The sequence below is a fragment of the Eumetopias jubatus genome, unplaced genomic scaffold, assembly GCF_037043125.1.
Source record: "Eumetopias jubatus isolate StellerSeaLion01/CBP00866 unplaced genomic scaffold, mEumJub1_p1.0 scaffold_8, whole genome shotgun sequence".
NCBI classification, from domain to species: Eukaryota; Metazoa; Chordata; class Mammalia; order Carnivora; family Otariidae; genus Eumetopias; species Eumetopias jubatus.
Genome location: NW_028274814.1, coordinates 131,641,840 through 131,711,105, shown reverse-complemented (window position 1 = coordinate 131,711,105; position 69,266 = coordinate 131,641,840). Strand labels below are relative to the sequence as shown.

Genomic DNA, 69,266 nt, shown 5'->3' with positions numbered 1-69,266 from the left:
CCTGGGTTAGAGAATCTCTAGTGTCTAAGAGCAGAGGGGTGTACTGAAGGGCTTGGGGTGGGGGGAGGCGGGAGAGGGGCCCCCACGATCTGATTTGGAAGAGCCCTCTGCTTGACACTCGCGGAGTATTAGCAGCAACAGGGGGATTCAGAATGAGCTGCGTGGTGTTCGCTGTCCACGCGAACCCCCATGTCCTCTCCAACAGTATCCATGCCCTCTCGGCAGGAATGAGAACCGCCACCACCACGGGTGCTCCTGATTGGTCTAAGGGGACGGCAGCTCCTGCCAGTGATAGGTCGGGAGTGCGCACGTGACCATTCCCTGCCAAAGAAACATCAGGAAGAGTCAGCGGGGGTTCTGGGGGAGGCTTTGGGACGCAGCTGGCTTGGGGGTGACACCTTGCGAGAAGATGGGGAGCCCGCAGAAAGAGGGAAGAGGCTGCTCCTGCACCAGGAGCCCAAGGCGCTCCATGCTTCTGCCCTGCCGCACTGGGGATGTGTTGGTGGTCCATATGAGACTGAGCCAGGTTTCAGCTCCCCGCCGCGGAAACTTCCAGACGGACAGCAAGCAAAATGTCCATCGGAACGGAGGGTCCAACAAATCAGGGCCGGTTCTGTGCTACGGAATACAACAGAGCCATCGCAAAGAATGCAGGGTAACCTCGTGTCCTGAAAGGGACCCAGCCACAGGAGATGCTATTGGTTCTCAACCTGAATGATTCTGTCCCTAGGTAAGTTGCCAGGTTAAGCAAATAAGAATGCAGGGCAAGCAGTTAAATTTGAATTTCAGATAAACAATGGATACTTTTTTTAAAGTCAAAAAAAAAAAAAATCTCAGATGGTGACTATTAACTGGATGTCCTGTATTTTATCTGACAACTGTACTCCCAGGGGACTTTCGGCCGTGCCTGGAGCCCCTTCTGACTGTTGCTATTGGGAGGACCGACCCTGGCAGCTAGAGGCCGGGGACCCGACCCTACTGAATGCCCTCCAGTGCAGAAGACAGCCCACAACAAGGAATGATCCTACCCCAAATGTCGGTAGTGCCAAGGTTGAGAGCCTCTGTATTATATGAAAAACAACAACCCAATAGGATATGGTAGAATCCCGTGTATGTGTGTGTGTGTATGTGTTTTAAATCCAACCAAGCTATACAATCGCATAGAGAGAGGTTTGGAAGGTCCCACACCAAAGTCATGTGGGGGTAAGGAATGCCTATTTACTTCTCCATCTAAATACTTCTGCAGTGTTTTCTTCTTTTTAAAGTTAATACATTTGAAGTTACCATATACGTACACACGCACATGGATCAAAATGTGAGGTTTTTCACAAAGTGAACATGCTCATGACACAGCCCTCCAGGGGAAGACACGGTCTGTGAGCAGCCTTCCAGGAGGCCCCTCGTGTCTCCTTTGGGTCTCTGGCTGCCCTGCCTGGATCGCGGCTCTCTGGACTCCTAACCTTCGAACAGACCCATGCAGTATGTAGTCATCTGGGTCTGGCTTCCTTCCCGCAGCAGTGTGTCTGAGAGAGTCGCTCACATTGAGTGTGCCTTCGCTTGTTCTCACGGCTGTGAAATACACCACCATTTATCCGGCCCTTCTCCTGTTCACCGACACGTGGGTTGTTTCCAGAATGGTCCCACGAGGAATCAAGCTGGTATGATCGTCCTTCTGCAGGTCTTTGGGTGAGCATATGTGCTCACTCCTGACGGCTACTCATGGCAGCAGATATCATTCAGCCCGAGGGGGTGTGTGCGTTCAGCTTTCTGACCAGAGAGCTTCCCAAGTCCTTGCAATGATCTCCATGTCCGCCAACTGTTCGTGAAAGTTCTCGTTATGCTGCCTCCTTGCCAACCCTCCATACAGTCTAGCTATTTCATTGTAGTTCCTCTGGTGGGTGCACACACTGGTAATCCGTGTGATCCTGATAATGAAGCTCAGCACTTGCTCCCATCTCTGGGGACCGCGTGGATATCCCCTTCTGTGCAATGCTCGTTCAAGTCGCTTGTCCACTTTGCTCTCAGGTTGTCTCCTTTTCTCTCCTTGATTTGTAACTGAGTCCTGTTTGCAAATATCTGTTCCCATTGTGTGGCTTGCCTTTTTCTTTGCTGCCAGGGCTGCATCCTTTTCTGGACCTTGACATCACCCAGACCCAGGTAATAGAATGGGGACTTTTGTGAAGTGACTCAAGGCTGAGGAGGTCACAGACACTCTTAGCATAATAAAGTCCCGGGGAAAGAACAGCTGGAGGTCAACCTTTGCTGTGTGAAAGGTCTGGTTGTCCTTTTATAAGTGCCACTGTTGGACTAGACCCCCTCCCAGGGCGGGGTGGGGGGAGGCACTTCCCCCAGGACCTGAGCGCCCCTCCGCCTCCCCTCCATTCCCCACCAGGGCAGTGGCAGAGCTGGACAAAAGCTGAGAAGGACCTGACAGCCCCTGCTGAAGGCTGGATGCAAGCGGAGGCAGAACTTCGGTCGGAGGAAGGAATTAGAAAGAACCAAGGTATGGAGCTGGAGCGGCGGGGGGGGGGGGGGGGGGGGGGGCAGGGCAATGGAAGTGTGAAGGGGGCAGAGGGTCCTGGAAAGTGCTTCCCACTGTCACGGATTGGAACCTCACCCCATGACACTCTATGTGCCAGAACCACTTCGGCCACCAGTGTCTCTTGCCTGCATCATTGCACATCCCTCGTACTGGCTTCCCAGCTTCCATTCTTGCCACCCCATCCCTGACTACCCACTTTGTGCCAGCAGCCAGAGTCTCGAGATCATTTAAAATGAACAAAAGAACACATTTCTCTTGTGCTTAAAACCTCCAGGGGCTGCTTTTTGTGCTTAGAAGGCATTGCCCGTAATTTCTAGGGTCAACCAGGCAAGAAGTGGTCTGGCTTGGACTGTGTCTTTTACTGCCCTCGGCCCCAGCTGCACTGGCCTCCTGTGGCTCAGACAACCACCTGTTCAGCCTCAGGGCCTTTGCATGTGCTGTTCCTGCCATCTAGAAGGATAGGCCCCAAACGTTTGCATATTGGCTTCTGGTTGTTCGGGTCCTTCCTCAGTGTCACCTCCCCCCTGGGGCTCTTCCCAGAGCTCTCAAATCTGACCCTGCCCCAAATCACTGTCCCCTCACTCTTAGATTTCCTTCCGTTATACTCACTCTGAAATGATTTACTTTTCTAATTAGAGGACTTGTCTGTCGGGTTCCTCGATATGTCCCCAGTGTGTACCCAGCACACAGTCCGTGCTTGATAAGGATTCTTTCCTGAAGGCTGCTGGAGTCTGGACTGATGGGAGGTCCTCTGGGATCCTGCGAAGGCCCCACTGGCTGAGGGAATGTGCGTTCTGGGGAGGACACTAAGAGGCTACTTGTTAGGGTTACTTATTACCTGGGTAAATAAACAACCATTACAAAAAGTAGCATTGATTACTAAAGAAAACCACCGAGCCGGATGAACCATCAGTGTCCTCCACCCTAGCCAGTGTCCGACATATCCGAGGTCTGAGGAGCCCGCACAGGGCCGGGCCCTTGAGACGGGGGTTGGCTTCCGATGGGAGCAGGTGGGGGGAGGCGAGAGTGCATCTTCCAGTTCCAGCCAGAGGTACCCTCCCGGGCTGCCTGGGAGGGAGGAGGGGGTGCTAGGCTTACGTGAGTGCCCCCCACCCCGCCCTGGATGACTGCCAGCTCAGAGTCAGGGAGCCTAGGGGCCCCAGGAGGGGCAGAAACACTGTCTGCTCAGGGGGCCAGGCAGGAGCAAAGATGCATGAGGCGGTCCCAAGGACAGAGGGAAGATCTGTGAGGAACCCATTCATAGTAAAAACAAAAACATAGTAAAAACAAAACAAAAGAAATAATGAGGCCAGCCACCAGAGCAGGTTTGGAGTGAACTGTTGGCAGCCTCTTGCTTTGGCCGAAAAACTGAAAGGTGTGGAGGCCATGTAGCTGGGCTTCGAGGAGAAATCTCATTTTACAGAGGGGCAAACTGAGGCCCAGAGGGGGATGGGCAGGGATGCCACTCTCTGGACTACCAGCCCAGTGCTCTTTCCTCCAAGCTTTGGATTCTGCAGATGGCCAGATAGCCAGAACTCAAGGGAGGGGATGGAGGAGCTTGGTGGGGTGCGAGGGAGTGGGGTGGGGGCACTGGCTCCCATTCGGGGAAGTGAACGGTGCCTGCAAGCCTCGGAGGAGGGGGAGCAGCAGGGGAGTGGGATCATCCCCAGCAAGCAGCCCTGCCAGCGAAGGGAGAGGTGAGGGAGGAGGGGGAGGAGGGCAGGGCTGGGGGCATTAGGATTCCAGGCAGCTGCCGACACCCAATTTTCCAGCTGGGTGCCCTAGCCTGTTCTCTGAGCACCCTGCCAGAGCCAGTCTAATTGACAGGGAGAGAGGAGGCTGCTGGTGGTGGGGGGAGCAGGGGTGGGAAAGGACAGGGGGAGGGAGGGAAGGGGAGGAGGGAGACAGAGGGAGGAGGGAGTGGAGTGGGGGGGGTAAAGGGGAGAAGGGTAGGAAGCAATGGGACCCCTGAGGCTGCAGGGGGACACGGACCCTGGCGGAAGAGGGTTGGCAGGCTGATGCAGCTGGAAGGCAATCAGTTCCACCCCCTGGTTTAAGGGAGGAGGAACTGCCCAGAGAGAAGCAGCAACTTACCTGGGGTCACACAGCCAACAGGAGACAGAAGCAGTATACCAAGGGGCAGGGGCAGGTTTCCTGACTCAGGCCACAGGAGGGAGAGAGAATCCTGGGAAGAGAGGGAGAGGCTTCTGGGGCAGTTGGAAGGGGTGAATCCCCAGGAGACTGGGGGTGACCCTGGCCTCCTCCTGGGGTCCTGGGGATGTGCTTCGGCAGCGGCTGCCTGCCTCCCGCCTCCCCTACCACGGGCCTTCTGCCTGGCGATGCCAGGAGGGCCTAGCAGGGATCATTGGCCTTCTGACACGGTGGGTGGATGGGTAGATGGCCAGGGTGGGTGCCAAGGCTGCCCCCTCCAGCTCCCCTGGTGCCGACTGGAGTAGTTAGCGCTAATGACAGGATTCGGGGCTCAGCCCTTGGGGCGGGCCATCATGGGAGGGGCTGGTGGATGGTGGGAAGAGGAGAGTGGGGAGGGGAGGGACCGCCCAGCCCCTGCAGCCCCTCAGGTGACCTGGGCCTGCCTCAGGATGTGCCCCAGCCACGCTGGGTCGGTCGTGGGCATCCATACACTCAGCTCCTGGGCCCAGGGTGTCCACGCTCCCCCTCAGCCCTCAGCTGAGGTCACCGTGTCCCGGCAGAAGCTTCTTCAGGCTGTGACTTCACGTGGCGATGACAGGAACTAAACCTCATCTATTTCTTGCCTCCACCCCGTTCCTGCTTTTTCCGTGTTTCAGCTACTTGGCCCCTTCTAGACAAGCTCGGCCCAAACAGGGATTGCGCTGGTGCATCCCGTTCTCCTTTGAGCTGCTCTCCTGGGCTGTGTCTGGGCCCCGGGCTCTGGCAGGGACGGTGGAACAGCAGTCCCCTGGCAGGGCTGTGGCCGGTGGGCGCTGCCACGCCCTCTGGGCGCTGTGTCCTTCCACTGGGGGTGCTCTTGGCTGCCGGCTGCTGCCCCCGGGGGGATCCCAGAACCCCCAGCGGTATCTCTCGGGGGGGCTCCTTAGCTCTCAACTGCCTGTCCTCCCCCCTCCTCCCGATCCCCTGTCTCAGGAAGCGCTGGCTTCCTCTGTGCCCACTGACTGGGCGAGCATCTCCTTCCTCCCTGTGCCGCGCTCAGACACACGCTTCAGACTTTTATTTAGAAACTTGAAATCTGAGCCTTAACTTCTGTGGGCATAATCACACCCTGAAGGTGGTGAGTCTGGAATGTTCCGGGCTGGAGAAAGCCGGTAGCATAAGTTGGTAGTGGTGAGAGGGGGATGTAAGCCCAGCATGGGTTGACATGTGTTCCCATGCAGAGCCTCACATGCATTGGTGACCGCCCCCCCCAATGCCAGGTGATTCTCTGGTGGATGAGGGAGAAGGGGAGGGGACCGAGGGATCCAATGCACCTGGGAGGGAGGAGGGTCCGTGAAGGGGTCTCCCCTTCCCCGGGCTTACCCTGTGCCAAGCTGGGAGTCAGGCGTGTGGGTCTAGGATGGGGTTGAGGCCGGAGGTGGAGGTGGGCAGGGCCCCTAGGGAGCTCTTCCAGAACCTCCAGCCATCCTTGAGCAGAAGTAGGCCGGTCTGCCAAACTGGGGCAGGAGCAGGGAATCTGGGCCGAGGGCCTGGTTGGTCCCCAGGGCTATGCCTCGTGCTCTGGCACCTCTCTGCTGCCCACCCCTGCTGGGGCAGTCCAGGGCAGGGCTGGCTGTCCACCCACTGGTTAGCCCCTGGCCCTCACCAGTGCATAGCCCTTCGCTGACCCTGGTTCCATCCTAAGGAACCAAGGCCCCAAGAAGGAAAGTAGCCCATCTCCAACCCCAGGACAGCTGTATGGCGGGGCTGGGATCTGGACCCTGGCCGCTGTGATGGTAGGGCTTAGCCTTTTCTAGGCCGTCACACTGCTGTGGCCTTCAGAGGAGATGGGAGAGGGCAGGTAAGCTCTCTAGTCCTGGACTGCAGGCCCAGTAACCCTAGGCAAGGATGTTGTAGAGGGGCTTTGAATAGTAGAGATGTTGGATTTAGGGTTTCTTCTGGCCCCAGACTCAAGGAATTTGGGAGTTCTCTGCCTTAGAGTATCAGACATCATGCCTTTTCTGGGGGAACCTGCATCTTCAGAGAGGAATTTTCCAGATGCAAAGGAATGGATTGATAGTGGTAGGTCGGAGGCCTGGTGACTAGCGTGTGTGTGTGTGTGTGTGTGTGTGTGTGTGTGTGTGTGTGTCTGTGTGTCTGTGTACTGCCACCTACCAGTTGTGTAACATTGGGGGAGTCCCTCAGCCTCTCTGAGCTCAATGTGTTCCCGGATGACACAGGCCGCCGGCCCAGGCCCAGGCCCAGGAGCTGCCTGGTCTGTTGGGGGCCACGGGGGCAGATGGATATTGAGAACAGCTGGGCTTCAGTGGCCGGAGGTAAGGGTTGTTATGTCCATGGCTTGGGTCGTGATCTTTGTCCAGCCAGGCAATCGGAAGCCCTTGTTGAGGAATGAAGCAGAGCTGTCTGACAGTGAACCCCTGCACCTTTGGAATAAACGTGGAAGTCAACCCCTTCTAGAAGTAATGAAGGTGAGGTTGGTTCCGGAGCAGGATGCCTGGGGGTTTGGGGGAGTAGAGGCAGAGAGAGCCGGGGGTAGAGGTGGTTTGGCTGCAACGCCCCCCCTCCCACCACACAGTTGAAGGGGCTGCAGAGAGGTGGCCGAGGCCCCCTGAGGGGTGGGTGCAGGCTATTTACCGAGTGGGGGCTGTGTGGGTGTGTGCGGGTGCCTCGTGTGTGGGCATGTGGTGTGCACCCCTGTGTTGGTACCCGTGCCTTCCCGGACACACCTGTTTTCTGCTGTCGCAGAGAGAACTGTCCACAGGCCCTGCTGTCTCTGGCCAAGGGCAGAGGAATTCTTTATTTCCACGGCCTTCCACGGTGATTGTCTCCAAACTTTTCCTTAACCATCATTTCTTCAAAATGAAAAATCAAATTGCATCTCCAAGCAGCTTGGAAATCGATTTCTTTCAAAATGAACTTTTGAAGAAGCGATTCCAAAGAGAAATAAGAGGAGGAGGGTGGGAGGGTTGGGGGCAGGGACAGAGCAGCTGCCAGGGCCTCTGAGGGCCTGAGGGGGGGCCCTGGCCAGGCTAGGGCCCCCCCTCCTCCCCCTCCCCACCCCCCTGCCCAGCCACAGCTTGGACAGTCTCCCCCACCCCTGCCGGCCCTCAGTCCTGACCCTGCACCGGGGGCCTAGCGGCCTGGCGTGGGAGACCCAGCAAGTGCCCACCTCACGTGCAGGCCTAAGCCCTTCGGGGGCAGAAACGGGGCTCCACAGTCAGCCCAGGAAGGGTGGGCTGTCGTGTTTGCCTGTAGAGGGTTCCAGTTCAGGTAGATGTGAAAGGCTCAGCACTGCACCAGCGTCGGTGCGGGGTCAAAGGAGGGGGGCAGCTCCGTGCCAAGGCGAGTCACGGCCAAGTCCAGCATTCAAGGAAGGATGGGTGGGGGTGGGGGTGGGGGTGGGGGGAGGCCCTTCATGGGGGAAGAGGTGTGTGCCTCAGGGCTTGTTTGCGTCCCTACTGTGTGCCAGGGACTCTGGCATTTATTAATCCATTTTACACATGAGGAACTGAGGCTCAGAGAGGTGGAGCAACTTGCCCGAGGTCACACAGGGAGAAAACTCAGATCATCCTGGGTCCCCAGCCTGTACACCACCCAGGGTCCCCACAGAGAGCATCTCGGGAGGGCTTCCCGGAGGAGGTGGCTAGTGAAGGTGATGGAGAGGGAACGGCAGAGAGGGTTTTCCTGGCAGGGGAAACTACACAGTGACAGGCAGAGGATGCACAGAGGGGGGATGGCGAGGCAGTGGCTCACATTCTGGGGGAGCAGGGAGGCGGGGTGGACAGGTAACAGGCCAATTCCGCCCCTGTGAGGGGGGAGGGGGAGGGGCTCCTGGTCTCAACAGGCAAAGGGGGTGGATGAGGAGGGCTGCCTGGCAGAGGGTACGGCGGGGGGGGCGGGGGCGGTGATGGTGGCGCCCACAGCGAGGGCTTACTAGGGGCTAGGTGCTGTTCTAAGGGTCTCACATGAACGAATCTGTCAGCCCAGTGAGGCAGGTACCAGGACAATCCCATCTTAACAGATGCGAACGCGGAGATCCGAGAGGTTGAGTCAGAGCTCAGAGGTGGTAACGCTGGGACTCCCACGCAGGCTCACCCCTAACCCCCCCTGCTCTGCTGGGGAGAGAGAGCAGGGGAGCAGCGGGGAGGGGGGAGGGCTGGCTGCCCCAGCGGCTGGGCTGGGTGAGGCCCCGCGGAGGAGGGCAGCGGAGGCCTGTGCGGGAGGACCCTCGAAGGCCGTGCTAAGGAGCTGGGGCTTCCCCTGAACGCTGAGGGCCTGTGGAGTCTTCCAGGAGCGGGGTGGGGGTGATGGTGTGACCAGGGCTCCCCCCCGCCACCCTCCCCGGCTCCCGGCAGAGGCACGGGCATGAGGGGCAGGAAAGAGAGGCGGCCCACAGGGAGAGGCAGAGGCAGAGTTTCCCGGGGTACTGACAGGAGGCACCCTGGGCCTGTCTGTCTGTCTGCTCCTGACGCTGTTCCTCCTGGGCCCCGAGAGCCCGCAGCACTAGGGCCTTCTGTGGCGGCCTAGAGCTCCGGGGCGAGTGGGGTACGTGTGCGTGTGAGGGTGTGTGGATTTGCGTGAGTGTGAGGTGGCTGCTGGGTTTGTGGGGGGAGGGGTTGCGTGCGTGTCTCGTGGTGGTGATGGTGGCGGGTGCGGACATGGTGCAGCCAGCCCGGGGCAGGAAGGTGCCGGGAGAGGGTGATGGGTGCTGGCTGGGCTGCCGCGCACTGCAGTGTGGGAGCTCAGTGTGGCTCTCAGAGAGCCTGGCCCGTCCTGTGGCAGGTGCTCCTCTGGTCCTCGCCCCTTCCCCGCGCTGCTCTGCCCACCCTCTGGTTAATGCCTGAGGGAAGGAGGCGGAGGCCGGAAGGAGCAGGAGGACTGGGGAGATCTGGAGGGGGCAGGGAGGGGGGCAGCAGAAGGTGGGGCCCGGAGGGTAGTGGGGCCCCGGGGGGCAGGTTGGGGGGGCCCTGGGAGAGAAGCGCTGGCAAGGCCTGGCTCCCTCCCTCCCTGTCTGGCAGCTGGGGTCAGCAGGAGTGCTGGGGGCGGGTGGCTTAGCAGCAGCGGGGCGCTGGCCAACGTGGAGGAGGAGGAGGAGAAGGAGGCAGAACCACAGGCTACCGAGGGGAGCCGTGGGGGCTCTGACAGACAGAAACCTGAGGCCGGAGACAGCCCTGGGGCGGGGGGTGGGGGCTTGGAGGCGGTACCTCCTCTGTGCCAGGCCCCGGGGAGCTAGTCCTCACGGGAGGCCAGACAATGGGCTGGTGGGATGCCCCGTTTCCCTGGGGGAAACTGAGGCTTAGGTGGTCCCGCAAGTGTTCAGGCAGAGGGGGGATCATAGAGCCCAGGGTTTTGTAGAGAGAGGGTGGGGAGGGGAGGGGGAAGGGGAGGTGGGGGCGAATGTGGGGTCTAGACCTTTGGGCTGGGGCTCCCTCATGCCTGGGGATTCCTGGACAGAGGGAGGGGGCTGGCCTGAGGGCGGGAGCTCTGAGATCTAGTCTCCACCTTGTGACACCTCACTGTGTGTCCTTGGCCAGTCACTGCCCCACGGTGGGTCCCAGCCTCTCTGTCTGTGAAGTGGAGGAGGCCTTGAACTGCATCGTCTGCCGTATTTCTTTCAGCTTCTGTGACTTGAACCCCACGAGGCCCACCTTGCTGACATGCACGGAGAACCGATGGGCACAGCTAAGCTCCCTACCCAGGACTGTCCCTTAGCTGCTGTGGGAGCACTCTCTCTAGCTCTCTGTGCCTCAGTTTCCCCCTGCTCTGATGGGATGGAGGGGCTTGAAATGGATCTGTCTGCCCAGGCCTGGCACAGACTAGCTGGATGAATGCCTCCTGTCTCCCCTCCCCTCCCCACACCTAGCTTCCCCAGCTCTTGAAGCCTCCGCAGGCTGGCTCTGATGAAAGGTTCATTTTCCTTTCATTGTGCAGGTGACAAATTCTGCCGCCAATAATCTCTTGTGAAAAATCAACAGTGAAGCCCAGCGGCTCCCAGGGCCCCGGAGAAATTTGAGTGGATTTCCGGAGAAGCATGGTGGAAAAAACCCAGGGACAGCTGTGGGATCTGGGGGCAGGGGGACAGGGAGGGACAGGCACACTCAACAGTGTGCGGCCGGGACTGGACCGCACCGGCACCTCGAAAGGAGGGGCTGCCCTTCTCATCACATCGGGAGCCTCTGTCCAGGCCGACCTTTCCTCTCCTCGGCTCCCACAAGGAGATGGGCCAGCCTTGTGGGCAGCAGGAACGGTCCGAGTCAGCCAGGGTGGTATGGTGGGCTTGCTCTGAGGCTGCGTGGGGTGTTGGGGGGGGAGGGTTGGGGGGGAGTGTGGGGGGCGAGGCAGGCCCTACTCGAGGGGAAGACAGAGGAAGATGGGAGGGGAAGACAGACGGAGAGAGGGGTCCCGCTCTGAAGGGCCCGAGAGCCCAGGAGAAGGTGGGCTCCCTTGGAGGACATTGGGAGCCAGGGAAGGTTCGGAGCAGGAGACAGAACTGTGTCACCTGATCCGGTGTGCCACCTGTCTTCTCTGCCCTCCTTTGGGATGGGGGCCTTCAGTCAGCCTCCAGGGACTCAAGCCCAAATCCTCTGTTGGGGGAGGGTGGGGAGTGCCGGGGAGTGGTAGGGCAGAGGGCGGGAGGCTGGGGGAAGACCCACCTAACACAGATGGAGCACCACCCTCGTGCCAGATTATCTCAGGGCTCCCTGCAAGGCGACGCAAGCTGTAAGTGGCTTTGTCTGACCGCAGAGCGCCAGCAGGAAGGGGACCCTTGCAGTGACCTGTCTGTGGGGGGAGCTCTCCTAAATGGTCTCATTTGTGCCTCTTCCTCCTCCCTGTGAGGGGCTCTGTCCTCACAGGCCCACTTTACAGATCAGAAAACCGAGGTTTTGTTTTGTTTTTTTTCCAGAAAACCGAGGGTTTCAGAATTGTCAAGGGTTAGTGGCCATCAAAGAAGCCCATATTTCTGGCTTCCAGACCAGTGTTTGGCACAGAGAAGGTGTTTGATGAATGGATGGGAGCCAGGATTTGACCCCTCCCACTCTCTGGACTCCAGAATGGGTGCTCTCCAGATGGCACCATAGAGCTTTCTCTGAGCTGGTGCTATTGTCAGAGAGCATGACAAGCCCAGAAATAGAACCATCTGGGAAATGTTCAACCATCTTGGAAACATAGCCCAGAGAGGGAAAGTGATTTGTCTGAGGCCACACCGTGGCAGAGCAAGGACCAAGACCCAGGTCCTCAGACTTGCCCCCCAACCCTGGGCCCAGGCTGGTGGGCACTGTGGACTCGACCCTGAGCTGGGCAGGAAGTGTGGGCGCTGTGGCAAGCACTCCCTGGCTCTGAACCTGGGCCCAGGATGGGCAGGGAGAGAGGGCGAGGGCCATGGTCACCAGCCACAGTGTTGATGCAGCAGGCTGCAAAGTGGACTGTTGTGTAGTGAGCTGGGGCCGAGCCTCGTCCAGCTGCTGGGGGGCCCCCCTCCGTGGCAGCCAGACCCCCGAGAGGAAGGCCTGGCCCACTTCTGCCCTCCCTCTCTGCCTCCCTGCACCCCTTGGGACCCACTCAGCCCCAGATTCCCATTTCTATCATTGCCCCGTGGCCACTTGTAAGGACAGTGGATCTCCTCCCTCATGATCCTTCTTGCTCATTCTTTCCCTCCATCCGTCCTGATGTCTCAGACGTCAGCTTCAGACTGATGTGGTTTCGGAGGCAGGCATCTCTCAGCTGTGTGACCTTCGTGAAGCCGCATCCATTTGCCCGTGGCCTTGCCCGGGGCCTCACTTTCTCATCCGTACAATGGGTTTAGTACCCGTGGTGTCGGCCTCTCAAGGGTTTCCGTGTCCAAAGAGGCCCCTGAGCATCAAGCAGGTGCTCTCTCTGTGGTAGCCGCCAGACGGTGATGGGGATTTGTGGTAGAAATCATTGGACTCCAGGCGCCTCACCACCCACTTGCCACCTGACAGCCGCCTTCCGGCTCTCCATCACGGCGGGGGAGGCCAGGAAAACTCCCCACTCCCTGCTATTTCTCCTCTCAAGCCTCCTGGGAGGTTAATAGCAGCTTCTCACCGGGATAGTTGGCTTTTTTTCCGAGTCTCCTCTGCCTGTTTCTTCTCTGGGAGGATATTCTCAGGCTAGTCTCGGTGAGGAAGGGAAGGAGGGGAAGCATTTGCCCATTGAGGGGACCCTTAGGGATGGGAGGGGGGCTGGTCCAGGCAGGACTTGGATCGGGCAGTGCCTGTTTCCAGAACAGTCCCCAGGCGCCGGGCCGGGTTTAAGTGTGGCAGAAAAGACTCCGGAGTGGGCTTGCACGGTTCACTTCCCTAGCCCAGGTTATTTGACTGTGGGGGTGTCTGAGCCTGTTGGGGCCCGAAATGAACCTGGTGGTTCCTCCTCAGGAGGGACCCTCCCCTTTCCCTTCCTCAGGAGGAAGGGAAAGAGCTTTGGCAAACTGCAGATGGAGAGTGGGGGCCAGGCGACACGCTGGGTGATGGGGCTGGCCGGAGAGCCCCTGGGATCCACCCCCCCTCCCCCGGCTCATCCCTGGGGCCTGGGGCTCCTCCTGCGGGTATGCGCCCCAGCCAGCCTTGGCGGGTAGGGGCCGGCCACTTTGTGTGTGTGTGTAGTTTTTAAAAACTGTGGTCACATAACATAATGTGAAATGTTAACCGGTTTTAAGCAAACAATTCGGGGGCTCTAAGCGCATTCACACTGTTGTGCAACCATCACTACCGTCCATCTCCAGAACCTTCTCATCTTCCAAAGAGAAACTCTGCCCATTAGACAATCACTCCCTTCTCCCTCCCCGCGCCCCCGCTCCCCCAGGACCTCCTTCTACTTTCTGTCTCTCTGAATTTGCCAATGCTGGGCATCTCACAAAAGTGGAATTAAATATTCATCCTTTTGTATTTGGATTATCTCTTTCAACATACGAGGAAACTGAGGCCCGGAGAGACCACAGGGCTTGCCCAAGCTGCGGGCCCTAGCCCCCATCCCTCCATCTTGTCTCTTCTGTTTCCACATATCTGTGAGTCTCCCAGTTTGCCTGTCACACCTCCAGAGTCCCGTTTCCTGGAGGAAGAGAGAGGAGCTAAGAGCCCCTGGGTTGAGAGACTCTAAATGTGGCGCCCACATCTTCAGGGGGCCACCTGGCTCTGCCTAGGGGAGGCCTGGCAGCCCCAGGCTTGATGGGGAACATGCCAGAGACCGCTAGGCCCCTTGGAGGTGCCAGTGTTTCTCTCTTGATGCTCACCCGGTGACCAGACAGACCTTGCCCATCGCCTCCGGTTGTGCTCACCTCACCCCTCCCCAGGGCTCTCTGGATAAGGGAGGGGACAGGCTAGAAGGGCCACCTGAGGCAAAGAAGAGCCTGATCCAGGGGTGGCCCACACTTCCTGACACAGTTCCCATGTCGTCGTCCCAGGCCTTCCAGGCTCAGGGTGTGTGTGTTTGGAGAGGGCCAGAGTGGCTGGGAAGCTTATAGTTACTGGGAAACACATTTATTATGCTCTCAGTGTGTGGGGGGACATAAGCAAGTCAGGTGTCTGGTGAGGGAAGGGAAGGTAGAAAGAGTTCCCCCATACCCTACTCACCTTCTTAGTCCAAGACTTAAGACCCTATGTGATCTGGCCCAGCCCACGTGTCCATCAGCAAATTCCACAGATGCCTTCGTTCACTCAGCAAGTATTGACTGAGGAGGGCTATGCCCAGGCACGGTGTCAGATGCTGGGGTCACTGCCACAGCTGTGCCGAAGACGAACCTGCCCTGTTTGCCTGGAGTTCCCGAGCTTGTGATCCTGTAACAACACCTAACATTAAACAAACAATCCAATGACGTGGGGCCACAGGCAGTGCACAGGGAGCTCCGAGGCCTCGTGAGGGACCTGAGAGCAAGCTGGACTCAGAATGGGAGCTCGAAGAAGGCTTCCTCAAGAGGCTGTGGGGCAGAGGGATGGATGGACCAGCCAGGCAAAGAGCTTCAGGAAGAGTGTCCCAGGCAGAAGGAACAGCACATGAAATGGCCCAGGGGTGAGCTTGGGGACCGCGGAGGAGGCGAGAGAGCAGCAACCTTGTTGAGTGAGTGGAGGGTGGGGGCTGTGGGGCTGGGGCCTGCACACTGAGGGCTCACCACAGGGGACTGCATACCCAGGTGATCAGAAGTGTTAGTAGGGGACAAGGAGGAGAGATACCCTAGGCCGGGGGATGGAGTTGGGGTCGGGTGGTGTTACCGGAGTCCAAGGACCATGGAACCAGGTCGGCAGCTGGGGCCTTGGAGGAACGGGAGCCATGGGCAAGCAGTCAGAGAGGGGAGAGCCCCTGGGCACCTCCCTTCCTCTCTCCCTCCAGGCTCCCGGTAGGGCCTCTGGTTGGCTGACTCCAGCTGAAAGGCAGGTGATATGGAAGCTCAGGAACCGTGGCCTGGGTGGCCTTGGGCAAGTCTGCCCATCTCTCTGAGCCTCAGTTCCTTCATCTGTTAAAGGGACCAATCCCACGGACCGTGCAGGTCTTTAGTAAAGGCTGGAGGTAAAGGCAAGGGGGCCGTTTCTCTGCTGGGCACTGATAGCACAGAGTATGGCCGGGACCCTGCTTGGCTCTCTTCTGCCCGAAGGTTGACCTGCAGGCCCCACGGCCTGTCATTCCTCGGATCCGTCAGTGCTCACCATGTCCCCGTGGTCCTGGAGCCTCAGAGCTGCGTCAGACCCCAGCCTCTACGCCCCCAGCTCAGGGCCGGCCGATGGTTGCAGACTGCACAGGGCTGCTCCCACAGGTGCAGGTGAGCACCATCAGCTTCCAAAATGGGGGTGCGATGGTGGGGTTGCACCTTCCGAAAGACCTCCTCGCGGTAGGAGGCTGTGCCTTGAAGGCCTGGGAGCGTATCCCAGGCAGAGAAAGCACACAGCACATTCCAGGAAGCAGGAATAAGCTGGTCCGTGTGCGGACCTCAGAGGCAGCACCACAGGTGATGCAAGGGAGCCCAGTGGCGCCAGGTCTGATGGGCCTTGAACCCCAAGTGGAGTCGTTTGACTTGATCCTCAAGGCAATGATGAGAGAGAGAGAGAGACAGACTGGGCAGCTCTGCACTGGGAAAGACCTGTTAAGATCCAGCCCAGCATCAGGTCCCTTAACACCTGCCTTGTGGGTGGTGGCCTGGAGGGAGTGAGGCTCAAGACAAGGAGACTAGCGAGGGGGGTCTTTCTAGGGGGTCCCAAGGTCGAGTCCCCTGGGTTCCCAGCCAGCCCCACCCCCACTGCACTGGCTTTCTGGGGCTGCCAGGCTGATCCCTCTCCCTTGCCCCAGAGCCCTGGGAGATGCTGTTGCCTGGATTCTGGAAAGCTCCCCAGTCCTGGGCCAGCCCCGCCCTGTGCCCTGCATTGAGGCCATACTGCCACATCCGAGACCGGACTCCGACGGATTACTTGTTGCCAGCTTGGTTCATTCTTGGCTTAGATCGGGAAAGGGAGAGCTGGAGGAGGCTGGGGAGGAGATGCGAGGAGGAGCCTGTCAGTGAGGAGGGGGAGGGCAGTCGGGGGCTCTGCAGGGTGCAGTGTGATGGGGTCCTCCCAGTGCTGTGACGGGTGTGTGTGTGGAGCTGCGGGTTTATGTCTTGGAAGGGAGGGCACGGGGAAACCTAGCAGTTCACTGGGGCTAAGCCTGCTGCTTTTACTTTCTCCTCCCACCCTTTCATGACCCATCAAAGGTTAAATAGGGACCCTACCACCACCTCCAAGCTCCAAGGGGGGTTATCGCTGAAGTCAGGCTGGGCATCCCTAGCCAAGGGGAATCCTGTGGGCTGGTGGGCGGCACAACTGGTCCTCTCCCTTCCCCTGGCTACACTGCAGCCTAGCTCCACTGTCACACATCCTCAGCTCCCTCCCGGGAGATAGGCTGGAGGTGGGTGGCAAGGTGCTTCAGCGCAGGGAGGGGCTTCTGGGAGCAGAAGATGAGGGGAGGGAGACTGAAGAGGCAGGGAGCTGAGAAGAGACTGGGAGAAGGTGGGGGAGGTAAGGGGGGCAGAAATTGAGAGCAGGCAAGGGAGAGCTGGCAAACCAGCGGTGACAAAATAGGGGCGGTTGCCTGAGTCCTGTGTGTGTCTGTCTGCTTCATACACATTATCTCATTTAATCCCAACATCTCCAGATACTGGTATTATTTCCAGAGTTTAGTTTTGTAAATGTTTGCGTTTTATTTAATCTGTTCATTGGAATTGCTAATGCATTCATGCATTTCAATATTTAAAAGACAAGTGTGCAACATCAGGTCTGCGTCTCCTGGTCCCTTCCTCCAGGGACCAGGCTCCCCTCCCTGGAGTCCCACAGCTTCGCCAGCAACTTTGATTCTGTGCCAGGGTATCTGCGCAGAGACATGCAAACACATGCATAGGAAAACAAATATGTACACAGACATTTCCCCCCTTTTTTAACCCATTAAAGGGCCACATTCCATCACCAGGCTCTTCTGAGTTTTTCCCCGCTTAAATCTATTTTATACCGGAGGCCAGCACTAAGGCTCAGGGAGGTTAAGACAGTCGTCTAGGGTCGCACAGCAGGGCTGGCGAGGTGGGCAGCGACCACGGCACACTAGGGGCAGAGGGGAGAGGATCGGTTTGGGGTGGGGGAGAAGGGGAGGAGCTCTCCTGGCGGAGGCAGCGGAGACAAGACAGGGCTGGGGTGGGGGGGGGACAGCGGAGAGCGGAGGCGCCAGCCTGGGCGGGCGCGGGAGGCGGAGGAGGCGCTGGGGCAGGCGAGGCTCCGTCTCCTGCGGTCTCCGCTGCGGCGGGGGCGGGAGGAAGCGGGTGGGGGCGCCGTCCTGGATGTCCTCCTCTGCCCCCTTCCAAATCCTGCACTTGGGGCCGTCAGGTCCCCCCCCTTCCCAGCCTCCAGATTAGGTCTGGGAACCCGGCGGAAAGCAACCTGGTTCTGGTCCTGCTCCGGCCGTCCGACCTAGGACAAGCCACCTGCGACATGGGTCGGCGGGCGCAGGCAAGGGAAGTGGACGAGGTGACAGATGAGCCTCGTCCTTGGACGTTCCGGGGCTACTCTCCTTATAGGTCCCGCCCGTCCCCTATTTGGTGTCCCCCTCCACCCCTGTCCCAGTGCACTCGCGCCCCTTCCCCCACTGCCCAGGCTCGGAGGAGAGGTGGTCCCCGAGCGTTGGGGGCCGGGCAGACTGTCCCCCTTCCCGGCGGATCTACGTCTGATGCAGCAGGTCCATGCGGGGAGCGCCCAGGCGGGGTGGCCGCAGGTAGCGTCCCCATCGCTGAGCTTTGGTGAAGGCCCCCCTCGGCGCCAGCTACTGAGCGCTGAGCCCGGAGTACGCGCCGCCGGGTCCTAGAGCGTGGCCTCCACTGCTGCACAGCGGAGTTCGAGTCCCAGAGCCGTAGCTATCTGCTTGGTTTCTGTGAGATACCTCCCCGAGCCTCTCTTGGCTCCTCTGTAGGGGTTGGGGGTGCGGTGGGGAAGGAAGATAAGATCTTAGCATGTCTGAGAGGGTAGAAAAGAGTAATCCATGGTGATTGCTTAGCTCAGCGCCTGACTTAGTGAATGCCCAATAAATGTCTGCCAGGATGATGATGGGATGGTGATGGTGATGGTGATGGTGTTAGGGATTCCAGATGGCCTGGCTGGAGGATTCTGGAGCCAGAATGGACCTTAGAGAGACTGCATGTAAATCCCCAGCCCCCTCTACATTCGGGAATAAAGGAGTAACTTGTTCAAGTCTAAAACCAACACTGGGAAGGGAATGTGGTTCCCAAGTGGAAATTTGAGGGTCCTTGACCCCCCAGTGCTCAGCAACACTTCCTCTCCCTGACAATGGGTGCTGCAGCTGAGCTCCCCTTCACTCTTTGTCTTTACTCCCTTCCTTGGAATATCTAAACTGGAAGGGCAGTTGGGTCATCTGGCCTAACCCTCTGGCTCACTGTGTGACCTTGAGCTAGACACTCACCTTCTCTGGGCCCGCTTTCATACCTGATAACTGAGGGAGTTGGGCTAACCTAGCAGTTCCCAAACCCTAGCCATGCATTAGAGTCTGAGAGCTTTTAATAAACTGTCAGCGGCTAGACCTCTTTGCAGACCTGGTGAGCCAGCTCCTCTGGGATCTGAACTGGGGAATCAGTACCCAGCCGAGTCCTGGTCCTGGGAGGCACAGACCAAAGGGCCTTTGAGCTCTTGACCCTGAGCCCCTCTGCAGCCCCCTCTGGGACAGATAAGGACCCTGAGACCCGGAAAGGGAAGGTCATCTGCCTCCTTCTCAGTCTCTTCTCCCACTGGGACCAGACTGACCTGGGGGAAGTTGGTGGTGGCAGGTGCCACCTGCCTGTGGCTGACCGTCCTGTTCCCCCTTGTGCCATCCTTGGTCTAACCTCATGGCCAGGGGCCCTGCCTCACTTTTCTGAGCCCACAATTGTAAGAATCTCATGGGTGCTCCTTGAACACTTCAGGTCCCCGCAGGGCCCCCTCCTGCAGGGGCACCTGGGAAGGACAGCAGTGGAGGCCCTGGTAGTTGGCGGCAGGAAGTAGGCTCATCTGTCTTCCTTCTCCAAGAGCTTGTGTTCTGGTCCTGGCTCCTCTTAGGAGGGATGGTTTGGGAGAGGAACTGATTTAAATGTACTTTTCGTTTCGGGAAATTAAAGTCCTCAATTTGAGAGCATGGCGACAATTAGTGTTTAATCATGGGAGGGTAGAGCACAGGGAAACGTTCCCAATGCATGGCTGGGTGGGCTGATTATCAGCCCTGCTTCCCCTCCTGTGGGGGCTGAGGCTCATCCTGCCCCTTCCCCAGGACAGATTAAAGGTATAATTTGATGAATCAATTTGTTTCCTGGAGGAGGGAAGAGGGAAAAGGGAAGCAGAGATATGATAATACCGGGAACCGAGTTGCTCCACCCTGTCCTACAGGAGTCATTAGGAAGAGGTGCAGGGAAAAGAGGCAGATCCAATCAAGGAAGCCCCAGGGTCTTCCTTCAGGTAGCATGCTGACAGAGTGGCCTTTGAGGCCTGGAAGAGCTGAGTTCAAATCCTAGTTCTAGCATTTATCAGGTGTGTGACCTTGAGAAATCCACTTAACCTCTCTGTGCCTCTATTTCCTTCCTGGTCTCTAAGAGAGGCACAACCCAGCAGGGTGGCTGGGCCATTGGTAGATGTGTCTCCTGTGGTTTCTGGCACATAGTAGGTGCTCAGTGAAGGTGACAGGAGAGAGAACACTGGCTTTGGGAGGGAGGAAATGAAGCTGAGACAGGGGGAGGGGAGGCCCACAGATCCTGGCTAAGCGTTCCAGGTGGGCCTAGCACTAATGGACACTGTGAGTGGCAGGTGCAGATCTAGTGGGAAAGTGGGAGCTGGCCGTGACGGGGCCAGGAGCTCTGGCTACCTCTTTCCTGCTCCCACTCCTCTGGCCAGGAAGGAAGGGGTGGAGATGGGGGGCTCCGGGAGGTGGCATGCGCCCAGCTTCCCTTCACGACTTCCCTCAGCTTTCCCTTCTGCCCAGTGGGCTAATGATCCCCACCTCCCAGGTCTGTTCTGAACCCTGAGGGCAGTAATGTACCGGGGGCGGGGGGGGGGGGGAACTTGTAAAAATCAGGAGGTCAGCTAGACTGGTCCCTCTCCCCACCTCCAAGAAAATGTTCTTTCTTTGGGACCCCAGAATCTTGGGGATGCAGGCAGGTGCCTGCGGATTATGCCAGGTAACCCCTTGTCCGCCCCCCACCCCCTCAGCCTGGCCTGAACGGGTGGGTGGGTGGCTCTGGCGCTACCAAGAAGTGCCTGCCTCTGATTGGAGAGCTGGTTTCCATGGTGACCGATTGATTGCCCGACTTGCAGAGACTCAAGGGGAATGAGCAATGGGCCTTTCTCCCAAGCTGGACAGCTCAGGGTTTGGGCTGGGAAGCCCAGGCAGGCGAGACACCTATGACTCCTGTCAGATCTGAGGGCCCCTCGGCTCAGCCTGGGAGCCATGGTTGGGTACCTGCTCTGTGTGTGTCCTGAGTGAGCTACGATGCAATGGGAGGGGGAGGGGACGTGAGCTGGCAGTTAGGAAGCACCAACTGTATGAAAACGAAGCTCCTGGGACTCAAACCTGGCCCAGTAGAGTCCCAAGCTCATCAGCTTAACCACCAGGCTATGACGCTTCCCCATGATGTTTGTGAGGACTCAGCCCGTTGATGGGGACATGCACCCCAGCATGCACCCTGGACCACCAGAATGGAACCGGTGGCGTTGAGCCCTGAGGGCGAGGGAGGGACTAGTCACTGCTGGGGAAGGTCAGGGCCGGAGTGTACAAGGGCTGAGGGCTGCGAGAGTCCGTGAATACGGACATGAGGGATGAGTTGGGGCTGAGAGGACCCCGTTCGGCATGGGGAAATAAAAGCATCCCTGGTGGGGGCACCAGCCTTCACAAAAGGAAGGTGTGGGATGAGCAGGGCATGTGGCAGGGGTCCGATTCTCATTCCGTGGCAGTGGGCTGTCTGGTTTGTTAGCCCCCAAACCCTGGCCCCCATCTTACTCCTTCCCACTCCCCTCCCTCCTGCGCTCTCTCTGGGTGGGCAGATAGGCTGGTTGAACCCTGACTGCCCCCTTTGCTGGGGTCTGGATGCTTCCTTGGTGCCCCCTGCCATGCCCTATCTCCATCCTAAACCCAGGCCCCCCCCCCCTCCCGCCCCCCGCTCTAGTCCGAAGATTCCTGCCCCAGCCTGGCTCCTCCCCAGTGCCGGCCTCCACCCTGCACTGCCCTGGCCCCTCTCCTATCATCATCTTCTGCCTCATCTTCACCGAGGACTCTCAGCCCAGCCACTGTTCCTCTCCTATCTCCGCCTGCATTCTGCCTGCCCCTCTCCCCTTCCAGCCCTGCCTTCATCCCGAGCCTTGTCCCGGCCTCGGCTTTGCAGATGGGCTCGCTTAGGTACAGGCCTCATTGGCATTCTGGCCACAGCAGCATCCGTCACTGGCTGCAGGCGCTGTCGGGGTGAGGGAGAGAACGGCCCGCTGTGGCAGGTGTTATTCTCCATTTCACTTCAAGAGGTGAACCAATGTCTCTGTGGTAGACATGGACAGGCTTCACCCTGGACCCAAGTCCTCCTCATCAGAGCCCCCGCTCACAGTCTTTGGCTGTGGGGTTGGGGAATGTGAGAGTAGTTGGCCCCTGACTTCAGGCGACCCTGGTCCCCGAAGCCCCATGAGATCTCCAAGGACTGTCAGGGCTCCCATAGGCACAAAAAGGGGTGAGTGAGGCGAGGGAGGAAAGGGGGGAAGGAGTTGCAAGAGCAGATGCTTGGAGACTGGGACACTTTAGGGAGGACAGGCCTGGGGGATGCAGTTGGGGACAAGGCCGGGCAGTGGGTCAGAGGCACTTTATATAGGGCTTGGGGACTTGGAGACCCGGCGGGGTGGCTGGCCCTGGGGAGCCACTGGTTGTGGAGCAAGAGACAACTTGCTCAATATCATCTGTATTGATTCCTCTCTTCCTTCGTTGGTTCATTTATTTTTTTATTTTTATTCTTTAAAGATTTTATTTATTTATTTATTTGCGAGAGAGAGAGAGAGAGAGAGAGAGAAACAGCATGAGAAGGGAGAGGGTCAGAGGGAGAAGGGGGCTCCCTGCTGAGCTGGGAGCCCGATGCGGGGCTCGATCCCAGGACCCTGGGATCATGACCTGAGCCGAAGGCAGACGCTTAACGACTGAGCCACCCGGGCGCCCCTTCATTGGTTCATTTATAAAACAGGTACTAGGGTGCCTTCTCTGGCCATGCCTTTGCTGGGACTGGTGATACAGAAATACCAGTCACACTCTTGGTCCTCAAGAGGCTCCAAGGCTCACCAGGAGAATGCATATTCATGCCTTCATATCCATGTATATTCATAATGGCCCCGAAGCCCCACTGGTGTGAGGAGAGCTTTGGTATACTGGGGGCAGTGGAGGTGGGTGAGAGATCTGGAAAAGTTCCATAGAGTCAGGGTCTGAACTGAGTCTTGGGGGGGCCGGTAGAGGATGCCAGGCCCACTGGACTGGAGATAAAAAAGAAGATTCTAGGCAGACGGGAATAGCATGAGCCACCGCCTGCAGGCTTGATCCAACCTCTTGGATTCAGGCGATGGCTAGCTAGTTTGGGTGTTCAGTAAGACTGCACTGGGGAGCATGGCCTGAATGGAGAGGGCAGTGAGGAGCTGGGAGCAGGGGTGTCGGGAGGCGTGACAGAGGCAGGTCACACGACACAGGCAGGTCACCCCATTTAGGGTAGAAGACAAAATACAGAGAACTCCAGGGGGACAGAGAGACCTGGCAGGCGATGATGAAGGTCAGAACAGAGGGGATGCATGAAAGGAAAAGACAGCCAAGTATGCACCCATCCATCCATCTAGAAAATGTTTGCTGAGCACCTATTGCATGTCAGGGACTGTGCTGGGCACCGGAGGTGGAACCAGTGGGGCTTGCTCACTGGTCGGGTAGGTGGCTGGGGCGTCAGCTGGTGAGCGCGGAATGAAGACAAAGGACAGTAGAATTAGAAGGTGGGCGATGGACACTTTGAGCTCAAGGAGCATTCCTCCAGACACTGTGATTGGGGACGGGGGAGGTGGCGAGGAGCAGGGCTGGAAGAAAATAAATGTATTTCCGATGGGGGAGTAGAAAGGACTAATTGCGTGTATGGTGCTTTGCTGGTCTTTTCATTTAATAGTGTTCCCATTTGTCCGGATGAGGAAACTGAGCCCCAGAGACTTCATCACTTGTCCCCTTAGTGTAGGGGTGGGCAAACATTTTCTGGAAAGTGCTAGGTAGGAAGTATTTCCAGCTTTGGGGACCATACCTCTCTGTCAACCAGACTCAAGTCTGCCATTGTGGTGGAAAAGGCAGCCGTATTCAGTAGCAAAAGTGAATGAGTACGGACGGCTGTGTTCTAATAAAACTGCATGAGTGTTGGGATTTGAATTTCTTATAATTTTCACGTGTCAGGAAATCGTCTTCTTCTTTTGCTGTATTTTTTTTAATATTCAAAAATGTAAAAACCATGCTTAGTTCCAGGTTGTACCAAAACAGCTGTTGGCCTGTGGGCTTAGTTTGGCCACCCCTGGTTGGGAGGTGGTAGAGCTGGGTTTCCAACTTGGATCTGCAAGTCCGTGGACCTCCTGCTCCAAGTGCTGTGCCCACCTCCGCCTCCTTCCCATGGGCTCTGCTCAGTCTGTCCCGTGGTCCAGTCATCCGGGATGCCCATGGGCACTCTGCTCCCAGGCAGCTAGTCTTGGGGGGGAGGCAGGGTGAGTAGGTCATGAGTTCTGGGAGGGGGTCCCTGCCCCACCAGCTGGGAAGACCCGAAACCTCTCCGGGCCTCAGTTTCCGCATCTGTAAAGTGGGGCTTAGCAGAGAACCCACTGTTAGGCTCACTGTGAGGCCACCGTGAGAGTAGGCCTGGAAACGTGCCTCTTCCCTTGGTGGCCTCAGTTTCCCTCCTCCGCCCCTGGTCTCCAAGCCTGGTCTCCTCTGCTCGCACCTCTGCCTCTGCCTCCCCCATCGGCAGCCCCGTCCTTCACGCCGAGAACAACACCCCAGGTGTCTCCCAGCTGCCTCCAGCGCCAAAGGGTTCTCGAAAACTTTTAAAAATGAGGCTCCCTCGGGGCGGCAGGGCGGTCAGGAGGGGGCGCCCCCGGGGGAGCTTCCCTGGCGGCTGGTGGCAGTGGCTGCTCCTGGCCTTTCAAAGGAAGATCTGTGGCGGATTATTATGGAAATCAGGCCCGAGCAGCGTGCCCGTTGGCGCGGGAGCCGGGAGCCCGGGGTGAGCGCCTGCTGGTGGCTGGGGGAGGTGGGCTGGGGTGTCCCCAGTCCTCACCACAGCCCTGCCCCAAGTGTAAGCGTGCCCTATCCTCGCCCTGGGCGGGGGTGGGGGGTGGTGCGAGGGAGCCTGGGTGGCGCTGTTCCCTCGCAGGGCTGATGGGCAGAGTCGCAGCTGGAGGGTCTGGGCTTTGAGGCGCTGGGGACTGGGGCCTGCGGTGCTGGTTATTTTCAGTCCAAAGGGAGGAAAAGGCTGTGGGGCCACCGCCCTCCCTGTGGGAGTAGAATGGGGCATAACAAGTCCCTCTTATTCAGGGTGCACTTCGCACCCAGCACCCCACTCTGCTCAGCGCACTGTGGCTGTTAACCTATTTAAAATTTTTCCATCGATGTGGCCGTTATCACTCCCATTTTATAGACGAGAAGATAGAGACCCGAAGAGGCAAAACTCATAGGGCAAAGACCTGAGAAATCTGAACCTGAGGCTGCTACCACCTGTGGTCAGTTCTCACACCCTTGGTCCTCCTGTCTCCAGCTGGAGGATGGGCCACTTGAACTTCCAGGGGCGCCTTCCCGCCCTGAACTCCCCACGCCTCTTCAGAGGGGGACTCTGCAGATGGGGAGACAGACGCTCTGCCTATGTGTGGGGCAGAGCTGAGGGTGAGGGGTCAGTAGTGCTGAGATCCCCAGTTCCTGCCTATGCCCTGTGCCCTGTGCCATGACCAGAGGGTTTGAGGTGAGCCGGGAGGACACGCTCCTCTCCCCCTGCCAACTGTAGGTGCACAAAATCCCATCATTCCCCCAAATCCAATTCCTTTATATGTTTCACATTCTGGAGAAGGGAGACCATCTCGGCTTAAAAGTGTTGGGGAAATAAAACTAGGAAAGTCAGATGGATTTGGCCACTCCGTAAGCCAGAAAAATGACCCTAGTTAGAAAGGCAGGCAACAGCCTTGGAAAAATCATTGTAGCAAACAAGAGTTGCTAACGAGGCCAAGAAACCCACAGGTACACGGGCAAAGGGCAGGAGCCGACAATTCACACCAGCAAGGAAACACAGGGGCTTAACCATCCCATGGAAAGAAATCCATTCCCACTCAGAGACATGAAAGGCATGCAAACTTTAATAAGTGTAATTCCATTCAAATTAACCAATATTTTAAAACATGAAGTTATTTATTTATTTATTTTTTAAAAGATTTTATTTATTTGACAGACACAGCGAGAGAGGGAACACAAGCAGGGGGAGTGGGAGAGGGAGAAGCAGGCTTCTGCGGAGCAGGGAGCCCGATGCGGGGCTCGATCTCAGGACCCTGGGATCATGACCTGAGCCGAAGGCAGACGCTTAACCATCTGAGCCACCCAGGCGCCCAACGTGAAGTTATTTAATACACCGCTGAATCAAACTCTCTTTAACTGAACTCTAGTGTCACGCCTTCCAGAGCTCTGCAGATGTTAGCTGCTCTCAGTCCTTACAATGGCCCCAATTCACAGAGGAGGAAACTGAGGGTAAGAGCGGTTAATTATGTAATTTGCCCCTGGTTACACAGCTGCAGAGTAACTGAGCAGAATCCCCTGTCACACTGCCAAGCAGGGGCGTTTAGCCCTAGGCCAGTGGTTCTCAAAGGGCGGTCCCAGGTCCGAGGCATCAGTATTACCTGGGGACTTTGTACAAATGCTGGTGTCCAGGCCTCACCTCAGAGTTACTGGATCAGACTCTGGGGGTGGGGCCCAGCTCTCTGCATTTTAACAAGTCCTCCAGGTGATTCTGATGCTAAGATTCAAGAATTAGTGCTCTAGGCTCCGGGCTCCAGGTGAGCATTCAGCAGTGGATTCTTGCTCCTGTTACAAAAGATAAGTTAGACTGGCCCAACCCTTTTGAAATACGAATGGATAGCAGGTGTTCTGAGCCAGTAAATGGCCAGTAATTGCACTCCTGAGAAGCCCTATGGACAAGGTTTTAATCCTGATGCTATTTTATTTATTTTTTAAAAAGATTTTATTTATTTATTTGAGAGAGAGAGAGCACATGAGGGGGGGGAGGGTCAGAGGGAGAAGCAGACTCCCCGCTGAGCAGGGAGCCCGATGCGGGATTCGATCCCGGGACTCCAGGATCGTGACCCGAGCCGAAGGCAGTCGCTTAACCAACTGAGCCACCCAGGCGATTTTAGACAATGTATTTATATATGTGCAAAACTGGAAACAATGTAAGTCTCCAACAATAGGGGATTAGGGGAGAAAAACTTGGACTCATCTACTAGATGGTCTTTGGTCATTGAGAAGTGAGTTTGTGAAGAATGGACAACATGGCACAGTGAGGGTAAACGACGTGTTCTGGTTTGCCCAGGATGTTCTCAGTTTTAGCTCTGACAGTCCTGTATTCTAGGAAACCCACTGGCCCCGAGAAATGAGGACAGTTGGCCATCCTAGTTGTAACTGGGACTAGTTCTGCAGTCCAAGTATTTCTGTTCTCTCTTCTCAAAGGGCAGGTGGCAGGATGGTCTTTCTCTTTCCTCTTGAAGTTAGGTGGCTAAGTGACTTGTTTTGGCCCATGAAATGTGAGCCAAAGTGATGCGTCATATCCAGACAATGCTCCTGACAGCCTGTGTGGGGATGACACCTCCTCAGCCCGGGGTTCCTGAGTGACTGATAAGCAGAGGTCCCTGGCCACCAACCCCGCGCCCCCGCACTGGGCAGACAGTGTGAGCCAGGCATAAACTCTTGTGTGTGAAGCCACTGATATTTTCGGGTTATTTGTTACCACGGCATAACCTAGCCTGTCCTGACTGCTACACGTGGGGGAATATGAATTCCACGGTGTTAGGAAGACACATGTTACAGACTTGTATATGCCACAGCATTGCACAGATGTAACACATAAAGCTTACAGGTGTGCTGGGAATAATCAGAAGTTTTTATATTAATCAGCTAGAGGAATTCTTGAGCTTTTTTCTTCCTGATCATTGCATGATCCAACTTTTCTATAATGAGCATGTTTTATTATTTTTTTAATAGGGGACATTTTATTCAAAAAATACTTTCTTTGGGTCAGAGCAAGGTCCTCTCTGGGCTCTTATTCATTAAATGAAAATCTGGAGGAGGAAGAGAGGGGAATTAAGCTTTCGCTTCAAAGGATCAAAGGGACTGTTAAGGTCAAGGAGTTAATCCTCTCTGGCATCTGCAAACTCCCTGCTGGCTCCCAGGTCCTCTTGGCCTCAACCGCCCAGTGGAAACAAGTTGAGCAGATGCTACTTCCTGGCCCTGTGACTCTGGGCAAGTCACAACCTCACTGAGGCTCCACGTCCTCATCTGTTAGTTGGGAATAACCCTGTCAACCTCTCGGGCTACTAAGAGAAGCAAACGAGAGAAAGCATGCTCAATACATGTTGGTACCTTCTGCCTGCCTCTGTCTTCCTCGTGGAGCTTCCGTGGTGGGGCGCCCCCTGGACATGTCCCTTAAGCTCTGTGAGCCTCAGTTTCCTCATGAGAAAGGAGAAGGATGATGTTACAGGCCTCCCTGGCATCCCTGGATGAGGCTGGAAGTCCCTGTGCAGAAGCTGAGAGATGGGGAGAAGGAGAGGGCTTGGGGAGTTTGGAGTCCAGCGGCAGAACTAAAGCTTATACCCTCCCTTGAGACTTCCAGCCGCCAACCACAAGACCTGTACACCAAAAGCCAAAACTGTGAGCACTTAAGATCAGGACAAAAGCAGGCGCTGGGTCTCCTTTGGAGGTTTGGAGCTAGCACACCTGTTTTCTGACATCTCCGGAGTCTTGAAGGGGCTGGGGTGGTTAGGTAGGACTTCCTGTAGGAGGAGGGCTTCAGCTGGTCTTGGAAGGATGGTATGGGCAGCCCCAGGCACCTGTGGGGGTACCCTTGCTCTTGGCCTTGTAAGGAACCCCTATCAAGAATATAAGAGTGGCAGCTAACATCTGTGGAGGGCATATTGTGGATTTGGCTCCCTGTCCTTGTGATTAGCCCACACACTAGCACTGGGGCAGGACTTGGGGAAACTCATGAAGGGGAAGAGTTCCAGGGCATTGGGTGGTGGTAGAGGCCCGGGGCCCAATGTGTTCTGGATAGAACCTCAGCCCTTTGCTTCTCTAGGATTTAGCAGCCATAGGTCACATCCCTTCTGGCCCACAGGGCCACCTGGATGTCCCCAGGTGGACTCCTGTGGATGTGACCAGTCTTTTGGGTGAGCACATGTCTCGGGGTACCTGGGGCAGCCTGGTTTACTCCTCCTGTGCCGGCATCCCCTCTAACCCAGCATTCTAGTATTCTCTGATGGGTCCCACTTTGGATGCTGATTTTGTGGCCGCTCTAAATCTACATGGTCTCAAACCGGGCAGCCTTGGTTCCATGCTGGCGCAGGCCCTCCTGTCTGGGCCATGTGGCCCTGGGAAGTGGGGATCTGTAAGGTGGGGACGACGGTGCTCATGCGGAGAGCGCTGGGAGGTGGGCAGTCAGTGTGTTGGCAGAGGTCCCAGCGCTGTAGCTAGTGTTCCGTGAGCGGTGGCCCCGGCCATGAGCTACCGATGCTCGGCATGGTGGGGTGGCTGGGTGTCTGGGCCAAATCTGGAGCATCGGGTCTTTGTGGGCTGCTTTTGAGCGCCAACTAAGAACTCATAGGAGGATATAAAGGGAGACCTCTGTAAATACTGCCCTCGAGGGCAAAGGTGATGGAGGCCTTAGCTCCTGCTTTGCGCGGTGGGTGCAGGAGATGCCTGTCAAGCCTCTTGGCTCTCCCCGCCCCCCCATACCCATGTTGCTCCTATCCAACTTCTGCCTGTCCCTTACCCCTTTCCTCCAGCTCCCATGCTGCCCTGCGCCTCCTTAATCCATCCCCACAAGCGGCCTCTGGCCACTCTCGAAGTGAGCTCCTCCCTGGCTCCCGGGCTCCAGGGTCTGTGGGTCCCCTCTATGCCCACTGGGCACTTCGCTGCTCTCCAAGGGGCCACGCCACTGTGCTGGGGCTCTGCGCATTTCCCTGGGCAGTCCCTGCCATCAGGACCGTCCCCTCCCCACTGTCTGGCAGGTGTCCCACCCTATCCCTACCGGCCCTTCTCTCCTGTCCCTCACTGCAGGCCCCAGTGCTTTGCCCCTCAAGGAGGTCATTTGTTCCTCTTTTCTCTTCCCCGCCTCTGGCCTCAGCCTCTGACGCATCCATGTTTCTCCCGGAGTCCAGTGCTGGCCTGGAACCAGGTATCAGAAGAGCATGTTCTCCCCCAAGGAGGCCCGGTGGAATCTGGCTTTTCTCCTGGAGGGAAGTTGGATTTTAGGAAGAGGAGGCTGTGCTCACAGCTGCCTAGAAGAAGCCAAATGGGGTGGCGGGGGGGTGAGGGGTTGGGGGTGGGAAGGGCTGTTGGTGGGGATTGGTCCTCTCTGGTGACTGTGGGTCCAGAGAGGGTCTGCCACTTGTCTGAGATCATGCAGAAATTTGGGGCAAGGCCAGGACTTTGACCTAGATGTGTCTTACTTCTTCAGCCATTCTGGGGAGGTCTGGCAGGGTGGGGGGCGTGCAGGCTGGAGGAATGGCTGGGTCTCTGCTGCCTCCGAGCATTGGGGGAGGTGGGCCTTTCATCGAGGGGAAGGAGGGGTTCGAAGCTTGCAGCTAGGGTGGGAGGAGACCTGTCTTTGATTCTTTGGTGCTCATACTTTTTGGACCCCTGGGGAATGCCTGAGTCATCGCTGAGCCAGCAAACATATTTAGCTTCTTTCATTGTCCCTAATAAATCAATTTCTCCAGGTCTCTCACACCTGCTGCTCGACTCCTGGCTGCCCGCACCCCATCATCTCCTGCCTGCTGGCATCTGGGCCAGTGCTCCCACTCCCCAGGCACGGGGCAGACGCCCCCCCCTTGCCTCCCGGAGCCCCCTTGCTCTTTCCTCCTCCATCCCAGGGCATCCTGTGCCAAGCCTGTCCTCCCTTGTTCTGGGATGGCCTCTGTTCAGCAGCCACGTTCCTGGATCCCCAGTCAGAGCATCATGACAAGGGGCACCGTGGTCTCAGAGACCGGAGGCATTATTGTGCCTGCAGCTCAGCCCCTGCCAGGGCCCAGCCTCCCTCAAACTCTTGGCCTGCTGAGACTTGTGTTTGGGGCCCAAGGGAATCCCAGAAGTACCTGGCCTTGTCATGCTTCCTTGTCCTAGCTCCTCCTGGCCCCATTGGCTGGAAGAGCCTCCACTTAATCTTTCACGGGCACCTCTTCCAAGAAGGCTTCCCAGATCTTCAACTCTCCTGACCCCACGACTCTTTCCTCCTCCTATGACCCCAGCCTGTTTTGTACCATGAAAACATGTGCATGGTTTCCTTTGTAATGAGAATGATAGCACTTAACATAACTCTGAGTAGGTACCCAACACCGTTCTATTTTGAACATACTGAATTATTCCCATTTTATAGATGGGAAATCTGAAGCTCAGATCGCTTAGGAAACGTGCTTAAGACACAAGGTAGAGTTAAGCCTTGAACCCAGGCCCTCCGGGTGGCTCTCACTACTGCCCCCCTGTGGCTCTTCACAGTGAGTGGCTCTCATGGCACCTTTTTTATCCACTCCGCCGTTCCTCCCTGCCCCCCACCCCGCCCCAATGGACCCTCCAAACAGTCTCAATTCACCCCAGGGCAGGGGCTGTGTTGGGGCCATGTCTGGGACCCCCTTGCACAGGGAAGTCCGCATTAAAGGTCGTGTCGGGGAAGTCACCTGGCTCAATCCTTCAAGGAGGAAGATCGCATCTAGAGGGGGTAGGCCGCTAGTGCAGGGTCCCAGGGCCAGAAAGTGAGAGAGCCAGGGTGTCTGGCTCCTGGGCTGAGCAGGGGGCCCTGTGCTTGGAAGGAGGGGAGAGCGCAGGCCCGTGCTCATCGGTGCCTGTGAAGGCTGCTTGAGCCTGCAGATCAGCTGCTTCCCCTTCTGGGATGCCCAGACCCAAGCTCTACTCTAGGCAGCTTCGCCTCCCGCAAAGGGCAGCTCTCAGGCCTCCCGGCTGCCTGCACGGTGGCAACTCTCATTCATGTGTGGTGGGAGCCCCCTGCTGCCCACAACGAGGAGTGGCGGGCCGGCGGGGAGGTGGGCAGAGGGCCACCCTGGGGAGCGGCGAGGGGCCTGGGCCAGCAAGTCCGAGCCCACTGGTCCTTCCCGACTGTAGTGTGGCCCTGGCTGTCCGCCTCTTTGGCCAATCCCCCGACCCGCAGCCGCACCAACTTTCTCCTAGTTCCCTGTGTCTCTACACACCTGCACCCGCTGAGGCTGAGGCCCAGAGGGCCTTTTCAGTGGGTTTCATCCTAAGCAAGAATTATTGAGCACTGAGTAGGGACAGGCTGGCCTGGGAGGAGTTCGCAGTTGGTGTGTGCGTGCGTGTGTGTGTGTGTGCGTGTGTGTGTGTCGGGGGTGGGTGCAGCAGACACGAGGTAAGCTCACTGCAAGATCAGGTGTGTGTCTTTCCCCCGACCTGGCTGCCAACAAACACTCATGCACAGCTCCTTTGAGAAGCCTCTCTGCCCAGCCCAGCCCTCCACTGGCCCCCGTGCCCCCGGGCCATAACAGCGCGGGTTGGTCTAGGCTGTCCCTGCCCCTTCGCACCTGTTTTCCCCAGCAGCCCCCAGCTCCCTTTGAGGGCCACGGCTTTATCTCCATCATCTTTGGATGCCTGGTTCCGTGCATGGAGCCTGGTACGCTGTAGGCGCTGGGGCCGGAGCAAAGAACGTATGGAGAGACTGATCGATCAGTTTGGCACCTTCAGTCCTCAAGGAGCAGCTCAATGGTGGAATCTCAGGCAGGGGCCCGGGGGAGGGCGTGGAGGCCACTTCATCGCCCTACATCCAGAGGGTGCTGCCTAGAACCCTGGAATTCAGGATTGCCAGATTGTAAACCCCATGTGGGCTTGTCCCCCCAGTGCCTGGACCACTGTAGCTACTTAAACATTGTGGAAAGTACCAACAAGTGAAGGTTACTGAATTCCAGCTTGGGAACCCTCCTCCCCCTCCCCAGTGACTGCTGGGGTCAGCCTGTACTTGCGTCCTTCCGGAGCCAGGCTGGACACCTGCCTTCCGAGGCAGCCGCTCACTCTCTCTTCGGCCAGCACTGCCTGTTGGGAAATTCTTTTGCCTTTCCCTGGCCTTGACAGGGCCACTTCTCCCCTGCCCCTGCTCTGAGGGGACCTCCATCGTAAATCCAGCCTCCGGGGACATCTGCCTGGGTGGCAGCCATGTTGCCCTGAGGATGAGGGTCCAGGGCCCTCTGAAGGCCCACTCTTCTCTGTCTGGTCCTCCTGCCTTCAGCTGGGAAAGGAACGAGAGGGAAGGGCCTGAAAGGGGGGGGGCGTCAGGGACAGCAGGTGTGGTCACAGAGAGGACAGACCCCACTCCCGAGATGTATCATGAGCTTTATTCTGTCTTCTGAGTGATTTCCAGGACAGCCACTCATGCCTGCAAAACACTGCTTCCACCCTCTCAACGACGGGGGAGGAAGCTGAGGGCCAGAGAGGGAAAGGGGGGCGGGGGGGCGAAGGCCACACAGCCAGCGTGTGCCAGTTGCGGGAGAGGACCTAGGAGCCCATGACCCTCAGCCCGGTGCTCCTTCCGTGACTGCTGTCCCTTCAGGGGCCGAAGGAGGTGGCAGTGGTGGCATCCAGTTCCCAGGCTGACGTGGGGTCTGTGGAAGTCCTCAGATGTCCACCAAGGCCCCCTGCAGATGCCCATCCCAGACGCTCTTGAGTACCGTGTCATTACCAGGCACTCACACACCTCTGGAGACGGGGATCCCACCCCTCACAAGACAGCTACTTTCTCCATGACCCCATGAAAGGTGTGCATGTGTCAGTGGGGTTGCAGGGGAGGAGAGACTGCCCCCCCTCCCCTGGGGAGCCCACCTCGCTCTGGCTCGCCCACTCAGGCTGGTGGTGGGGCAGACGCAACCGCATCTCCTGTTTCCTGCCAGGGAACTGCCCTCCAGGGACTCCCCCAGGGCCCGTGTGGGGCTGAGAAGGGCTTCTGAGAAGGAGCCTGTTCAAGGAATCCTCCTCCAGGCTGGGGCCTCCCTGAAGGCAGAGCTGCTTGCGTGTGTGCTGGGAAGTCAGCTCAACCCTTGATGTGCTACCGCGGGTCTCAGGATGCCCGGACCCTGCTGGGGCAGCCCCTCAGCACCACAGGACCCCTGGTCAGCGGTCAGCAGAGAGGCTAGGACTGAGGCTCTGCCACCAGCTTCTATGTCATTCAGTGGCATGGGCGCCACCTCCAGGCCGCCCTCCTGGTCACCACGGTTCCCAAAGCTCTCTCTCCTCGGCTTCGCAGCTGTGCCACCAGCCCTGCGGGCATACATCTGTCAGGGATGCTCTCTGCCATTTTCTTGAGGAGTGCCACCTGCCCCTCCTCCAAAATGGACATCCTTGCAATTGGAGCCCACTCTGCTCTTGGCTTCCCTGCAGCCTTCGGTCGGAACCCCAGCAGCTCAGGCATCAAGTGCAGACATCTCCAGCCAGAAGCTCCTTAGGTGGATCCAGTACAATCTTGTCCTTCTACCGAAAGGGAGCGGTCCGTGAGGAGGGAGGTGGCAGTTGGGGCACCGCTGGGACCCGCACTGGCGCTGTTACCGTTGCTGGGGGTGAGGGGGCACAGACACCGAAGGCACCAAGACGTTTCTACCCAAACCCCACAGTTTTCCAAGAACCAGAGGAGCGTGACTTGGCAGAGGACACACGGCGATTTGGAGACGGAGTGGGATGGCGTCTGCAGGCGCTGGGCTCCTAGTCCAGTGCTCCTGGCGTCGCCCGGCGGTCCTGTCTGTGGGTCTGAGCTGTGTGTGTGGGTCCCTCAGGCGGGGACGGCCAAGCCCCAGCCGAAGACAGGGGAGGAGCTGGCTGAGAACCCCCTGAGCAGAAGGAGGAGGCATTACCATGGCCAAGGGCGGGAAGCACTCAGGACCCCCACGCTCCTCCACCCTCGAGGGCCGACAGCATTTCAGAGTCCAGATGTTTCACAGAAGAGGAGACTGAGGCCCAAAGGGAGGACAGGGTGCTGGGTTCTGGGGCTGCTTTCCTCGCTCCTTGCTGCAGTGACGTGGGGGCAGGGGGCGGGGGCCTTTCCGGGCAGTGGCTGGGTGCCGAGGGCCAGGGGCCCTAAGTGCCACCTCTGAGCCCGTGAGGCTTCCCACCCACCCTCCTGAGCCCTGCCCCGCCCCCACTCCTGGTAGCTCAAAGTCATGGGGGCAGGGGCAATGTCTATGGGCCAGAAAAGGGTGCCCTGGGGTGGGACGTAAGTCTCCAGGTACCTCAGGTCATGGGGTTCCCGTGACGCCTGGACCCCCCCGGCACCACCTCCCGGGAAGCTCAGTGCTTGTTGGCAATCTTCTTCTTCCGAGCAGAGACCAGGTCATAGAAGGGGACGCGGGTGATGCTGGCTCTGAAATGAGAGCAGGTGAAAAGATCGCAGGGCTGGGCTGGCTGCCAAGGGGCTCCCAGCTCCCAGGGTTTGTAGCAGGGGTGTGGGTCTCCCAGGGAGGGGACGGCCTGCCGGGTTGCAGGAGAAAGGCCAGATGGCCCCACCAAGGACCAGGTTATGGTGAGTCAGCCTTGCCCGGAGTCCCACAGGCTGGGCGGGAGAGGGTGAGGCCGAGAGCGCACAGCCTTGGGAATTCTGCCCCCCTCCCCCAGTTTTCCGGACCCCTCTTCAGCCTCCCGGAAGGAGGTGGCAGGAGCCCAGATGGAGCCAGCAGGCCTGCTTGTCCCCCCCTGGCTGTGTGCGGGGCAGGTCCCTCCCCCGGGGCGGCGGGGGGCTCGGGGCCTCATCTGTAAAATGGAGGTCAGAGTGGGTTTGGCCTGGCCACTTCACAGGCCTGCTGCACCGCTTGAGGGGAAAGAACCCACGAATCCCTGGGATACAGCCCCTCCCGGCCCGGCGACCACCCGGTGTCTTCTTCTGGCTGACAGGACCCACCATCCCCCAGATCTCCCCATTGGCTCCTGCCCCTCACCTGACTCCCTCCACTGCCCATCCTGGCACCTCAAAATCAGCCCCTACGCCATGGCCTTCTTCACCTGGCCACACCCCTTCGCTGTTTACCAGTCTCCCCGGTGCCCCCAGGAGAAACCCCCACACTAGTTGCCATGGTGACTAAGGACTTGGTCTCCCACTGCCCGGTCCCTGCAGAGCCAGGCCCCCCGCACTGCCCGGCACCAGGCCCCCCCAGGACACCAGGCTGCTGTCCAGGGAGGCCCTGCACTGACCTGCCCTCTCGTCTTTGCCGTTACTGGTCCTTCCCCCTAGAGAGCCCTTCCCTTCCTCTCTACCAGGTCTTTCCAGGGCCCCTTTGGATCCTGGTGCCAACGAGAGCGCCATTCAAGAGCACTGACCACGGGCCAGGCACTGGGCAGAGAGCATCTCGCAGGATCGTCCCACCAGCCCATGAAGTTGGGGCCTCGCTCCCGTGTCCTGGGGCCTGGCTACAGAATCTGGGCGGCAAGGATTTGCATGCCAGAGACAGAAGGGAGATTCCGGATTTAGCCCCTTTTGCGGACAAGGAGACAAGGCCCAGGGAAAAGCAGGGGCCTCCGGGAGGGACAGGAGGCCCAGCCGGCCCTTACCGGATGGCCTCAATCCATTGGTCGCGCTCGTCGGCGCTGGACGCAGAGATGCGGTAAGACTCGTGCTTGCCCTCCACCACCTTGCCCTCGCCGTCCGTCTTACATGCCTTGATCTTCTGGCCCCGGCAGCTGGGGTTGTACAGCTCGAGGCAGAACTGCGGGGAGGTGGCTGGGTGAGGGCTGGGCAGGGGTGGGAGGAGAGGGCAGCCGGGCCGGGCTTTCCTGGGCATTCAGAGAGGACTAGCCACTTGGGGCTGGGACCGACAGCAGGACACACCCCACCCCGGGCCGGCTTCCCATGCGGGGCCAAGGGGAAGGAGCTGCTCCTCCTCACGTTGAGAACCTACTATGTGCAAGGCTTGACCTAAATCCACCATCTCCCCTAAAACCCCCAGCTGACTGCCGGGGAAACTGAGGCTCAGAAAGGAGCAGAGACTTACTCAAGGTCATTGGCCAGTGTCAGAGGCAGGCTCTGAGAGACAATGAGACCATGCCCTTTTGATGCCATTGACCTGCCCCCAGGACCCACGGCCTCAGGAGGGAAACTGAGGCAACCCGAAGCCCCACCGAGGGCCTCCTGGAGGGCCCAGGCCAGCCGCCCCCTCGCCTCCCTCTCCATTTCAGAAATTCCCCCAGCGGCTGGGGCTCTCAGGACCCCACCGCGCCACCTACTGGCTTCTTGGGGTCGTCCACCTTCTGCACGGAGAGGTTCTCCAGAGGTATGATTCCCCGTGGCTCCTTGTCCTGCAGAAGGGGCCGGAGAAGGCCAGGATCAGCAAATGCAGCCTTGACACCCAGGGCAGGGAGTGAACTTGTGGGGCTCCCCAAACCCATAGAGGAGTGCACTCATCTCCCCAGACTCTGTCCAGCCTTGGAGGGGGAGGGGAGCAGCGGAGGGGGAGGGGAGCAGCGAATGGGGAGCCGGGGCAGGGAGTTAGGAGGCTGCACTGTAAGCTTGGCCCCGCCCCTCCCCCCTCCTTGCCCCTCAGTCCCCCCCACCCCGCCCCGTGAAATGGGTGCGCAGGGGAGCTGAATGATCTCAAAGGGGCCCCAGGCTCTGTGAGTGGACTGATTAGCACCAGTCTGGGAGTGGGGAGAGGGGCAGGGGCAGGCTCAGGAGCCCCCTGCTCACAGTGGTGAATTCGAAGTAGTAGAGACAGTTGTCGGTCAGGATGAACCAGCGGCGTTTCCACGTCTTCACGCGGCCCCCTGCGAGAGGCCAATGGCGCAGTCAGCCAGACTTCCTCTCCCTGGGCCACTGACACTTCCTTCCGTGAGAGCGGGGCCTGGAGAGCTTTCCTCTGCCCCTTCCCCTCAAGCCTCCTAACCCCCAGCCCACCACACTTTCCCCCAGACCCATCACTTTGTCCCTCAAACACCCTAGTGGCACTCATCACCCCAGGCTACCCCTGGCCGCTTGAGCTGGCATTCGAGGCTCCTCCAAGATCAGGTCCCAGGACCAGCGGCCGCCCTTCCCCCTCAGTTCAACTCTTGGCCGGCTCACTGCCTGGCACCGTGCTAAGTATTTCGTCTTTCGCTTGCCAGACAATGTTCTAGATGTTTTTAGAAAATATTTGCTTATTAATCCCTAGAACTGCCTATGAGGAGGGGACTGTTATTAACCCCATTTTACAGATGAAGAGACCAAGGCACAGGGAGGCGCGGTCGTCTGCTCAAGGTCCTGCAGCAGAGCTCAGATTCGAGCCTGGTGTCCCTAGCCCCAGAGCCCAAGTGCTTGGCCATTTTGCCACACATTGAACCCTCCCAGTGCTCGCGATCCCCATTCCACAGCCATGGAAACCGAGGCCGAGGAACCTGACCACTGGCACGTGCAGGGAGGAGCTGAGATCTGTGACTTAAGAGTCTCCCTGGGGCTGGGAACTGTCCGTCGGGCAAGGAAGGAGTCGCCATGGTCTGCAGAAGGGCTGGCATCCGGGCATGGGGCCGTGGAGGGCTTGGGCGGGCATCCCCAGCCCAGGTCTCTGTTGCAACACGAGGTGTCTGTCCTTACCTGTCTCCAAACGCCACCATCCCTCGCTGGGCTGCCTCCGCTGGGGAGGCATCCAGGAGTGCTGGGCCCTGCAGTTCCCCTGCCAGATTTGGCAACCCAGCCCCCACCCGTGGCTCCCCTCTGCAGGCTGGAGGTCCTCCCAGCCCCCTTGTCATGCTGAAGGGAAGCTCCCCTGAGCCATATCCTGTACCATTTCCTCCCCCATCCTTCAGGGACACCCAACCTTTTGCCCACCCACTTGTTGGCTGTGTGGCCTCAGACAGGTACCCTAACCTCTCTGGGCCAGGCTTCCTCAGAAGCCCTCAGGAAGAGAGAGAGGCCTGTAGTTGAAGGGTCTGGGGGCCTCTCATCTCCTCTTCCGGCTCGTCCTCCCCTCCCCCACTGTCCCCTTCCTGCCCAGGACAGACAGATGGAGGGATGGGGCAGGCGGATGGCTGGGCGGCAGGGGGGGTGGGGGTGGTGGTGGGGGGAAGGGGGGCGGTGTTGCCTGACTCCACCCCTGAGGCTGCATGTCAACGTGTGCATGTGTGGCATGTGCCTGCACATGTCTGAGTGCATCTGCCACGTGCCCGAGGGTGCGCCTCACCCAGTTTGAGCAGCCAGCCCTCGCGGTCAGGGTTGAAGAAGGTATGAGTGAGGTCATTGCCGTCATCCTCCGGGATGGAGAAGGGTTCGCTCTTGATACTGTCGAAGAGGTTCTGTCCCCAGAGAAGGGAGGGGAAGACCGGGCTGTGATGGCCATCCCAGTCCAGAGCCTGGACCCTGCTGGGTCCGTGGGGCCTGGAAACGCTCCCTGCTTCCCCCAGGCCGCTGGGGTCCCCAACCTCACCACATGCCAGGTCCCCCCGCTCTGTGGCCAGAGTAGTGCACACACGCGGAGGCCGCTCCTCAGAGAGACTGTGCCCAGCTGCCTCGCCCATGCCCGTCTGCTTGCTGGGCTGGGTCTCCCCCACTGGGTGGGGCGCCCCCCAGGGCAGCCCTGGGTGCCACAACCCCCAGGACTCCCCCAGGGCCTGGCCTCAAACAGGTTGGCAACTCTTTACCGACCAGTCGGTTGATGGTGCCCCCCTTTCCTCTCCCCCACCCCGGCCCCCATTGCTAGAATTCCAGCCCCCGTTGCTAGAATTCCAGAAGAGCACTGGCTTTGGCGTCAGGCTATCTGGGTTAAAATCTCAGCTTAGTCACTCGATGGCTGTGTGACCATGGGCATGTTCCTCAACCTATTTGAGCTGCTGGTCCTCATCAGCAGAAATAGAAAGACGCTGACCCCTCAGAGTTCTGGGGTGGGGTGGGGGCGGTAAATGGACTACACAGGGGTCAGAGCCCCTCCCTGCCGTACGTCTAGGGGAAGGTGAAGAGGAGGGAGGGAGGAGTACAGCTTCTGCCTTCACCCAGCCACCCAGCAACCCTCTTACAGGTCAGCTGAGGGAGTCAGAGATCATCACCCCAGTGTCTGAGAGTGTTGCCGACAAGGACACTCAGCTGGGACCTGTACACCCCCACACAAGTTCGCCTGTGTGTGCACACACATAAACGCTCAGACATACCCACATACACACCGGGGTATAGCAGCCAGAGTCAGGGCCTCCTTAGGTAACATCCATGAGGGGAGGGGGGCCCCTCTTTTGCTTAGCTGCAGTAGCAGAGACTTCCAGGTATACCCTGGGTAGGGGGACACGGAGGAGCGACCAGGGAGTTGGGGATTGACTGCCTGCGTCGAGAGGCCCAGCCCAAGGACAGGCTCAACATGGGATGCTGAACTTGGCTCTCAAGGGCAGAGACCTGTTCCAGGTGGGCTGTGGTCGCAGGGGTGGGAGTTGCCAGAAAGCAGATTTCAGTTTTCCATGCAGGACCTTCTAGCAGTTAGAGCTGCTAGCATATGGATGGAGCAACCTGGTATGATAATGAGATCCCGGTCACTGGAGGTATGCAAGCCAGGGCGGAGACCTCCCTGTGGGGGAGTTGTGGATGTCCACAGTGGATCATCCCGGTGTGTTTTGAACCCCCTGCCACAGGGCCCTGTGTTCTGTGATCAACCTGCCCATGTTTCCGTGTGTTTGGAGAAACATTCTCAACTGTTTCAGCTTATTAAAACCAGATCCAATGCTGGATCTCCATCTCGAAGATAATTAACTCCCTTCCTTCTGTTGCCTTTGTGTATACTGCTGTACCGATGGTTCCCTTGAGATTTGAAATGAAAAATTTCACAAGTACTGTTGGATTCCCCTAAGGTTTTAGAAATGGTGTTTGCTGGTTTTTAAAAGGTCTTTGCTGACCCGATAGCTCCAGGGCTCGGGCGGGGTGTTGGTTACAATCCCACCAGAAGCAGCTTTTCCTGCGCTTGATGGAGGTGGCTTCGGATGTACTCCAGAGTCCCCGGCTCAGCCTGGCTGTGCTGGGGTGGGTGTAGGGAGAAGCAGGGACCACAGGCCCTTTTTTGGAACCCCCACACCCCTAGTGCAGCTGGGAAGCTCTGTTGCCCTTCCTGGCCAGGCCCAGCCCTGGGAATTCCCTGGTGGTGCTGGCTGATCGAACAAAGGCCAGTGGCAGAAAGGCCTTGTCAGCAAAGCTGTCAGCACAGACAAACGTTTGGGAGGCCCAGGACGCAAGCAGGGGGCCAGACAGGGGGGCCTCATCCTCCGCGGTACCCACAAGGGGTCTCCTGGCAGCTTCTGCGGGTGGCCTATCAGCTTACACGTTCTGCTCCCCACAAAGGAAATGGCTCGGTTCATCTACCATTCCTGCACCTTGTAAACACCAGCCCTCCCCCGTAAGTAAACACCCCTGCGTGGGGGGGCGGGGAGGGGGGGCAGCTGGTGGCCACCAAACCTGGCTGGGTAGACGCCAGCTTCCAGCGGTTCTGCTGGTCTTGTCTCCGTCTCTCTCCGCCCCCAGTTTTCCTCTGGGGGCTCCCCTGCCCAGACACTCTCTGTCCAGGTTGCTGAGGGGGGTTCACACCCACCGCTCCCCTGCCCCAGGCTCCAGGAAGGAGCGAATGACTCCCATCTGGCCAATCAGAACATTTCCTCCTGCTGGCCATGGTGTGTGGTTCAGGGAGGACATGTGACCCAAGCCAGCCAATAAGCCTTAGTTCTGGGACTTTAGTTTTAGCTGCTGAGAATGAACCCGAAAGCTGCCTGGGTGGTCTCTGCCGCAGCTTGAAGAGAGCCTGTTTAGGAGGGAAGCCAACATGGAGGAAAAGGTTGCCGAGAGATGGAGAGACCAGATCAAGTCCTGACCTCACTGAGCACCTGGATCTAGCTGAGCCTGAAGCCGGGAGATCTGAAGCCAAATCAATCCCTGATCTTTTCCATTACACGAGTTGAGATTCCTTTAGCCAGGAAGCAACTGGTAACTGGGAAACACAGCCAAGTCCTCCATTCCCAAATCCTGCCTTCTGCTCTCTGCTGAAGGAAGGGCCCTGGAGTCAGACAGGCATGGGTTCGAATCTGATGTCCTCACAAACTATGAGACCCCTGACCAGCTCCCGCTCTAGGAGGTCGGTTTCCTTTGCTGTGAACTAGGAAGGGTGCCCACTGCCTAAGGGTGTCAGGAGGAGTTAATGAGAACATAGAGTGCCCAGAACTGGGCCTGGTATGTGGTCAGTTCTGATGGAGATGTTTGGACAAAAACTCAGGAGGTCCAGGGCTGCCCACAGCAGTAGATGCCCTGCACTGGGAGACTGTTCCCCTGCCTGAGCCTCAGTTTCTCCACCTATAACACCAGAGGCTGGAGAGCCCTCCTTCTTGGCCTCTTTCCTTTTTCTGCTCTTCCACCTGAGCACCCTCTCTGGGCAGCTCTCTCAAGGTGAGTGGCCCTCTTCTTGGCATTCCTTGGGTGCCTGTCAAGTGCCAGGAGCTTGAAGTGCATTAACTCGGCTTCTCAGGAGAACCACCTGAGGGCACCATCATCTGCCCACTTTGTGGGTGAAGAAACTGAGGCTCACACTCAAGGTCACATAACCATAAAGGGCAGAGCTGGGATTTGATCTCCTATCCTCTGAGTGCACACCCTGTACCTTTGCCCTGAGTCTCTTAGGCATATCTGCCTCATCCCTATCAGGATAGCCAGGGCAAGACGGGCTCAACCCGCCTGTCCCCTGCCTCCCATAGTGCACCTCTCTGAAGCCTTGCCCAGCTTAAAAGCATTATGTGTCCTCAGCAGGGCCCAAGCTCCAGTACCACGAGGGGGAATCTTTCCACAAAGTGACAAACTTTGAATATCTGAAGGTGCTTAAAGGTGAGGTCTTGCTTTACATATAGGGACGATGAGGCCCAGAGAGAAGGCAGGCAGATGCCCCCCAAACCACACAGCACCCAGGCTCCCCCCCGCCCAGACTTCTGCAATAAAAGCCTCCAACAGCAAGGACCAGGATTGTGTGGTTCTCTTTGCACCTTGGGAGGGGGATAATAAACCCTTCCCAGACCTCCCAGGCAGAGTGTGACCTTAATTGAGATACTAGACCCTAAAGCCCCAGGAGGAGAAAGTTACAATCTCTACACAAATGTAGCGCATTGTTATTAACAAAAGGCTTGAATTGGGAAACATGCCCAAGGAGGGAGGTGTTCAAGAAGGCTCACCGGGGAGGTTGGGGGGCTGAGGCAATAATGCTGGTGTGCCATTAACTCATTATCTGCCAGACCAGGTGTGCCCAGCCTCCTGTCACGGGCACCACAACAAGAGGACTTACCGATTCCCAAATGCATTTTAGATTTTGGGCATCTTGCTAGGTGCTGGGGTTTTAAAATTATTATTAGTTATTCCTCATAGTGACCTAAGCCACCATTTAGACCCTGTGCTCTGTACCTGGCAGGGGCTATGCCCTTTACATTTTTACAAATTGCTACTCCCAGCAGCTCAGTGACGCAGGCATCATTATCCTGGTTGAGAGAATGGTGGCTTGGAGAGGGGGGTGAGTCATTCCCCAAGGTCACCGACAGGCAAACGGGGCTGACGGGGAATTGACTCGAGCTCTAACCAGCTCTCAAGGCCTCATTCTGTGCTGTGGTCCCCCCCCCTTACCCCTGTCCCCCCCCCTTACCCCCATGATAAACTTTCTCCTCTGGAGACCGAGGAGGGTGGTGGGCTAAGGGCGTGGCAGTTCTCAAACAGGGAGGGGCACCCGAGTCCTTCCAGACCCAGGCTTCCCCCCAGACCTGGCGGGGTGCTAAGCTGGGAGGGTGGGGTTCTCACCCTCTCCTCACCTCCTGCCAGGCTGTCACCGGGAGGCGACGGGAGCTTTATTGAGTTCTGGGGCATCTTTAGTGCCGGAAATGAACTGTCAATTCATTTTTGCCGCACCAGGTTCTGCGGCTCACTCCTGTGTTTACAAAACGGCTCCAGCTCCGTGTTGCCCATAGTTACCAGGCAAACCCCTGAGGCCATCATTCGAAGCCTCCTTCCCCACCTTGCCGCCTGTCCCTATCTGTGCATATCCACACCCCCAGCCAGCCACTGCGGACCCTTCTCCCTTTCCCAGCCAGGCGAGGCCTGGGTTCTGGCAGTTTCCCCTTTCTGGACTGTCTTTTCTCTGTTTCCCTCTGTGAAAACTCCCATTCAGTCTTCAAGGCCCGGTTCAAAGTCTTCTCCTCTCTGAAGTCTTCCAGGATGACCCCCTTCCTCTGCCCCCAGGAGAGCGACAGTCATGTCCTCTGTGTCTCTGTAGCTATGTTCCCGTAGTCAGTACAGCATGGATCACATGGGGCTCTAATTCACATAGGCATCATCTTCCCACCAGACCCTGAACTTGGCCTGGGTGGTTGATTCATCCCCGGGTGCCCCGTGCCGGGCACAGGGCCTGGTGCAGTGTGGCAGGAGTGGGGGCTGTTTGAGGAAGAGATGGGGAGGCCCGCAAGCTGCCTTGTGGAAGACCTCAGTTTCCCCCTCTCTGGAGGAGGGAAGGCTTTTAGCAGAGTCTGAGGATTTTCAGCCCTGACATGCAGAGACTCTAAGAATCTGGGATTCCAAGCAACACACCCGAGTTGTGTGAGGTGCCCTTTCTGGAAAGTGCGAATGATGGGTGCCCAGCGTCCCCCAAAGGATGAAGTCTGGGAGGACCTCCCGGGTGGTCTATAGAAGACATCCCCCTTAAGATGGGGGCCACTTGGGAGTGCCCATGTCAGGACCGACCCGTTTGGTGGTGGCCCAATTCAAGACAGTCACCAACCTGGGTGGTCCATCTCAGAGCCCCCTGTTGGAGTGGTCTATCTCAGAGGAGCCCCTCTTGGGCTGTCCACCTAACGACGGGCCCTGCCCGGATGCCTGGGGACCAGGAGGGTCGGGCCGCGTCCCTCTTACCCGCAGCTGCTCCTCAGGCAGGTCACCGCCGCCATTGATACCGCGGTTCATGGACACAAAGCGCTCGAAGGGCGGCCTGTCCCGGACATTGGGGTTGTGGAGGCTGGTGTTGAGCATGATGATGGAGAAGGACAGGACGTAGCAGGTGTCTGCGAGATGGGACAGCAGTCACAGTCCTGGCCCTGGTCACTCTCTCCTCCTGTGCCCTGACTGCTTCGAGGGGCCAAGCATCACCCGTCTCAACACCCCAAAGGTCCATGCTGTCCTAGCTTGGCATTCGCGGCCCGGCCTCCTCCCCGCTCTTACAGGCCTCCCTGCTCCAAAGAAACTTCAGCTGCCGCGCTCCTGAGCCCCTCCCATGCCTGCCCACCCCTGCACTTTGGCTCCTGCTGGGCCCCCTGCCAGGCACGCCGTCCCCTTCCCTTTGCTACCCATCTGAACCCTCCCCTTTTAGCTTGAGCTCAAGCCTCTCCCCGAGCTCTTCCAGCCTCCCTCCCTGCCCACTCTGTTCTCTGCCTCCTCAGAACTCGGAGAACACTTATTGTTGGCTATACTGTTCAAGGCTTAGTCACGTGCTGCTTGGCAATCTTGCCGGCGTTGTGGGGCTCCTGGGGCCCAAGCTCCTGTTCCATTCTTCAGACTTTCATGGGCTTGGGGGCGAGGCTGGGCTGAGCATTTGGGAGGGAGGTCATTGCTCCTCTGGGGCATTTTTAGGCCCTGGGCCCAGAGCCAGAGAAGTCCAGCTGTGTCCCCAACTCCCTGGTGGACCCTGGGAATGTACCTGACCTCCTCGGCTTCTCCACCATCTGTGACATCAGGAGGTTTAACCTGAAGTATCTTCATGCTCTAGAACATCAATGATTCTACCCCTGAAAACAGTGGCACCCAACAGAACCACCTAATAGCTGTCCATCCCCATTACAACCCGGTGAGGCAGGTGCCCTTACTAACCCCATTGTACAGAGCAGGACACTGAGGCACAAGGAGGTTCAGTTACATGCCCAAGGTCACAAAATGACGCAGTTAGACTGTGATTCAAATCTGGTGCTTTAAAATTCCGTCCTTTCTGTAAGTATTTATTGTGTACCCATGAAATGCTGTGGACTGGGGATTCATTGGTGAATAAATTTGATATGGTCCCTACCCCTGTGGGGTATTTAGACTGGTAGAGGTGACAGATGATAAAGAAACACACCCCCAATTTATAGGCAACTACAAGAGAGGGCAGATGCTCCATGGGACCTGACTATGGTCACACAGCCACGGACAAGCCACGGTGCTTCTCGGAGTCTGTGTTAGATGCAGAGAGGAGAACACTGCTGACCTCAGAGTGGATGAAAGGATTACCTGACTTTGCACAGGTAGCGCTCAAGAAATGGGATTCGTTACTGGTGCTGTGGTAACTTCAGGTACAGAGAAGCCAGGACAAGCCTGCCGCGATGACGTCTTGTCCACCCTGCTGGGGGCGGGGCGGTGTCTGCAGTACTGATCTTTGCTGGTATCTTTCTATACCCCTATGCCCCCGACCTCCTGCCCAGCATGTTTCCTGCTTCTGGCCTTTGCCCAGATGAAAACTCCTGTCCGAAAGGTCCTTTCTCCACCTTGACCTCCTGGAGAACTCCTATTCATCCTTTAAAGCCCCGTTCAGACCCCACTGCCTCTGGGAAGCCGTCCTGGATAGGCTGACTCTGCCGTCGCTGTCCTCAGCCAGGGGGACTGTGCATTATTTCCTGCCTCCTCTCCCAAGGACCGGGCCCTGAGGCAGCCCTGCCTGACAAGCGCCCGGCAGAGGGACTGGCCCAGCGTTGGCACTCAGAGAAGTCTGGGCTCCCAGGGTCTGGGTGCTCGGGGCGGGGGGGGATCTGAGAGGGTGGGGCGGGCATGTGCCCGCAGTTCCGGAGTGGTCCCACAGCCCCACGTCCCTTCCCACACACGCACCTGTGGACTGGAAGACGCCTGGGTTGCAGAGGCAGTATCGGATGGCAAACGTCTCCATCATCCGGTCGATCTTCTGGGCCTCGCCTGGCAGCCGGAAACTCCACAGGAACTGTCTGAGGGCAGGAATGGGGCAGTGGGTGGGGATCCCGGTGGCATGGGGTGGGGGGACCCTGGATAAGCTGCTCTGCCTCTCTTAGCCTTAGTCTTTATCCTGTACATGGGAGAGTCTGGCCTGTCCTCCAGGTGCTCGGGGAGGAGCCTTTTCTTTCAAAGTGGAGTGTGTGCACCCCCCTCCCCATCTGGGCCCAGAACCCTTTGAGGTCCCCTCCACCTCAGCCCAGGGGGGGCCTCTGTCTGCCCTGGGATCTGACTGGGGACCCCTGGGCAGGTGCCTTCCCCTGGCTGGGCTTCCTGTTCTGTGAACCTAAGCCCTTCCAGAGCTTCAAACTTAGTTCCCCAAGGGCAAGGGCTGTCTGTACTGCTCCTCTCACACCTCCCGCTGGCTTCACCCCGGCCTGGGTGCCGAGGGACTGCTCAGTAACGAGCAGAAGAAGGAAGGATTGAATATTGGAGACTCCTGACCACGTGCCCCTCTCCCTTAAAGAGCGCGGGAATTGGTGGGAAGGCCACATTGCTTGGATGGTAGTGGCTTCTTCCTTCTCTGCCTTGCAAACTCCTAATCATCCTTCAAAGCCCAGATCAAGTGCCCCCATTCGGGAGTGATTTTCCAGGCATTACTCATAGCAGCAAGACTTACTAAGCCAATTCGAAGTACTTTCTGTTTAGTTGGTACAGCCCTATGAATTTGGTACTGTTATTATTATTAATTTCTTTATTTTTAAATATTTAATTACTTTATTTATTTATTTGAGAGACAGCAAGAGATAGAGAGTGTGAGAGAGAGCATGAGCAGGAGGAGGCACAGAGGCAGGGGGAGAAGCAGACTCCCCGCTGAGCACGTCGCCGGACATGGGTCCCGACTCCAGAACCCTGAGATCATGACCTGAGCCTAAGGCAGACCCTTAACTAACTGAGGCCCCCAGGTGCCCCTGTTATTAATATTTTTTAAAGATTTATTTATTTATTTGACAGAGGGGGCGAGTGGGGGGTGGGGCAGAGAGGGAAAGAACGTCAAGCAGACTTCCCGCTAAGCGCAAACCCGACGTGGGGCTCCATCCCAGGATCCTGAGATCATGCCCTGAACTGACACCAAGAGTTGGATGCCCAACCTCCTGCGCCATCCAGGCGCCCCAATTGGTCCTATTATTATTCCCATTTTGCAGATGAAGGAACTGAGGCACAGAGACTTGCCCCAGGGATGAGTCGCAGAGCTGGGATATGAACCAGGCAGTCTGGCTCCAGAGTTTAATACGTAATAATAAAGGGAATACCTACTGCGCTGTATTAATAAAATAAATAAAACACTAATCTCAAAAGTAGTGGGAATAGCAGAAGTAGTAGTAACACTCGTCACGATAATTAAATACGGCTGTAATAATGTAAGACCACGAGGAGCAGTGGCTGCAGGAAAGTGATCAGAGGCATCAGAGACCAAGGGGTGATGCTGTGTTTGTGCCATGAGTGTGGCTCCTGATCCCCCCTCCCCACCCCAGGCTGGGCCACCCCTGGGGGCCGGGCCGTGCTCTCCGGACCACTCACCTGAGGGCCTGCACGAGGTTGAGGTTGGCAAATTCGTGGCAGTCCACGAAGGCGTGGAGGACCTGCAGGTTGAAGGGATCCCTGGAGAGGGCAGGAAGGGAGGGCACATGCACTTGGGAACTTGCTGGCACCCACCTCCTGGAGGGGGCTGAGGTGGGGGCGGGGAGGGGAGCCGCGTCCCCCTTCCGGACCCAGCCACCTTCTGGTCTGCTCACCTCTGTCTGAGCTCACGTCATCCCCCACACACCTCCACGGTGTGTTCACCCAGGACGGGAGCCCTGGCTTCGGAGCAGCCTGCCCTGCATCAAGTCCTTCCTCTGTCACTTCCTGCCTGGATGACCCTACTCAAGCCGCTGGACCTCCCCAAGACCCCGTGTCCTCATCTGTAAAATGGAGAGAACCACGCCTACGCCTATTTCTTCCCACTTCCCAGCTCAAATCTGGAAGCACTGCCCTTTTCTGCCACCTGCAACCTCTGCTCTCTTAGGAGAAGGAATGCGTTCACCAGGGAGCCTGGGAGAAGAGTCGCTGGTCTAGCTCCCCTCTTGTCACTTACCGCCCACCTGGCACCCCCAACAGCCAGAGGGGTCCTTTCTCACCACTCCTCTGCCCAGAACCCTCCCATGTCACCTACTACTTCTTCCCTCCCTTGGTCTCTTCTAATCTCACCAGCCTGCTGTTCCTTGAGCACGCTTCTGCCCCAGGACCTTTGCATGTGCAGTTCCCTTTTTTGGCATGTTCTTCCCCCAGATGTCTTCACTGCTCACCCCCTTTAAGTGTCAAGCATCACTTCCTCCACGAGACCCTTCCTATCTGTAATATTTAAAGTCACAGCCCTTGACCCGTGGTCCCTAGTGGTTCTCATTTCCCTTCCCTACTTTATTTGCATTCCAAAGAACTTGCAATTTTCTAACATATTTTACATATTTTGGGATCTGTCTTTTGCACTAGAATGTATCTCCCTGAGGGCAGGAGTTTTGTTTGTCTTGTTCACTAGGATAAATTCAGGGATTAGATACTGCCTGACACATGGTAGATACTAAAAAATATCTATTTGTTAAACAAATGAGTGAATGAAGGAAGGAAGGAAGCCAGGCTTTGGTTCAGAAGGTGGAGGGGAGTGATCAATTAGCCCTCTCAAGCCCAAGAGTTGTGATTTCCCTAACATAATTCATTCCCTCATGTACCTGCACACATACACACACACACACACACACCTGTGCATACCTGCACACCCTCATTCCCTATCTCCCTAAGGCCACGCCCCACCTTACCTCTCCCCCAGGTAGGTGCCAATGGCCGTCTTGTTGAGGCCCTCCCCCTTGTACAGGAACTGGGCGATGTCCTGGACGTTGGGGGTCAGCAATTTGTGCTCAGTGAGATACTGGATGCCCTGGAGGGGGTACATAGAGCCCACGATCAGCCCTCACACAGCTGCTGGCCTGAGAGGAGGATGGGAGGGGGCCTCCATGGCCAGAGTGCGGGACAGGTGGTGGGGCACTGTGGCCTGGCATTCTGACATAGGCACAGACTGTTTTGGGAAGTTCTGTCCTCCTTAAGAGAAGCTGAATTTGTAAGGTGGTGAGCCCCCCATCACTGGAGGCATGCAAAGAGAGATAGCATTCCTGCAATGAACCAGGTTCACGCCATGATCTCCCCAGGTCCCCTTCAGTCTGAACTCTTGGATTATATGCTTCAATGATTCTATGAATTTATAACTTTAAGATTCAGTGATTCAGACATTTCTTTTGTCCCCTTAAAACTCATATATTTAAAAATAGTGTTTCATTTTTTTTCTCACAAATAATCTATGTCCATTGTATAAAAATAAGAAAAAACCCAGCTAAATCCAAAGGAGAGGAAATGGCCGAATCCCACCACTCAGAGGGAGACAGTGTCCAACGTGGTGCCTTTCCTTCCCTTTCTACATGAAACTGCTTTTCTGATCTGACGATATCACACATACCTCTCGCCCCCCACCAGCCCCAGCACTCAGAATCTGTCCAATTTTGGGAGTTTGAGGGGTCGGTCTCTGGTTTTCTGTGAGGGCTCCTTTGTGTCCCTGTTTGTCTTGGGGAAGAGGTTGCTGGAAGATGGGGGGCAGGTGGGGGGAGGCTCTCAGTGACAGGCAGAGGGTCCTGAGACCCCTCAGTGGCCCTTCTCTGGTGCTCTGGTGGGAGTATGAGTTAGTGTGCGTGTGTGTGTGCATGCGTTGTGTGTGTGTGTGTGTGTGTGTGTGTGTGTGTGTGTGTGTGTGTGTGTTCCGCGTGGATGGGGCCGGGGTACGATCCCCGAGGCTGCGGGAGGTGAACGGGAGGTGGGACCCCTCAGTGGCCCTTCTTTGGTGCTCTGGTGGGAGTATGAGTTAGTGTGCGTGTGTGTGTGCATGCGTTGTGTGTGTGTGTGTGTGTGTGTGTGTGTGTGTGTGTGTTCCGCGTGGATGGGGCCGGGGTACGATCCCCGAGGCTGCGGGAGGTGAACAGGTGTGTGACACTGTGATGGGGAAGAGGCAGCCTTCTCAGCCAGGGCAGTAAATTTCCAGGGACCCCTTGGCTGCCCTGACCCCACCTCCGTGTGTCAGCTTGTCGCTTCCTCCTGTCTTTGTTCAAGCAGGAAGGGAACCGGCTGCCACCTAGCTGGCTGAGAGGTGGGGCTGGGGTTGCTCGGAGGCAGGGGGAGAGGCGGGGGGGCGGTGTAGGAGGTGCGGGGGGAGGGGCAAGCCCTGGGTGCTCCGTGCCAGGGGCCCCAGCCTGGCTCCCCCTGGCAGAGGCTGGAAGACACTTCTGGAGACTAAGCCCAAGGATCTAAGGGCCCCACTGTCCAAAGACCTACTCACAAAGGAGGAAGCAGAGGCTCAGCCAGCGGACTCCAAGTCCGTGAGCTTCACGCAATGTCCCCACATCCTCCTGGCTCCCACCTCATGCTATGCTATGGGGTGACAGAGCCCTTCAGCTTTGACGGGCTGTGGGACACTGGACAGGTACTGAGCTCTGCTGGGCCTCAGTTTCCTCATTTGTAAGGAGGGTAATTGTCAGTTGAGGGGAACCAGAGGCCATTGTGAAGGTGTCCAGCCTGTAGCTCCCCCAGCCCCAGGACCACTTGAGCCCCCCACAACTGCCTACCTTCATGGGGTCCATATTGAACTTCTTACGCCCGATGCATAGCTCCTTCTCCTTCTGTGCTAATCGGCTGCAGACACAAAGATGTCAGGCTGGACTGCCCCGGGACCCCAGGGCACCCTCTCCAAGCCCCAGGGATGCTTTGCTCAGCTAGAACCAATATTCCCCAAGAGCCTCCAAGTGGGGTCCTCACACCCTGCATCGGAATCACCTGGGAGAGCATGAGAAATGCAGGATCTGGGCCCCTCCCGGAGCTACTAAATCAGACTCTTCTGATGGGCCCAGTGCCAGCATTTTAACCAGCTCTGGAGCCATGGCCTTGGGAACCCAGAGGTGCTCCAGGGAGAACATTTAGAGGGGCCTGTGCAGGACAACAGGGAGGCTGGGGGCGACGGCACAGGCTCTGGAGCTGGACTCCTGGTGCAAATCCCACTCCACTGCTTTGTTGGCTGAGCTACATAAGGTGAATCACTTTATCTCTCTGGGACTCAGTTTTCTCCTCTGTAAAATGGGGATGACACCATCACCTGCCTCACAGCATTGTGGAGAGGTGAAAACGTTCAAAATAGCTCGGTGGTAGGTGCTCTGTAAATGTGTGTTATTGTTGGAGCTGGAACAGGGCATCTGGAGACCCAGGGCAGCCACGTGTGTGCCCATGCTTGCCTGTGTGATTTGTGTGTGGGTCTAGAAAGGTGATCAGAGACCAAGGGGTGGCAGGGGCAGGGTGGTGATTTCCTGAGACACAGTTGTAGGAGTCAGTGTCTGAGGCCTTAGGGGATTATGTAGGGACCAGCATTCTCTCTCTCTCTCTCTTTTTTTTTGAGAGCGAGAACGAGAGAGAGCATGAGCAGTCGCGGGGGGGGGGCAGGCAGAGGGAGAGGGAGGAGACTCCCCACTGAGCTGGGACCCCAAACTGGGGCTCGATCCCTGGACCCTGGGATCATGACCTGAGCTGAAGGCAGACCTCAACTGACTGAGCCACCCAGGTGCTCCAGAACGAAGATTCTTATTCTCCACAAGTGGGGAAACTGAGGCCCAGGGAGGGGAGGCGACCAGCCCCAGGTCACAGAGCCAGTGGGGGTCTTCCCACAGGAGGGGCAGGTGGATGACACCCTATGGGTGCAGTGAGGTGGGCCAGCCTTGGCCTTGCCACGGCCCGGTTCTGGTCCCTGTGAGGCTCTTGGCTCCTGGTCCTCCTCCTTGGGGCTGAACTCCCCTTCTCCCGGCCCATCCCATGATGCTCGTGGCCAGCGACTGATCAGGGGCTGGGTCAGGGTGGGTTGGGAGAGACTTTGGGCGGAGGGGTTGAGGGTGGCGGTGTCTCTTAAAAGAGGGGGCCGCTGGAAGTAAGGACCAGACCAGACCACGCGGTGGAGTCTAGGGTCCTGCCTGTTCCTATCTCACCTCCACTGCCGCCTCCTCCAGGCCGACCTGTGGCTTCATCAGGGCCCCAGGCCCAGGCATGGACCCTTGCTCCCTCATGCTCATTCCTGGGGTGTGACATCCTTGGGAAGCCACCGTGGCAGCTTCTCAGTGTCCCCTGGCCCGGCCCCTCACCTCTCCTCCGCGGTCTCGAAGCAGTCAATCTGGGCAAACACATCTGCGATCTCATCTTTCAGCTTCTGTGGGGTGGCAGGGGGCACGACAGGGTGGGACAGTCAGGGATGGAGGCTGGGACGGAAAGAGATTCCCGAACACCCTCCCCCACACCCACTTGCACCCGTGGGCGTGACCTCCGACCCCACGGAGCTGCCACTGAGTGCCCCTACCCCTGACAGATCGCTTTCCCAGATGTTTCTCATTCTCACAATCCAAAGCCAACCTATTGCCTGTTGATACCCAATTCCCGAAGGGCTCCTGTCTTGGGGGAGGCAGTCCCCAAGTCCCCACCCTTCCCCCCATTTTATTTCCAGCCTTCCTTCTCCCGTCTGTAGCTGCGGTGTGTCCTGTCTTTTAGACACTCCTCTCTGGCTTCCATCCCCCATGCAATGACTCTGCAACTCGTCCTTGACTCCGTGCCGACTATGGGCCAGGAGTTATGGGTACACCAGGGTACCAGAGAGTGCAGGCCCTCTTCTCAGGGACCTTGTAAGCCCAACGGAATTTACAGAAGAGGGCGCTGAGGTGCAGAGAGGTGACGTGATACGTCCGAGGTCTGATTCCAAGTCCGTGCTTTCCCCACTCCCCTCCAGCCTTTTCCATCTTGACCCTGCAGGTGGTGCCCAGGGGAAGAGGACCCCCTAATTATGCCAACCACAACCCCTGGGCAGATAGCAGAGTGGCGGCTTGTCCAGCACCCTTCTGCGGAGCAGCAACATGAGTCCCTGGCAAGAGTCCCTAGAGCCCAGCCCAGCCCTTCCTCACCTTTCCCTGCAATCTGTGGCATAAGCATGGTCCCCAGGCTTGTCCGAGAACCCAGGGGCAGCATGGGGGCCTGGAGACTAGACCTGAGCCCAGTCAGTGTCTGCCCATGTGATGATCTTGGCCAAGTCACTGAGAGACTTCCCCATGATTCACTTGCAAGTATTAATTGAGCACTTACTATGCTTTGACTATTGAGTTGGGGTATGATGGTGGGCGAGAGAAACCCAAACCTTTGTGGAGCTCCCAGTTGGGTGGGGTTGGGATCATGGGGTCATGGGCAAATGAAATGACGGTGCAGAACATGATCTGAGTAGCTACACTGTGGTGAGCATGGCGTAAGGGATAGGCTTGTCCAATCACCATGTCACACACCCGAAACTAATGGAACAGTGTGTCAACTCTACTCAAATTAAAAAAAAAAAGAAAATGATCTGAATCATGGTACAGGAGGAGCCTGGCACATGGTAGGTCTCGAGAAAATACTTGCTGAGTGAATGATTCTGTATCTTCAACTTTCTTAGGTAGATGTGTGTGGGGTGGGGGTGGGGTCCCAGCAACCCCAGCCGGGCGGTCTGGGTCAGGGCAGTCTCTAGGAGGCAGCATTCGAGCTGACAGTGAAGTCACGAGAATGAGGTGCCATGAGGAGAGCTTGGGAGAGTCCCAGGCTATGGGAACTGTGAGTGCAAAGGCCCAGGGGCAGGACGGAGCCTGGCACATTCCAGGAACAGAAACAGGGCCTGCCTCACAGGTGGCTAAAAATCAGATGAGTGAATGTTTGAGCAACTGGTGCATTGGCGAGTGCCGGGCATATACTGGTGTTATCTTGACGAAATGGTTTAAGTTTTAGAGGGGCTGAAACTGAGGCCCAGCGTGGAGGTGAGGCCTGATGGGGGCCACACGGATGGGAGTAGAGCCTGCCGTGCTGTGAAGTGTAGAGAGCACTGGGTGGGGCTCTATACACAGTAGGTGCTTAGCCGATTGCCCCCCTTCCCTCCCCCACGCTCCTGGCTCTCTCTGGGTCCTGGCAGCTGGGCCTGGGAGTCCCCCTGGGATTCTGGTCTCCCCACTCCTGGGGGCCGGGGCCAAGGCCACGTGTGGGCTGGAGCCCGGCCCCGCTGTCCAACCAGCCTCGGTCAGGAGTGGGGAGGTGTGTGAGCATGTAGGAGTGTTTGCTTCTGGGTGGGTGTGCTTGGAAGGTGTGTCAGCATGAATGTGTGTGTAGACATGCGCACGCACGTTTGTGAGTGTGAGTGTGCACACACCTGGATGTCTTCCAGAAGCTGCTTCCGGTGCCACTTGATCCGCTGCAGCTCCTCTGTCTCCCCACTGCTCAGCTCCGCTGGGTCTGGAGAGAGAAGAACCAGTGGTCACTGGCCCATTCACCACCCTCCCCTCCATCACTCCCCTCCAGCCACACAGGCTAGCTCTTGCTTCCGCCAGGGCCCTCTTCCTTCCAGAAACCCATGGCTTGCTTGCCCTCATCACTCAGGCTTTGGTCCAGATGTCACTTCCTCCAGGAGGCCTTCCCTGACTACCCTCTCTAAAGCAGGCCCTTCCTCTACCTTCCCTTCCTACCCAGCTTTGTACCCTTTCGGTACAGACTCCTTGAAACCATTTTGTTTATTCGCATCTTTTCTGTTCTACTCATTATACTCCTAGCACCATGAGAGCAGACACATCAACAATTTTGCTCACTGCTGCATCCTCAGCCCCTAGAAAGAACCCGACGTATAGCAGGTACTCAGAATACTTGCTGGAGGCATTTGTCCTTCCTTGGAACTTTCATTTACTCTTTCCCTGGATCCCGTGTTTATCATTTATCCACACTTATTTGCACAACCAGGAAGTGGTGTATCATTTTGTCTCACATGCCATTGGCCAGAAGTAGTCACATGACCACACCTAGCTGCAAGGGAAGCTGGGAAATGAGCCTTTAGTATGGTGGTCCTGATACCCTTATTATGTAAGATGGGGAGACTGGGTTTTGGGGGACAGTTCACAGTCCCTGCTCTAGACATTGAGGCTCAGAGAGATGAGGTGACCTGCTCAGGGTTGCACAGGGACAAGCCGCTGAGCCAGAGTGAGACTTGGATTGGGCTGGCTACAAAGCCTGGGTTCCTTCCTCATCACCTGGAAATGAATGAAGGGAGACATGTGTGTGCTGGTATTCTGTGCAAGGTGCCACACTGGGGTCAGCGACCCACCTCTAACCCATTGTGCATCCTGTTCCATCCACAATGCTCACCTGGTCAAAATCCCCATGGACTCCATATTACTTTTTTTTTTTTAAGATTTTATTTATTTATTTGAGAGAGAGAGAGAATGAGAGACAGAGAGCACGAGAGGGAAGAGGGTCAGAGGGAGAAGCAGACTCCCTGCCGAGCAGGGAGCCCGACGCGGGACTCGATCCCGGGACTCCAGGATCATGATCTGAGCCGAAGGCAGTCGCCTAACCGACTGAGCCACCCAGGCGCCCCTGGACTCCATATTACTTAAGAGAGAAAAGTTCTCATCCTGGCCCTGGCCTCCCCAGCCAGCCTTATTTCCCACTCTTCTCATTAAGAGCCTGACAGTCCCCTTACCAGCTCCTCACTGTCCCCAAACTGTCTCTGTCTTATTTCCCCACGTTTGCTCATGCAGATCCTCCACCCTGGCATGCTTGTCTGCCTGTCTATACACTCCCGGACTCTTTAAGTCCTAGCTTTAGGGAATACCTGGTCACATTTCTTTAAGGTTTTCTAAGGACAGACATTATCCCTCTCAAATGAAAGCAGAGAGAATATTTTTTTAAGTTTTATTTAAATTCAATTAATTAACATTACTAGTGTATTATTAGTTTCAGAGGTGGAGTTCAGTGATTCATCAGTTGTATATAACACCCAGTGCTCATTACATCACACGCCCTCCTTAATGCCCATCACTCAGTTACCCCAACTCCCAATCCCCTCCCCTTCAGCAGTCCTCAGTTTGTTTCCTATGGTTAAGAGTCTTTTATGGTTTGTCTCCCTCTCTGATTTCGTCTTGTTTTATTTTCCCCTCCCTTCCTCTATGTTCCTCTGTTTTGTTTCTTAAATTCCACATATGAGTGAAATCATATAATTGTCTTTCTCTGATTGAGTTATTTCACTTAGCATAATACCTTATAGTTCTATCCACATCGTTGCAAATGGCAAGACTTCATTTTTTGGATGGCTGAGTAATATTCCATTGTATATATATCCCACATCTTTATCCATTTATCTGTCAATGGACATCTGGGCTATTTCCATAGTTTGGCAAAAGAGAGAACTTTTTCTTTTAAAAGATTTTATTTATTTACTTGACAGAGAGAAACACAGCGAGAGAGGGAACACAAGCAGGGGGAGTGTAAGGGGGAGAAGCAGGCCTCCCGCAGAGCAGGGAGCCCGATGCGGGGCTCAATCCCAGGACCTTGGGATCATGACCTGAGTCGAAGGCAGACGCTTAATGACTGAGCCACCCAGGCGCCCCAAGCAGAGAGAATATTAAGGGCTCCCTTTCCCTACGTCTCCCTCCCATTGACTGTGCAGCCATCTTGGACTCTGAGATGGAACTGAGTATTGAGATGGGGAGGCACCAAGCAAGTACTCAATAAATGGTAGGTGTCCAACAGATGTATAATAGGTGCTATGTTGTGCCATCAATTCTCCTCTTCAGGACCAAGGCCCCCATTCTCTCGGGGGCTGGGGGTGGGATTGGGGGGTAGCCTGCTGCTGTCACAGCTGAGTTCTTCCCTAGGAACCTAACTCGGCCAAATAGAGCTGCCCCACCCAAGGATATGCCCCTCCCAAAGGACAGCCCCTGCATAAAAAGCCACGACCTTTTGCCTACTTTCTGGACCTGAACCAGTATTGACATAGACTCTGCCAACTGAGAAGAAGCTAGGTCCCCAGAAGGAAGGGTCCTGCAACACTGGGGCAACTATATATGATAATGATATATTGATAATGTCTGCCCTGCTCAAGTGGTCAGGATGGGTCTGTGTGACCCACAGAGTCATAAAGCCATCTGAGCACAAGAGTGATCCTTCATAGTGGCTCACTCAGGAACAGCTGTGAACAAAGGGTTCCAGTAAGCCCCATGGACAGGTCACCCAGGCCCCTGTGTCATCCACTGTGGTTGCATCGGGTCCCTTAGCTCACACTATGTCTGCATGGGTAGGTCCCTTGTGATCTCTCTGGCAAAGGAGCAAAACACCTGAACTTGGTTCCAGAACAGGCGGCTTAGTGTTTGGGGACAAGTAAAAACTGGATAGCTATGGAATTACAGCCCTCCTCAAAGGTGCCCCGGAGAAACAGCGGTGAGAAATCCTCCCAGTGGGGAGAACTGGGCCAGAGCACCTGGCCATCCAGTTCATGGGCAAAGAGCAGGGGCACGAAGTGAGAATACACATGCATACAGGGTGTGAAAATTAATAAAAGGAAATCTCTGTTAGAATGGAGTCAGGGGGCCCACAGGGAGAGCTCTCACACCCTCCTCAATTGCAGACCCGAGAGAAGGAGACACACCTTGCAAGAGGGAGGCTCTTCTCCTCCCTCAGCAACAGCCCAGCGGATGAGAAAGTCACAACTCAGCCAATGAAAAGCCACTACACATCGAGCTCCCAGTTAACTCCAACTTTCCAACTCCCCTCTGCTCTAGGAAAGAGCCTCCTCTCCTGTGTTCTGTGGACTTGCCAAGGGTTTGACCATAGCTTGCTTGTCCTGGATTGCACTTCTATACTGTTCTGCAACAAACCCGTCTTTGCTCGTAAAATAACTGGGAGTTTTATTTTTTAAGGTTAACAATGACCAGGACAGCATGGCTTGACGTCTTGGTCCGAGGCTGGAAAGAAGGAAGATTGGAAGATTGGGAACAGAGAGGTCTAAGGAAGAGCAAGTGGATGGTCCCCTAGGAGTGGACATGGAGCGTGAAGATTTATTTTTAAGATTTTATTTATTGATTTGAGAGAGAGAGAGAGAGAGAGAAGGAGTGCAAGTGGTGGGGGGAAGGGCAGAGAGAGAGGGAGAGAGAATCTCAAGCAGACTCCCCACTGAGTATGGAGTATGGAACCTAATGCGGGGCTCAATCCCCCAACTCTGAGATCATGACCTGAGCAGAAATCCAGAGTCGGATGCTCACTGGACTGAGCCACCCAGGCACCCCGAGGGTGAAGATTTTTGTGAAGCACACTAATGCGCCCCAGCAACCATCCACCAGAGGAGAGGACCTGCACCACCAAGCAGACAGAATGACTGGCCGGTGACGTCATCCTGTCTCTGACCCGCCAGCCCAGTGCTGGTACAACTCTCTGAGGATGAAGCCGCCATGGGGTCTGGGCGGAGGCTGCGTGTGGAGCCACTCACCTAGGCTTCCCCAGCTCCCGCGACTGCTGAATATCCCAACTGCCACAACAGAGACCCATTGTTTCCCAGGAAGGCCACCAGCAACTTGGTGGCAAGTTGATTACATCAGATCCCTTCTACTCTTAAAGGCCAGTGATTTATCTTGACTGGAAGCCACACATGTTCTGGACACACAGTGGCCCTTCCTTCACATGGAGCCTCGGCCGGGGCCCCTGTCTTGAGGCTTTCAGAGTGCTTGATCGGCCCACTCACTATGAGTACCGCCCAACATCACACTGGACCAAGGGACTCTCTTTCTTCTTTTTGTTTTTTAAGATTTTATTTATTTGACAGAGAGAGAGAGAGAGCACAAGTAGGCAGAGCGGCAGGCAGAGGGGGAGGGAGAAGCAGGCTCTCTGCTGAGCAGGGAGCCCGACACGGGACTCGATCCCAGGATCCTGGGATCATGATCTGAGCCGAAGGCAGACGCTTAATGACTGAGCCACCCAGGCGGCCCTCAAAGGACCCTATTTACAGTGAAGCCGGTGTGGGAGAATATGGCCCTGGCCCTGCTGGTCCTCTCTGGCACTTCGCCACCAGAGGCTGCCAGCCCGACGGAGCAGAGGCAGAGCTTCCTGAAGGTGCAGCAGAGATACCAGCTTGGAGCCGACATCCTGCTTGGACCGGGCACCGTCTACCGGGATGCAGTATACACCCTAAACCAACGACGGTTAGTGGTGCTCTGTCCCCAATAGGTCACCGACACAGATCCAGGCACACGGAGGAGGAGTGACTCCGTGTACCCTCCTCCTGGTGACCCCCATTTGGGAGTTTTCCTTTCTGTCCCTGCCACTCTGAGCTCGGCAGGCCTAGAGAGCCTGGCTTCCAGACAGAAGGGGGAGGTGGTACTTATACCAGGGGACAAAGCAAGAGGCCCGTTAACCTTCAGCTCAAAAACCCCTACTTTATGCCAGTAGCTCTGTATAAATTGTGCCTTTTAATCCTTACAGCTCCTGGAAGTGGCCAGGACCCCAGGAGACATGTCGACACGCAGTGCTCTCTCCCTCTCTCTCTCCCTCAAGTCTCCCCACCCCCATGCCCTGTTCATCTCCTTTGTTCCCATGCCTCCCCTCCCCCACGCAGACCACAGGCTCGGCCCTGGATGACTGCAGGGCATCCTTGTGTCTCCCTGCCTCCATGCGGCACCTCCAATCCAGTCTCTCACGGCGTCCCCGTGTCCTGGGGACAAGACCCCGAATCTGCCTGGGCCCACCAGTCCCACAGGCACAGCCCCATCCTCAGCTCACACTGCGCCATCCTTGCGCCGGCCCTCGGCCTCCCGGACGTCCTCCGCTTGCTCCCACGTGGGCCCTCCCCACGTCTGTAATGCCTTTCCTTCTCCCCTTGGCCTGGTAGCTCCCATTCATCTTCTCCCCTCTCAGGTGCCCTCTGGTGCAGTGTCTGGGGACACTCTCCCTCACGTCCCTCCTGTCTCCACAGCGGTTCCAGGATCTGCTCAAAAAACAAGCTATCTGTTGGGGGCGGGACGCTGCTGGGGCCCCTACTATGTGCCAGGTCCTGTGGGCTCCAGGCTCTCGCCGTCTTCTATCCCACTGGATCCCGATGACAGCTCCCAGAGGAAGGTCTGTCTGATCTCATTCTATACACGAGGCACCCGGGGCTCAGAGAGGTCCAGTGACCTGCCTGAGGTGACACAGCTGGAGAGTGGTGACACCCAGGCCCAGCTAGGACTCCGAGGCCACCGCCCTGATGGGGATCTTCTGATGCCAGATATTTTCATGCAAATCATCAAAGCCCCATCAGACACTAGCCCTGGTGGTCCTGACATGGAAATGCTGACCATGACGATGTGTTTGAGAATGAAGGCCAGATGCGGAATGATGCCCACAGTCGGTTCCTCTTTCCCTTTCTGGGGAGTGAGAGAGAAAACCAAGCCAACTTCCTCGAGCTGGGGAGACTGAGGCACAGGTGTGGGTGGAGAGTGTTCTTGGGACAGTGGGATGGTATGGGGGTGGGGAGGGGGGTGTTTTGCCTTCTTTCTTCACAGAGCTTCTTTTGGGGTTTGACAGGCATGCTAATGGATCCCCCCGGTCCCCTTCTGGCAGGATTCTGACCCCAACAGGATTCTGACCCCTGTGCTGTCCCGAAGGTCATGGGAAGCACCCCACCTTCCAACCCTTCACCTCCGTGTTTCAAGAGGGGATTTCCCCCCATTTCAGAGCTGAGGGCACAGATGTTTCGGGAAGGGTGACAAGGACACAGAGTGAGAGCCTGGTGATGCTGGAGTTTCAAACACCAGAGCAGCTCATGGGAGGCACATTTTGATAACAATAGACATAAAACTACAAACAAATAATAAAAGGAGAAGGACCAAAGCCACCACCATGAACTCTGTTGACTCCTCCCTTGGCTCTGAGTTTCCCACCTCACAAGGGCTCCCCGTGGACGACGGGCCCCACCCACGCTGAAGGCTGAGGCTGCCCAGGCCAGCTGGGGGTGCCCTCGTGCCCACCCTGACCTGTTCCGCAGCTCCTCCTGACTTCCCCTTTGTCCTTCCTCTTTCCCATCGTATTTTTAGAAATCGTTCTGCTTGCAGCCCTGCTTCCAGAACAGCTGGCCTTGCTTCCCCTTTCCAGGGCAGGAGGAGGGCGCGATCCTGGGGCCCCGAGGGCAGAGGGAGGCATCTGGGAGTCTCAGCACGAGGGGCACTGGGGCAGAGGGGGTGTCTGGCGGAGCTGCTCCCCGGCCCAGCCCCCAGGGCTCTGTGGGTGTTGTGTGGCTTCCTCCCCACCCCCAGAGCCAAGCTGTATCTATTTTTGACTGCGCCCAGCCTCCCTGCACCAGCCCAAAGGTGCTATCTTTGGTCACGTAGGGGCTTTGCTGCCTGGACCTCTAGCCTTCCCGGCAGGCCTTGGGGGAGGGGGCCTGATCTGCTTCTGGGCAGAACACACGGCAGGAGGGGAGGCTGTCCTGGGGGACCTTGGCCACCATCCTGTCTACGGTACAGATGGGGAGCCGGAGCCCACAGAAGGAAAAGGCCCATCACAGCCAAGGGTGGGTTGGTGCCGAGCTGGGACCTGAGCCAGGTGGGGCTGACTCCCAGTCCCTACTTACTCTCCCAGCCCGGGCCGGGAGGATGGTGCCCACTGACAGATGATGAATCTGAGCTCAGAGAGGGGAAGTCACCTGGCTGTGGAGGAGCTTTGATTAAGACCCACTCTGGGTAATGGAGGATGACCTTCCTTCCTTCCCTCTGACTCCTCCAGGAAGTCTTCCCGGCTCTCCCCCTCCCAGGCAGAAGGAGTCGCTTCCTCATCAGCCCTGGGTCATTGTGCTGCAGGATCTGTCTCCCCCTCCCCCACATACTGGACCAGCAGCTCCCCCACGGCTGGGCCCACAGCCAGGTCACTGCTGTCCCCAACACGGCCCAGCACAGGACCTGCACACAGGAGGACTGTTGATAGCATGAATGAATGAATGAATGAATGGACCAATCCATGGAGATCTCAGACCTCCCAACACACCACCTGCATTGACTTTACTCAGGCCACTTTTCCCCAGGGCCAGCCTAAACAGAGCAGCACCCCAGCTTCTGGCCTCCCGTCTCCCACAGCCCAGGCTAACCCGTGGCTCTCCTTGCAGGCTCTTGTCCCTGCTCGGGCCCCCTGACATCAAGCAAGTCAGCCCTCTCCTCTAGTTCACCTCTGGGAGCCTCCGTTTCCTCATTGTGGAGACAACCATCCTGTTCTGAAGGACTCAGTCTGTGAAGCCCCAAAAGAACAAAGTAAGAAGGGTGGGAAGCCAGGCAGTGTGTGCGGACATGGCCCCCCTCCCTCCTGTCGCCTCCTATCTGCTGAGTGACCTTGAGCCTGGCGCTGCTCCTCGCTGGGTCCCCTCTTGTCTTCTAGGCACCACCTAAGACATACTCCTGGAGCCCGCCCAGTTTGTGAGCCACCTGCCACCAAAAGCCCAAAGGCTGCTGAAAGGGATGGGTGGTTCTCTAACTGGGCTCCCCAGAGCCTGCCGGGCCCAGGAGGCCTGGGCGGCGGGGTCAGACCGCTCCGTGTTAGGTTTTGTTTGAAGAAAGGGTTCTATTGCTCACAGGGTGGATGTCATCTGAACCTGGGGACCTGGACAGCTCCTGGTCGCGCTCGGCTTCTGGACTTCCAGGCCATGCTGGGATGGTCTGAGCACAGGGCACAGAGGCTTTGTCCCACTTCTCCGTGCCTTGCAGCAACGCAGCACCATCCTGTTCTCTCCCCTCCCAACTGTGCAGACTGTGCCTCCCCTCTTTCCCCACCGGACATATGGTCCCGCTCATTGGGGAGCGTCTCGGCCCTGGTTCTCTGCTGCTCCTCCCTGGCCCCCCTCCACCGGCACTCGAGGCGGTGGCCTCAGCCTCCCCAAAGGCAGTCCTCACACCCCATCCCCAAAGGCCAAACGGGAGCTGCAGGGCCCTTGTGCCGCCCAGACAGCCATTGTCACCAACATCATCATCTTCAACTCGAGCAACCTTTCTTGCACTGACGGTTCCTTGTCCCGGGAATATTCCTTCCCCAGAAACCCATACGGATCACTCCCTCCCTCCTCCAGGCCTCTGCCCAAATGGTGTCTCCTCCTGAGGCCTTCTCGACCACCTTCTCCCATCATCCTTACCTACTTGGCTATTCTTCCTCCTGCTTGTCACCTCCTGACATATTACATTAACACCTTTACTGTCTGTCTCCCCCTCTAGAGCGTGAGCTCAGGCGGGCAGGAACAGGGCCTGCTTTGTTCACTGGACTCCCAGCTCCTGGAGCACAGCCTGGCACCCAGCCTGAGCTCATAAACATTTGTTGCTTCCTTCTGCATGTCCTACCTGTCTTAGATCTATTTATGTATCGATTCCTTCCAGGATCCTGCGAAAGCAGGCACTATTATTGTCCCCATCTTACAGAAAGGAAACTGAGGCCCAGAGAGGTTGGCCCCAGGTGCTTACCTGGGTGGCACAGGTCCATTCTGAGGCCCTGGGGAAGGGTGGCCTGTACCGCCTTTGCCTGCTGACCCAGCTGCTGCTGGAGCTGGCGGGGCAGAGATGTGTCACCTCGGCTACAGCAGGCCGCTTCCGGGTGGCCCCGCCCAGCCCCGTGTGGGGAGGAAGTCAGTCAGTCTGCTGGGATCTGGTGTGGAGGCTCTTGACACAGCAGCACTTCCTAAAACCAGCAGTTTCGTGTCGCAGGGACTCTTTGCATTTTTGGGTGCGGGCATGGGAGATTTAGAGACAACAGAGACAAAGGGAGGGGTTGGGAGATAAAAAGGGAAAGTGAGACGCACCGACGTGCGCGCGCGCATGTGCGCATGCGCACACAGCGAATGGTGGTCGCTGGGGGCCACAGTTTTCTCCAGGGGACAGTGGGCCATTTACTTAGCAACCTCCTCAGATATAAGCTGAAGTGTCACCTTTGGACAGCTGGGCCCCAGAGATTCTACCCTACAAGCTCTCTTTTGTCTACTCTCCCTTGGGAAAAGGAAAAGGGATTCAGTGCTATAAGAAAGGCTTTGCTTTTCCTCCATGACATATCAGGGTTTTTTCCTATCTAGTGACCAATTGGCAATCATATGTTTAGTTTCTCTTTTCCCTCAGGCTGCTAGGAAACTCAGAGTCAAATCTGAGGCTCCTTTACAGCTGCCCTACTGTAGCATATGGACTTTGGGACCAGGCTCAGCTGTGTGACTCTCAGCTCTGCCACTTGGGACTGGTGAGAACTCAGGCAAGGCCACTTATCTGCAATGAGCCTCAGTTTACTTACCTATAAAAGGGGAATGATAATCCTTACCTCAGGGTTACAGAAAAGATGGTGGGAGAGAATGTGCGTAAGATGCTTGGGGAGCACTATCTCCTTTCCCTCTTGGTTTCGATTTTCTTTCTGGTTAAAATTCCCAATTTTATTGCTTGTGACTTTTCTGCAGGCTGATCCAATTTCTTTGTGGAAAAAAGTGTTGTGTAAAGAAATATCTATAAAATAAATGCTCACGCGGTGTAACTTTTTGTGGCACCCATCGATTTCTTCATCTGTTTCCCTACCAGGCTAGAGGCCCCATGAGGACAAGGTCACCTCCGTGTCTCCATGTCTGGTAAGAGCAATGAAGGAAGGAAGGAAGGAAGGAAGGAAGGAAGGAAGGAAGGAAGGAAGGAAGGAAGGAAAGTAACATAGGGGAGATAGTGTGGTTGATGCCAAAGTTGGCTACATTTTCCACCCTTCCCTGTGTGCACCCCCCTTTGCAAGGCTACCCTGCTACTCCTCCCATCAAGAGGTGGAGTCTATTTCTCTGCCCCTTGAATCTGGGCTGGGCTGTGTCTTTCTCTGGCCACCTGCCTGCCCAGCTTCCATGGGAACTAGCCTGGGCTAGCCTGCTGGGGAATGGGAGGCCATGCAGAGAAAGGCTCAGCCATCCTGACTGCCACCTGGTTGCAGCCTCATGAGTGAAACTGGGCAACAATGGGAGAAGGACCATTAAGTGGAGTCCCACCCTCATGGCTGTCCCATAGCACTGTGAGAAATAACAAATGTTTGCTGTTTTGAGCTACCAAATTTTGGGGTGGTTTGTTACGCAGCGAAAGCTCATTGATACAGGTGAAATCCAACACCTTCATTTCATTGAAGTGGAAACCGAGGCTCATTTCTGGGACACGCTTTGACCAAGTTGGAACTTGAGTTAGTGGCCAGCTCAGGGCCAGACCTGCCAGTCTTGTGCTCTCAGCACTCTTGGAACCAGCCCCCCTGTTGCCCGCGGGCCCGTGCCTAACTCAAGGTCACTCTCTAGGAAACTTGTTGAAACGGTCTCCATAGTAAACTAGATTTTTCTCTACACATTGGGGTCTGAGGCATGAAAACCCATTTCCTGGGTCACTTCAAAAACAGAAATGGGGAGGAAGGTGTCATTCCCCATGCAGAAAAGTTAACACATCAGGATTGAGACTGTGATCCTTTACAAGGCCTGCTTGCAGGTTTGGCTTTTGGCTGGTGTCTGGGAACTTGGGTTTCTACTGTTCTCTGATGAGAGTGGCTCACTGAGCCTAAACTGTACAAATACCGTGGGTTATGCTGAACACCTACTTTTGTTTTGGGTGTCTGCAAGTTTGGTATATGCTGGGCAGAGGGTGCCTACATGCCTGGCCCCCAATAAAAACTCTGGGTGCTGAGTCTCTATTGAGCTTCCTGGGTTGACAGCACCTCACATGCATTTGCACACTTTGCTACTGGAGGATTTAGTGCCTCCTGGCTGGCCCCACTGGGAGAGGACTCTTGGGTACTCACACCTGGTTTCCTATGGACCTCACCCCAGGCACTTTCTCTGGGTTTGCTTTGTACCCCTTTGCTGTCATAGATCAGAGCTGTAGGTAAGACTATGTGCTAAGTTCTGTGAGTCCTCCAGGTGAATCACCGAACCTGAGGATGGTCTTGGGGACCCCTGAAACATGCCCTAATGCTGCAGCCAGGCCCAATGGATGGACCTTGCCTGGGACCACAAGCTGGCATCTGGGGCTTCCCGTTCTGTCTGAAGGGCTGGTTAAATGGTTCAGTTATTATGACTAACTTGTTCTTTAAGACTCAACTCAAATGCCACTTTCTCTGTGAAGCCTTCTGTGATTGCACCTCCTTTCCCTCTGCTCCTCCAGCCTTGAAGGGACCCTCTCATTGTGGGTGGCAATGGGTTTGGTAGATTTAATTAGAGGGGAACCGTGGGGACCTGGAATCAAATCCCAAATCAGCACTGGCTAGTTGTATAAATTTCTCTCATCTGAGCCTTTTTTTTTTTTGTCATCTGCAAAATGGGGACAGATAAAATTAGGTTTCTTTATATGACACAGAAAACCCAAATAACAGTGGTTTAAAGAAATTAGAGGTATATTTATCTCTTATGAGAAAGAAGCCTGAGGTAGGTAATATAGGACTGTTCTCATAGAAGCCTGGGAATCAGGGATCCAGGCTCCCTCTAACTTTTTGCTTCTATCCTCAAGATCTCCTCATGGCCCAAAGTGGTTTCCTGATGGTACCTGAATTTCGGGTAGGAAGAAAGATGAAGATGGGAAGGGCTTCCTTTAAAGGCCTCTTCCTGAGGCTCTTTCTGGCGTGAGGTCAGCCCTTTTCCCTGAAATGGGTGTCTGCTTCCTCCATATGAACTGCATGGAGGTCCATAGTTGGCTGTGGAACAACACACAGCAGTCTGCAGACATGGGGTCTGGGAGGTCTTTAGACAGCCTCCACCACCACCATTTATGGAGTGCTCACTACATGCCAGGCACTATGCTAAGTGCTTACACATCCTTTCATTTAATCTTTTCCACAACCCAACAAAGTGTATTACTATCCCTGCTTTATAGATGTGGAAACTGAGTTCAGAGAGGTTAAGTTACTTGCTCAAGGTCGCACAGCCAGGAAGAGGCAAGCTCAGATTCAAGCTCTGCGCTGACTTCATTCCCACTCTGAACTTATGCAAGCATCATTTTCAAACATTTAGAAAGAAGTTTAATAGCTTGCCAACCTCTTGGGGGAGAGGTAGGAAAGGTCTGGCACTTGAATCCAACTGTAGTAAAACCATGTAGGTGATGCTTTCTGTTGCCCACAAGCTCAGAATTCCTCACCTGTTGGACATAGCTGACTTGAAGGCAAGAAAGCTGGAAAGAGCTTAGGGATGGTCTAATTCAATGACCTCATTTACATGTGTGATAACTGAGACCTGGAGAGAGAGGGTCTTAACAGAGTGAGTAAGGGGCAGAACTGAGACCTGGAGAGAGAGGGTCTTAACAGAGTGAGTAAGGGGCAGAACTGAGACCTGGAGAGAGAGGGTCTTAACAGAGTGAGTAAGGGCTCAAGGGCAGAGCCCTTGAGCCCATTTGGGCTGTAGAGTCAGAGTAAACCTTCCATCCATCCATCCATCCAGTAGATGTATGTACATTCACTATGTGCCATGTGCTGTTCTTGGCACTGGCACAAGACAGACAAAAATCTTGGCCCACGTGGGGTACATGGTTGAGTCACCTGGACTGGGTAGGACATGGCAGGTAGTGGGCAGGGTGTGTCCGGGATGAATCATCTCTGAAGTCCCTCCCTTTCATAATTTTCTCTAATTTCTCATTTTTTTCTCTTGACTAGGTATTGGCCTGGCAGAAGAAGCACCCCTGAATCTTAGGACTGCTGAGGCTCTGGCCTATGATACTCCAGCTGCAAGTGGGGCTTCAGAGGGGGCTTTCCAAACGTGCCTGATATCCCCCTGACCTGTCATTCCTTGTCCAGTTTGGCCGCAAGACTTACTGGGAGCCTTTAGCACAGGGGGACAGGAGGAAGCTGGGCCTGGGAGACAGTCCATGGCTCAGTAAGTCAAAGGCAGGGATGGGGGTCAAGGGCAGCAGAGAACACTTTGGTGTCCAAGTTCATGTCAAGAAATTGCCCCTGATGAGATAATTGCACACATGTGGAAAAGGATGAGCCCATAAAGATTCTTCCCAGCATCCCATTGGTAACGGGGGCATTTGGGAAGAGTCAAACGCTCATCAGGGACTGAATGGTTAATAAATTATGCTGAGTCCAGATGATGGGCCAGTGTGAGTCACTGAAGAGAATAATGAGGATGTAGAATTCAAGCATCTTTTGGTTTTCAGTATAGCTTAAGCGGGAATTTACTGGCTCAGTTCCTGGAGAGTGGAGGATGTGGTTGACCTTGGGGATATGGAAATCAGAGACTTAAGATGTCTCTCTCTCTCTCATTCTCCTGCCCATTCTCTCAGTCTGTCTGAGCGGTTTCTTTCTTAGTTGGGTTTTCTCCATAGTGCAGCCAGTCCAGCCACAGACAGCACCAGGCTCACATCAGATCACCTTTGACTTTGGAAAGACGGCCTACCAAAAAAAAAAAAAAAAAAAAAATCTTAGGGAAAGACTCTGATTGGCTAGGCCTGGGTCACATGCTTATCTCTGGACCAATCCCTGCAATATCATAGGAGGAACGCCATGATTGGTCAGGACTGGGTCACATGCCCTGGCTCCTCATCGGGAGGGAGGTGAGAGGGGAAGGGACAGGCCCGCGAGAACAGCCAGGAGAAGGGCAGTCCTTTAAAGGAAGGAAAACTGGGTGGAAAAAGCAACAAATGTCCACTCTGGCTGTTTTTTTTTTTTTTTTTTTTTTGTAAGTTTTGACTTTTTAGTTTCTCTTGTTTTTATGATACAGATGATCCTAGACTGTATGGATTGGTATGGAATAGTATCCTCAACCTCCGGCTGAGTGTGTGCACGGGGGTCGGAGGCAGACTCTGGAGCCAGACTGCCCGGGTTCCAATCCCGACTTTGCCACTTTCTCACCGTGGTCTTGGGCAATTGATCCCCAGTTACCTCATCTGTAAAATGGGCATAATAATAGTGCCTACTTCATATCATTAGTTTGAGAATTAAAGAAGTTAACCCATGTCAAGCACATTTGAGTGGTGGTTGGTGTGTTGTAGGTTTTTGATAAATGTTAGCTGT

The 69,266-nt window shown here is 56.5% G+C and overlaps 1 protein-coding gene across 2 annotated transcripts; it reads right to left on the bottom strand.

Annotated features, from left to right (window-relative positions):
• Positions 1-32,801: 32,801 nt before the first annotated feature.
• On the bottom strand, positions 32,802-63,949 carry CYTH4 (cytohesin 4). Of its 2 annotated transcripts, XR_003611199.2 has the most exons (14): positions 63,746-63,949; positions 54,667-54,749; positions 52,598-52,662; positions 51,044-51,110; positions 49,196-49,314; positions 47,922-48,002; positions 46,263-46,375; positions 44,325-44,473; positions 38,614-38,725; positions 37,149-37,225; positions 36,689-36,760; positions 36,017-36,171; positions 34,705-34,835; positions 32,802-34,305 (listed from the first exon to the last, which is right to left on the bottom strand). XR_003611199.2 is itself a non-coding variant. In XM_028115573.2 (13 exons), exons 1-13 carry the CDS (start codon positions 63,762-63,764, stop codon positions 34,763-34,765), a joined length of 1,185 nt encoding a protein of 394 aa, XP_027971374.1. In that variant the 5' UTR covers positions 63,765-63,949; the 3' UTR covers positions 32,802-34,762. The 2 variants fall into 2 exon arrangements, 1 of the variants encoding a protein (XP_027971374.1); XM_028115573.2 differs by having other exon boundaries at positions 32,802-34,835.
• Between the last annotated feature and the right edge of the window lie 5,317 nt (positions 63,950-69,266).

What these genes read in the sequence shown, in the direction of transcription:
- CYTH4 (XM_028115573.2), bottom strand. An exon ending in AGCTTCTGGAAGACATCCAG is followed by an intron (nt 52,663 to 54,666) that starts GTGTGTGCACAC and finishes GCCACCCCACAG; the next exon opens with AAGCTGAAAGATGAGATCGC. An exon ending in GGCACCTACCTGGGGGAGAG is followed by an intron (nt 48,003 to 49,195) that starts GTAAGGTGGGGC and finishes TGCCCTCTCCAG; the next exon opens with GGATCCCTTCAACCTGCAGG.